A 72,089-nucleotide genomic window follows, 5' to 3' on the forward strand; every position below is an offset into this window, starting at 1 on the left:
AGCCTAAGAGAGGAATGGCTGGTGCAAACACATTAACACGTAACTTGTTTTCCTTACAATGGTTACTAAGCAGCTCCTTTTCCTTTCTTTTCCGGTATTAACATCCCTCACTGGCAGAAGCACTGCCAGCAATAGACACCATTAAGCTGATGGAGGCTGTCGGTGGTTACCTCAGGCAGAACTGACCACGTAGCATATGGGGATGTAGTTTTCATAGTGCATACCTAATTATATCCCTGAAGCCATTCTGTGAAGCAACCGGGAAAAAACCAAAAAGCTATAAACGATCCTGGTCTGCTTACCAGAACCCAAGACGTGAACAAAAAGACGGATCTCAGAACTGTCACTGGGGCCTGAATCAGCAAACTGCCACAGGGATTGGAACTACGTGAGTAAAGCCTTTTACCCCAAAACGCCATGTTTTTCACTTTGAAAGAAAATAAAAGCTTATTCATTTGAAGGGATCTATTTCTGGTATATTACAATCAGGATATTATGATTTAAAGCATGAGGTGGGTGAGACCTGTTGGGCTGGAGACATAGAAATGGAGTTCCAAGTCCCTAGAGAGTCCCGAACATCTTTATCCCACCTTCAGAAATAAGGGCTGGAGCTAAATTCTGCAGAAACAAACATGCACGTTACGATCACCTCCAGCAAGATGAAGGCTTTCTGTAACAACCCTGCCGCTGTGTGACATCCCTCCAACTCGTTAGCCCTATAATACTAGCTGGAGTAAAAAAATTAGTTGGTTTAATAAAAACCAGAGCTGTTCATTTGTGTGGAAAAAGGACCGTTTTTCACTCACTGCTCGGGGTGGGACCGAGCGGCCAGTTTCCCAGGTCCCTGCTGCCCATCTGCTCTGTTACAAAGCCTGCAGATAAAGTGTAAAGCAATAAAGTGTAAAGCTTCAGGAAATGTAACATTCACACATCTTGACAAAAGTATTTCATTTCTTGGTTCGTGATTTCTAGGTTTACAACAATATTTCTAGACTTGGTCTGTCTATAATCCGCAAAAGATTGATACGGTCTGACGTACAATAAAACCAACGGTGGGACTAGGACGCGTTTACATTTATGGCAACGCAGTTGGAAAAGTATACTTTATGAACGTTGTATATTAGAAAAATACTGCTGCCGACTCGGTGGAGGTCTTTGCCTTGTTTGAAATGAGAATGTATGAAGGGTATTTTGGTAAGTTTTATAAACATTTTATCCTCTTTACAGAGTTTTCTTTATCTCATCAGAGAGATTTACTGAGGATCACAAGCTGCAGAAAGACTGAAAAGGCAGAAAATCTCTCACAGTTAATTACAACAAAACCGTCTGAGTCCCATGAGACATAGAAGGCAATCTGTGTCCTAGGGAAAATAAGAAATTATGAGAAATCTGAAGCATGCTGTGCTCTTTCAGCTGGGCACAGGACAGCTGGAAAAAAACAAATACGTGAAGGCAGTGGCTGGCTGGTATTTGCCCTCTGTTCCAATGTACTCCCTCTCTGCTTTCTTTAGTGCCTCTCTCGCCAGCTACACAAGATAACAATTTCCAAGAACCATAAAAGAGAACAGAAACACATGCATTTAATTGTCTTATAAATTGAATTATGATTTATGACAGGTTTTACATTTCACAAGTAAGATATTATGCAAATTCTCAGCAGACCCTTTCATTTAAAAGCTTATACAAAGTATTTTTGGTAGCTTCCCACTTGATTTTATTTCTGAAATAGACAAACTGAACACGTGTACCTGTGTCTCAAAGACTAGACGGTACATGCTTAATTATGTTCAAAAATCTAATCCCTGAATTATGGAAAGCAGCATAATTCATTTCTACATTAGCAAAAATGTGCTTTAAAAGTGATGGAGCATCCCTCACCATATGCTTTATGGTTCTTGCATTTGCATTTACAGAGAAGGAACAACCATCTTGAATATTTTAATAGCTGGATATATAGCCACAGATCATTTTTCTTTCTTATCCATCCTATCAGATCACCTCAAATATAATCTAATGCTTTTACTGTATCTCCTAACATATAAAAATAAAAGTGTATTAGTATACTTATGTTAAAAACAGTTGCCAATATATAAGAACTAATCAGAAGATCAACCTGGCCAAGCATTTTGTTTCTGACAATGTCCACTAACTCTGCAATGCTTGAGAAAAGAGGGTAAAGACAAGAGAAATACTCAGTTTTACTTCCCTCTGCTATACTCCTGCAGCTTCCAGCAAGCTGCGACTAAGGGAATTCATGGAGTAGAAGGTTTCATCTGCATAATTAAAACCCCTCTTAGCATTAACCCAGTGTTCTGAATTAATTGTAAGATGTCACATCAATTAATGTCTATCGAGCTGGGCTGGGTCATGTATTGATCCCCTCAAACAGGAGGCTGACTGTCAGGATTTTAAACAGCGGAGTGACAGAGTTGCCACACAGATTCCTGTTTCGTAGCTGCATCTTTTGGGGTAGGAGATAATGGCACAGTGCAAATAGCACCAAAAGGCATGCCGAGGTGAGTGCTTACAAGAAAAAGGTTGTGGAATAGCAATGCCTACGGTGTGTGCTTTGAACTGGACAAAATAGTAGGGAAATTTATCACAAAGTATCCTGGGTATCCAGAGCTTGAAATGCATTTTACTGTGTTCATCTCGTCTGCATTCACTATGCCTGCCTGTTTCACATCCACAACGTTTTGTTGAGGATAAGGCTCCTGGATGATATTAGGCAAATGCATTTTGGGGGTTTGCAAGCACGAAAATAAAGATCTTCCTTTCCCCTCTCATCTTTGTTTAAGAAAAAAAAGGAGAAAAAGCAGTTAGCTGTTTCACAATTCAGTTGCCATATTGCAGAACACAACGTGATGAGGGCTAGGCTGATACTTGGGGCTTTTCCTGTTTGGCTGGCAGACCAGTTCACACTTCTGGAAGAGCCACGTACTACCCCTCCAGAGCAACGTTTTTCCCTGAGCATGCATGGAATTGACTCCAGGGCAGCATGCTCACAACAAACGTGGAAAGGAAATACCTTTAAAGCTTTGTCGGTGGGATGTAAGCAGGACGCTGTTTTTTCTTACTGCCCCTTTCATGATGTGTGCTATCGTGTCCATTGGTGTGAGGCAGAAGGACAGATAAAGACGGAGGGACCAGGAGAACAACGGTGGATTGGTGATCAGTTCTTCAGAGCCTGAGCTATCATTTCACACTGTGATGTTTGCAGGTTTTGTCAGGGATTTCCCATTCTAAGCACGTTGTGCTTCACCTCAAAGTTACGATCTATCAATTAGAGTATTGAACGGTGATGGAAGGCCAAATCAGAGAAGAGGATTTTTGAGAAATGCCCTTGGTGCACTGGGGCTATAGACGACTACAGAGATTATGCTGATTCCCAGACCCGAGCAGGGAGGGTATTAAGGCCGTGCAGCTGTATCTGTCGGGGCAGGGCTACAGGTTTTCCCCAGGCTACGATGACGGTGCCAGCAGCTGTGGCAGGGACTGCGCACGATGGAGACAGACCGGAGCACGGAGCAAGTGCAGGAGGGAGCTCCGTGAAATGGGGTTAGCCGGAGCCTAAGGACGGACGTGGGATCCCAGGGAAGTACAGCCCCCAGCGCTGCCTGGGATGGTGCTGGACACAGCTGACCCTTGTCTCAACGTGCCTTTAGCCATACCCAGCATCAGTCTCGTGTTTCCTCTGCTGCCCCTCTGGCCTGAAACAGATGATTTCCAGAGCGAACGGGAAGACTCCTAGTCATGATCAGGATGCCCAAAAGCTGCTGAATGGTAATGAGAAATATCCACAAAGTTTTGACATTGTCCAGTGCCTAAACAAGAACTGGGAAAGTTCTGCATGCCTGATGTACCCTCAGCTACCTCACTGAATTTAGGATCTTCAAGGAAATGAAAGGTGATCATTAAAAACAGGATCGAGTACTCTGCATTTTTCCAATGAAGAACATTCTTCTCTTCTCATTCCCAACTCTTCAGTACGTGTTTGGGGTATTCATGGTACTGCCTTACACCAGGAGCAGAGGTGACCGAATAGTAGGAATATATCCTGAAGATTAGCATCTGCAAAATACATCTTTTCTTGCAGTATTTTTCATGGAAAACATATTGACACAATATTTTCGTACTGTCATGACTAATATCAAATGCTGTTCTCAGACATCATTAGAATTGTTTTTTTAAAAAGTGAACTTCTATTAATACCATATGGAATCAGATTAGCCCTGCTGCTAAAATATTCATGAAGAAGGCAAATCCTTCCATCTTCTGCTCAAAGCAATAGCAAAATAGACGTAAGCTGTGGGATTACCAGTTTGTGGGTGATAGAGTTCAAGGTCATGTTGAATTACTAATCGTCTAACCATCGCTTGGCAACACACAGCCGCAGATGCAAAGCCCACTCCGCTGGGTTGTGTTACAACGGAATAGTGGTAACGGGGAAGAAAAGTAATTTCTTAAAATACCAAGGATTTTTCTGGTGTTCGCTTTATATTTACCCCATAATTAGAAGTACAGGTTCACTCTAAATTTTCTGTTTCTCTGTCTTGTGTCTTCAGAACCAAAACTCTGCCACAGTCAAATGAAGGTTTAAGTACCCACAATTAAATGGCATGATTCAACGTTGTCGAATTCTTCAGTGTGATGCTGCGGGGCATGTCTCAGGATTAAAATAGAGGAGAACTCCTCAGCAGTAACTGCTCATTTATTCCTGTCTTCACTCCCAGGCAGAAGAAACAATACTCAGTAAATTCACGGCTTTCCCTCCCCACTGGCTCACGTGGGGTTGGAGCTTCACTCCCAGATGGTCTGGCACCCATCGCATAGCTCATCAGCATCACCTTCTTGTGCAGAGGGGCATGGGAACGTGTCCTCTAGGCACTGGGCTTTCTCCTAATACGTGGGGCTGTTACGGTCTGAGAGAACGATCTCTCAGCTTCTGTTCTACCAGGATCTGGAAGTTAGACATGCACCTCTTGCTAGCAAGGCGCGACCATCTATAGGAAGGGTTTAAGGGGCTTCTGTAGCACGTAGTCCTGCATAGAACTGCCCTGGCTTTATCACTTTTCAGACATACATGCCTGCAAAAGGGGTAAGAATTTGAGTTCCAGTTAACAGCTATTATCAAGCCCTTGGCCTGATGCCACGCACATCCTACGGTTCTACAGTCCTAGTGTTTGCCAAAATGAATTTCCTTTTAAAAAATGTGTCTCTAGTCCTTCTTGATTATGAGTGGGGGGAAAAAAAGTGTTAGCTTTCGTATTCATTAAACTGCCTGAATGAGCCCCAAGATAAAGGTCGCTGACTTTTTTTGAATGGAACAGTTTTTTTCCAGAATCTGCAGTTTCATCAAAGTGTTCCTTTGGAACATGCTTTTATTGCCGAAAAAGACTTTGGAAAAAAACTGGAAGCATTTTTTACTTACTAATTTTATTTCAGTCGTATCATTTAGTTTTGTATACCATCCTTATGTATCTGGCTTAGACTTTTGTAATATATTTTAGTAATACTTTAGTACAAAAGTCAAAATAGGATAAATTGCAGAAGTCAGCATCAAATACTTCTGTCCTATGGAATGAAGCAAGTCATCCCAGCTTTCTGGACTTGAATACATTTTTGCCAGATCTGCTACTCCACCCTCTCCCCCCCGAAAAAAAAAAAAGTTAGTGGTTTTAAACTGATAATGAAGATATTCCTTGAGATGCTAGAATTCCCTAAGAAATGGCAATTTTATTTTATGATCAGCACTTTTTTAAAAAAAATATCTTGGATATATTTCTAAACACCTGTGCTTAGCATCAATACTATTATCAGATTCTTGAAAATATTGACAATTCTAAGTAGTGCCAATAGGTTTCAGAGTCAACAGTTCGATTGCTGTTATTTTCAACAAGTCTACCTGGCTGCTTTGTTTGTCTTATGAGCCCCAGTGCCTCCAGACTCTGTCTAATTGCGACAAAACCCAGACATACCTAAGACAACGGCCGAATGGTCTGCAGAAGTTCTCAATATAAAAACCTGCAAGATAATAAAATACTGGGATTGTGGTTGCAGCATTAAAAAAAAAAATAAAAGTAAACTTGAAGGCAAGTGCACTATATATACTACATCGTTCATCTGCATTCAGTAAGAGTCTCAGGTTTAAATATATATTAAGCTGCTACATAATTTCCTTTTTACCAGACCAGATTGCGAAAGAACATCTAAATTCTTCTGCAAAATTTATGTTTCGTTCTGCTGCAGAGCACAAAGAGCTTTAATGCACAACACACAAATTGTCATGTTCTTGTCTGGGGAACAGTCGTGAAATCATTAGTCAGTTTGCCAGCATAAGGAACATAACGCAGAATCTGTGAGATGCATATGGTAACAACTTTAAGTCTTATGACCAATCTGGTTTTTATAACAGTTTGTGAATACCTTTAAAGTAAATTAGATCTATTAATCTATCTCTGATTTTGGATGGGGCTTTTATCTCACGGCAATTGTTTCTTTGCAGGTTTTGATGTTTTCAGTTTTAAAAGTATACGTGTTGTGATTAGAATACCAGAGTAGACAGAGATCATTAAAATAACATTTATCATCTTAAACTGTTATTGTTGGTTCTGGAACATATCTGGTCCTTTTAATATATTCGCCTTAAAGACAAATAAATGACTTCATTTTCCTGGGAAAGTCCAATCTGTTCTTGAGAAAGCCTCGCTGTAAAGCTGCCTATACTGTCTACTCACAAATGCTTTTTATTCTTGTATTTTGCTTTGCCAGCGTCCATTTCCAGAAAGCCAATTTTGCCCATGTAACGAGACTGACGCGTGGCGTACTGCGGGGAAATACGCCCCTTGTCAGAAAGGCCTGGTCCCACGAGAAAAACTGTTTGTCTAAAAGCGTGCAGCACAGCTTTCATTTGCTCTAATTAAAGCGTGAATGTCATTGTTCTAAGGTTCTTTAAATTAGGTTTATTAAGCTATATGCCACATTTTGGAAGGCAATTAACGTGTGCCTAAGCTTTCCATTTCCTTTAATGTCACAGGGGATGTATTTGATATAATGTTATTTAATATTTTAACCGAAGCTACAGAAACTGAGATTAGGCAAGTTTGTTATAAATTAAAAACTAGATAGAACGCAGTGAATCAACTTTTCTTCTGGCAAGAGCAATTTCTCCTGCATGTTATATTCCTTCTGGTGTAACTTACATTTCAAAATCCTACTCCCTAACATCAAGGATTTATACACAGTTCGCCCGGTTTATGGGCAAGATAATTTTTGCCTGTAATTACACGAACAATAACATTCACACAAGGGTCATGGGAGGTTATTTAAATTACACAAATGTCCTACAGATGTCAATGAATGCTCAGATTCTGCTTTCATTGTGCGGGTTGGACTGTGTATTAATCTATCAGCTGAACCACTGGAATCAAGGGTATTACTCTGAACACAAGGTTGAACTGCCTAAGTAGAAGAATCAGGTCCCAGAAAATCTCTTGGACTTGTCATTGTAAGGGGCTAACCAAGACAGCTTCACAAACCAGTTTTATAGCAGGTTAACACAAGTGCTTGCAGGATCACATGCCCTGAAATGTTTTCATTAAAAATATTTCATTAAAAATAAATGTTTTCATTAAAAACAAAATGTAAGGACAAAATGCCAAGTTGTAGCGTTACCAGTTGGGGTTTGGCTCTCCCGAGGTTCACACTCACCGATGGCCAGCAGCAGGGTGGAAACGGAGTTAATAGCCAGACGTGCTGGGCTCCAAGTCCCTCACTTGTGAACAAGTAGGTCTGCAGGATCAGTTCCTTTGGACCTCCAGGAGTTCTGAGAAAACCAAATCATTCCACAAATCGTATATCAATTTCTTACTGTCGACATGGTGCTTGATTACTCGCAAAGCTTTCAATCAAGAGAAGAAGCAGCGAACAGACAAGGTATGGGACGAATGCACCGTGTAAACCCCCCCGCCATTCAAGCTTGCTTTTATTAAAAAAAGGTTTACAATGATGACAAATTCACATTGTATTTCTTAAAGTATCTTCTCTGCTTCGTGTTGGTATTAAATGAAATTCTGCAGTTCTTGCATAATAAGCAAGTGCTCATTAGTGTGAGCGGGTTAAAGAAGTATGCAGATGCAAGACCTGCTCATTGTAAGGAATGAGTATTAATGAACAGTAAAATGAGACCGAGGGATTGAATATAATTTAAATCACCAAGAGAGCAACTCTAGGTAGTGTACAAGACTTGTGCTGTATGAGCCACAGAAAAAAGCACCGAAAGTGAACAAAACATTTAAAAAAGCATAACGTTAGTTAACTATTAAGATCTCTTGCATATTTGCTTCAATATTTTTGCATCTCTGTTCCCATGCTGTTAACGCAGACATTGGGGTGGTGACTGGGCAGCACTGAGGTATTCCAGCTATCACATTTTGCATTCTTCATTTCCATTAAGGACACTGCTTGCAGCCAGGAAGACATCTCATAGACTGATAGAAATAACCCTTAGTTTCACAAAGAGTCCAGATCACAGAGGCAGAAGCAGCAGAGAGGGATGGAGTGGGTTGCCCATCTTCCCTGTAAGTTCGTGAAGGAATAGCACATCCGTTAATGTAGGTGCAGTGCTCAGCACAAGGTAATTAATTTTTTTCTGAGTCTGCTGCATTGATGAGTAAAAGATTGATGTAAGGTCAGAAATAAGATATAGATTAGTTTATTAGCAATAATAATTTTTCAGTAGAATCAGTCCATGAATCTGGTTTCCCTGAGGAGAAGGCATTATAGACTACCATCTAGATAAATAAGAAATTTAACTTTGGATCTACAGAAGAGCTCAAAACCAATACATATAAGGGAAACCATCATTTGGATGGAAATAAAAAATCTGAGACATCGAGGCAAATACAGCCCTGGTGCAAAGGCTGAATACAAGGTAAATAAAAGTTCTAAATTGCAAAGGTAAATACAGTCCCAGTGCAAAGACTTCCGACTAATTACTAATTCATATTTGTAATGAAAAAGAGTTTAGGATCCACAAAACTAAATTCTTGCATTGGTTATGTCATCTCTGATATGCTTCTTAGAGACAAATAACAGCAAGAGCTTGCTAAACCAATGATCCCTAAATATGAGGAATGCAGAGACAGTGGTGTTGTCGTATCACTGTCTTATCTGGCAAAAATAAGAAAGAATATCTACCCAGACGTGAATTTGGCTTTGGCACAAGAACAGCACAAAGTCAAAAAATATTTCTTTCAGTCCAGTGGAATTACATCTGACCAGCATTTCCAGAAACGTCTTTTAAAAATCCCCTAATGAACTCAGTGGGTTATGAAGTAATGTTGGATAGTAGACACAGAACAGCAAGAGGTAATAGTATACGTTGTTGGTTTTATTTACTTACTTGTGAAACAAGATTACTGATGTAATATGTGCTGGAAGAAGAAAATGCACAGAGACACTGCGTTTCTGTCCTATGGATCACGTTAGAACAATTTGGGGAAAAAACCAGGGAACCAGATTATCAAAATGGTGTAAATGGATGAAAGTAATTTCTTTCTGTGGAGTATCTTCTTTGAGAATGGGTGTCAGAAGACAGAGCAAATACATTTTTACCTTGATATTCAGTGAATGGTAGTAGTAGTAGATAGCTGTATAAAAAGATACTTTACAATTTTATTGGAGCCAGGACAGCCTTCCCTCTATCCAGCAGTAAAATTATAGATCAAAATGAAGATATTTTTGTTTCATCCATATCAAGGTGCAAGGTTCAGTGAGGTACTGTGAAAGAAACATAGAAGTAGACCCTCCTGATCCTACTCACATACTGTCTCCTGGTACTAAGCAATGTATTGTTCCTGTTGTCAAATAGAAAATGAACTTTATAAGTGGACTGAGAGTCTTCAGTACCTCCAGAGCAAGCTCTTATGAAGTTCTTGACAACCCATCCTACCTATTTGAGCATATCACCATTGATTTATCTATTCAGATATTTATTTAGACCTTATGTCTGTCTCCCATGCTCCATGTCACTTTTGAACAAGGCACAGATTTTAAAAAAAAAGTATATTTAAACCCTATGCGTATCTTCCTGTTCTTTATCCAGCTATAAATGACATCGGTGTCAATGGGAAGACTCCAAATGACATCAGAGATGCTGAGTGCTTTTGATCATTAAAAATGTTTCATTATTTATTTGTAATAATTTTTTTCCCAAGTAAAAAGGCTTTGTTGGTGGTGAGTTCAAACGATTCATTACATTTGAAAACCAAACACAATGCTTGGTTCTGTTTGTTAGGCTGAAGAGTAGAAAAAAAGCAAGAGAATTCATGGGAAAAGGTCAAGAGCTGTAGATGGATCCAAAGCAAAAATGCATCAGAAATCCTGCAAATCACTATTGATGGAACACAATTAACTTCCCTGAAACCAGAAGCGCTGCTCCCAGTTCTCACCCCCCTGAACCAACATCCACAGGTGCTGCAGAAACCAGTGTTCCCATGTTTGTAGTCCCTGCACAAACATCTCTGAATGCAGCACATTTAGGGTTGTTTTTTTTTCTTGCCAGACCCAGAAGTCTTCGTGGGAAAGGTCACTGAGGGTTATGGCTGGTACAGGGCATTTGAGTATTAAAATACCATGCTCACAAACAACTCTCCAGTTCTACCCACTCACTGAAAATACCTGGCAGGGTGTCAGAGTACGCTCTCGGAGTACTGTGCAGAGCCAGAACCGTTAATGTCGTCTTTTTTTTCAATCACCCTTCAAGACTCACTTTTTCCACGTCCATGTGTTTCTTCCAGCGAGGATGCTGTTGAGTAACGAACCAGAACTGTAAATCTGTGAGGATTTAAGACCTAGCCTATCCCATGGGTTTTTCAAGGCTGCCAATGCCGCCTTTGTGATGGCAGTTTCTTGGGAGCGGTCCTGAGCCTTCCTTTCCTCTGCCTTGGGCTGAGAACATGGTTGGCCCTCAGCCAAGATGCAGAGAGTTGCTTAGGTGGATGCTAATTTTGAAGAGGCAGATGAACAAGGATAATACGTCACTGAAAACCCTGTGGCACTGTATTTCTGATAGACTTTATAATCCTCTGCTGCATGAGCTCGCATAGTTTTATCTTCAATGGAAACATCAAGCTAGTTCTCTACAGAGATGGAAAAAAATGAGTGTTGCATTGCTCAATGCTTCGTGCTAACATTAATCTGTGGGTGGACCTGGACATCTGAGCCCACATTGACACAAACTGGGCCAGATGTGTGCCTGTAACACAACTGGCACACATTTGTTTTATTGAGGAGAGACCATAAGGGTCTGTTAGCAACTGCTCAGCAAGCTGAATTATAGTTAAGGTCCACTGGGAGAATTTTAAGCACCCATAAAAATGCAATATTTATTCCAATATCTACCAAAGATTCAATCCAAAATGGTGATTCATTTGCCACAGCTTAGAAGCATATTTAGGGCTTTGTGTTCCAGCTGCACAGACTCCAACATGGAAGTCACTATTGAATCATCTCCGTTCTGCTGTGGGCTACGGCTTTTATACTGCAGAGGGATTTCCTCTCAGAAAACTTAGCGTTTTCCTGAATATTTGAACAAGAAATTCCAAATTCAAAAGCAATAATTCAATACTTAAGTGAATCCCACGTGGTGAGCTGTTGTCGTTATTTCGTAGCAAATATTTTTGTAGCATGTAGTGGCCAACTCGTTGAGACATGAAGACAGTGACAACCCTTGCTCCATGGAGCCTGCAGCTCAACTGAGGAGCCGTAGCAGATAGACAAGACGGGGTCTTGTCTGTGGGATGGGGTGGGAGGCAGGCACAATGGGATTCCAAAAAATCCCAAACAAACCCCAGCCAAGGAATCAGCTTCCAAAATATTTATTAAGGTTTTCAAGGCTTCAAAGATAAAAGAGTCATTCCGAACATAAACTCTCATTGCACGCAGACAATGCTTGTACTCACATGCTGTTGTCTCAGCGAGCTTTTGTTTTCAGTAGTAACCCTTACTGCGTTTGAATATCGTTGCCGGGAGTTGAGTTAGCAGATGTGATGTTGACTGCAGAGAAGCGCCGCGTGAGGAAGTTCACAATTGATTTACCAAAGGGCTGAGTATGGCTTGTTTTCGCCTGTAGGGCTTAGGATCTGCGTTAAAGAAAGAGGAAAAAGAAGAAAAGGGGAAGGGAAAAGAGGAAAAATGGAAGGAAAAAGGAAGTATGTCAACAATCATGTTCAAACACAATGTGTTTTCCAGAGGAGTTCGACCTAAAGGAACTTACCTTCCAGACAATTTCAATGCAATATATTCTTGTACTTAGAGTTTAAACAGACCTTGAAGACTTTTATTTTTCCACTAGCCAGTCATGGACAGAAACACCAGTAATTACTGCAGCTCAGCCAGCGTGCAGTAGCTTGATGGATATCACTTGATGAACAAAGGTATTAGCACTTTGCAGATCCTTATAAGTAAAGCTGAAAAGAAACTTCTCCACTGTGTAGAAAGAACAGTCTGGCTAATTCAGGGAAATATTAGCACCAAAAAAACCCCACAAACCAACCCCACAAAAGAATTCCAAACTGGGAGGGAATTTCAGCTCCAAAATCCAGTTTTAGAGTTTGCCCTCTTCCTTGTCCACTAAAAACCAAACCCCATCAAAAGCCTGGCTATCACAGAGCAAATCCTTACGCTGATCAGATATTTCTCATTGCCACGTGCCCGGGTGCACTAGGATTTACTTCCACCTGCTGCTGAACTGAGCACTGTGCAGGCGTGCGTTTCAGCCCACATTTCCCCAGTCTGCTCAGTTATCTCCATCTTTGGGCTCGGCTGCATTCCCTTCCTTTTTCAGACTCTTCCTCTCATCCCCAGGCAGCTGCTCACAACCCACTCCTTCCTTTCTTGTTCCAACGATGCCTTTTTAAGATTCATATTCTTTTTGATCTCTGGGCTCTCAGACTTGGCAAGCCAGCTGTGTAACTGCCCAAGGCCTGGAAAACAGCATTTTCCCAACTGATTATGGAGTTATTGTTATTTTAACTCCCTTGGAGTTGTTTACCCCAGGTATCATGTCTCGATCACTGTTTTGTTGCCCATTGGTTTCCATCTTCTCCCAGACTAAACAGCTTTCGTGGACTTAACTCTATAAATAGACTTCACATGCACAGGCAGAAGCGTATAAACTCTTCATGAAAACAGTATACTTAATTCCCCTGGTTCTCCAAACCACAGTAGTTAAGATCAGCTATCTAGAACGTTATACTAACAATTCCCAGATTTATAGGTTAGATCATTATAGGTGGAAAAGACTTCTGTGCCGCAGGGTCTCTGACTCCTGAATTTGCTTTCCTTTGTAGGTCTTCTCAGCGCTCTGCTCTTCACATGAGGGGTGAGGGGGCGAGTCGTCACCTGAGGTATTGTATAAGTAGGTATCTCCTTTCAAAAAAATCCTAGCAACCAGAGCTTTCGCGCTTTGTAAATTCACTTGCTAAACTTTTCTCTTTGTTTAGCATTTTCTAGTTTTCCAACACCTCTGTTTCCTCACCTTTCTTTTCACCCCTCCCCTTAACTTACTACATTTTCGTAGCACTTCTTTTTATAAAACATTTTATACCGACAATATTTTACCAATATAGCCTGGGGTTTCTTACTTTTTTGGATTTCTTTTTAGAAGTGGGGAGAAATGAACTTCCAGCATAAGACGGAAAATATTTTTCAAGACTTGTTAAAATACACTATTTGTGGGTAGGGCAATGCGCTGAAAACAGGAAATGCTGCATCCTGCTTCTTTGCCTAATTCCTCACTTCTGCTGCTTACAATTAAAATGAGATACACTTCAAACCTAAGGAGACAAGCATAAATACCTGGAAGTGGAAACAGAACTTACAAATCCACTTCCAGTTTTCTGGAAAAACGTAGCTGAAATCAGCCTGTATGTCAGATTTAGCAGCTGACACGTACAACGAGCTAAGTTATATGGCGAACACCTCTGCCATGATGCTGCAAAAAGCTGCAGTGGGAACAAAAGGGGAGACAGAGCTGCAACAACTGCTGTCACTAACTCCATCCTGTTCAGATCCACATAACGCTGTATTAAAATCTTCTGCGTCTTTTGACGCCTTGAACACGCCTGTGTCCCCAGTCGCCGCTACCAAGGGGACACACTACAACATCAGCACTGAGAGGAAGCTCGCCTTTACTTCCTAAAGTAGCCTGGATCCATCTGGAGTTAACTTCTCAACACCAAGAGCTCTCTTCACACTTAGTGAAGCAAGAGCTGAACGGTTTTCTCCTAATTCAGCACGGAGGTGGAATTGCAAATGCAGAGGTTTTGTGGTAGTTTGTAAGAAACTGCTGGAGCCACTGCAAAACCCACCCAGACCAAACATCCAACTCTTACATAAAATGTAGCATCTCACTGCAGAATTAGGAAATGTTCCTTTGCAATGCAGGAAAACTATTCAACACGCTGGTATTTATAAATAGCCACACATCGCAGTCACGAGCTTCTGAAGAGCACATTCTTTCCAAGAAGAATGTCAATGTTAATCCACTGAAGAGGGAGTGGGTGACCGCGAGAGACGGTGCGAACGTGTGAGCACAGCGGTGCGGTGTGGCTGGCAGGAGCTGTGGTGCAAGGAACGAAGCGTGGCTCTCCACCCAGCCAGCTGCCAGGGCTTGCTCACCTCCTGGGAAGTCCAGGAGCTGGATCCTCAGACACCTGGTGCCGGTGCAGCTGAAAGCCTTGTGCGTTTGATGAACTGCACTGTCTCGATACAAAAGAGATAGATGGGAACTGCGGCATGTAAGGAACAGCTTCAGGACTGTATTTGTGCACTGATGCTGTGGCAGGGAAAAGTCCTGTTCCAGCTTTTGAAGACTTTCTGTCCAGCTGCTTTTGGGGTAGGATGTGGAAACAGATTTTGAGATGCCCTTGAAGAAAAATCTGTCCTGTGTCTTGAGACAATGGGACTCATTGAGAGGAATTCATTCTCTTTTCCCTGGCACATGATGAAAAAAAAAAAATCCATCAGTGTGGTCAGAGTATCAGAAAAAAGTAACACTTATTATCATTAATATGTAAGGCTTCTCAGAAAAGGATAGAAGAAGCTCTGATTCCCTTTTTAGCTGAATAGTGAATGAGAAAGTCTGCAAAGGGGTTCCCACGAAGATTTCCATCAGTCACACTGGGATGGTTTCTCTGGTGCAAACAGGCTCACACTCAACTGAGATAGGACTTGGATTTTTTTCTACATTGTCATGATACTAAAATATCTAGCAGCACTAAATAAATAGCAAGCCTCACTTATTTTTTTTCAAATGTGAAAAGAATTTGCAGGTCACTAAAAAAATTAAAAGCTCAAAACTCTAAAAACCATTATATTACAATAACAAGGCTGAAGTCTAGAGGGACATTTTTTCTGGTCTTTCAATTTGCGGCAGAGATATAAAAACTATTTTAGTAAAGGACAGATAATCCTAATAGGAGCAAAAATTAAAAGAAATTAGTTCAGCAACGGACTATTCACAGACACTTGGTCATAAAACCACAAACAACTCGTCATTCTTAATGTTATTCCTCTCTAGGGAACCGAGCTTTTTGTTTGCTGTAATGAAGTGTTATAATTGAGCTCAACTTTACTGGAGTAGAGTTTTTTTCCTTAAACAGCTGAGAAATGGAGATTTATTCTCATTAAAAGCGATGCTTCTAGCAGAATAAATGTGCATGTGAATAACCAGGTCCTTCTATGTGTGTAAAAAAATTACATTTTGTTACTTTTATTTTCTATTTTCTTTTTCAAGGAAGGGCATTTAATTTTCATTGCTAATATTCACTGGGCATAGAAGATCAGATGGCAGATATTATAACGAAGTGTTCGTTGTTTACAGAAAAAATTGTGTTCATGATTTTTTAATAATGTTTGACAGCTTTATCATAAAGAAATGGAGGTCTCAACTGGAATTGTTGTTCATCATATGCCCGAGGCTGATTTATTTTGTCACCAAGCTGAGCTGATTTTATTGGAACTAGTAACTGAAACTTTTCTTGCGTCTTTTGCTATGACAATGCCATGAATGAAATCCTCATGCGCCAGCTGTATCTCAGAAAACTCGTCATTATCTGAAGGCAGGCTTTCCCTCCATTGCCTGTTAATTTTTAAGGCTATAATGTTTTATAAGGAGCTACGTGTAGTAGGTAAATCAAGATATAAGGGTGTCTTTACTCTTCCCTCTACATCTACAGCTCTGATCAGGGCTGATCATTTGTGCCAAATCAAGCACTGACTTATAGAACAGGCTAATATATGATAGGTACGAGAGCAAAATAAAAACCCTCTTCATGCAGCTTCACCTCAGGACCACAGGGAGGGTTGTGGTGTGGCTAGATAATAAGCCCACAGGTGCAATTTAAATACCATCTCACCAAGCATGCCAGCTAGAAAACCTCAGAGAGAATAGTTCTTGTCTAAATTGGGCTTGGCATGCTGTTTTACAGCACCCCTTGGAAATCACAGAGGATAAGCCTGGAAAATTATTTTGTCTAGTGAAAAAAATTGGGAGCATGTAAGTGCTGTGTTTCATATGGCCAAAAACTGCTCTGCAGAAGGAAAAGGACTGTGACAGCAAAACAGAGACGTGTCCTACCCAAAGCCCATCACCTACCAGCTCACTAACTGAAGGCCAGTTCCAAGCTTAATTGCACTTCCAGAGGAGCATCAGCTCCACTGAAGTGGATTGCAAAACGAGCAGTGAGTTTGGGGGTTATGATTTCTCCATTCAGATCCTAGGCACGCTTTTTACATTAGCAAAGGAAATCTGGGGACTTGAGGGCTGGTTACCATTTATGCAGTGGTTTGCTTCTCAGCACAAATCATAACCTCAGGAGGGAACTGGGTGCAGGTGGGACTTTCTTCTCCCTTGTGCTAAAGACAAGGTGTGTAAAAGCCATGACATTTTCCCACTAAACACAAATCTTTTTTGAAGGTATGTTTGAATGGAGACAGAAGAAGAACATTTTCCAATAGACAACAATTTATATGACTAATTTCATATTTTCACCACTGTTTAAGCAATACAAGGTTGTCTTTGTACAAAACAATCATAATTTCTCTCAGACAATTCCAATCTTTTCTTAACCCACGTCCTAGCAAATATTTATTTTTTTCCTCCCTTGCTTCATGCTAAGCTAGAGAGAACAACAATCTGACTTTTAGGGTTTTTTTGGAAATGCTTTCAGACTATTTTTCAACCCAACATGCCTATATATATTCACTTTGGCAATGGGACACACTGGAAGGTTTATGTTCTTTTAAGATATTTTTCCTACAGTTCCCTGAACTACAGCAAGATGCCTGCTTCTTGCACAGAGACCTCAAAGCATCCATGGCAGGAAGGCATGATTTGCTCTCTAGAAAAAAAACCCTTTCCATTTGGCATGATGAACCATTTTTTATTCCAAGTCCATATTTTCGTTTTGGTTCTCCCAGTCATAAGTGTCTTGTGATACTGAGTAACAACAACATAATCTGAAAATTATGCACAGATGAATGAGATCGTTCATAGCTGTTATTCCTCATCTATGACTTACACATTCCACATATGATGCATTTTTTACCTGCATACTGTTCCAAGGGATACATGCCATACATGGTGGTAAATATTTGAAGGGAGCCTGGCGTAATGTATGACCCTATTACCCACAGGTCTTATGATCCATCCTGTAATAACCTATTTTGGGTTTGAGATTGTTTCCCTCTCGTAAGAAGGTCTAACTTACTATAATTATTTCTTGATTTGGTTTTGTTTCCTGGACACCTTAATTCACAAGTTTTCGGTTGTTGCTTAATACAAAGCATTAAAAGCAGATTCACACCCAACCACTTGATGTATCCAGACATTAGCTAAGAAGCTAAAATTCGTATGTTGAAACAAATTCTCATAGTCTGGGTCTGCCCTCAGAGGCCATCTGAAATGAACAGCAGAATCTTCCCCATCGCTGTTACTCCAAGTAAGTCCCAGGTCACCAACCTCCCAGAGTAGGAACCACCGTCACGTTGACTCGGTTCCGCCGAGAGACAGAGCACATCCGTTTCTGCAAAGCAACAAGACCTACCTGCTTGCATGAGGGCTCGTTAGCTCTCTGCTCAGCGCTCCCAGCCCCATCATACAAAAACTGTAAGGATGGGAAGGCAGGCCAGTTCTCGCCTGGAGAAACACTGGGCTACTAAGATAACTCACAGGTGTTACTTTTAAACATTTGGCGGTAGATTCTTTAAAGCGTTGCTTGCACAAGACCACCATTACCCATATCAGGCAGCCTCAGAGAGAGTTATGTACCCTCAGACCTGAATTTCTCTCTTATCCCAGCTCCTCTAGTCCAGAAGACTATTAATGGGACAGCACAGGCACTGCACTTGCCTTTCTCTTCGTAGAAGCTGGCTGCATAAAAGACCCATTTTACTAAATCCTTCATTTGCAGCCAGATTGCTTCCTCTGCTATTGCACTACTTTTGACCCAGCCTTTTGAGTGTTTGGCTTCAGCTCTGAAGAGAATAAGAATAAAGATGCACAGATAAGGAGCTCATCAGATCATACATTTTCCCAAAGACACAGGAGAAAGAGAAGAAAATATTACTCAGAAGAGCTCGTTCAATTTTTGTTCTCTTGGAGGCTGTTGGGAACTGGCTACATAAAAATAATTTGTTTTATACCTCTGAAGTTTCAATACCAAAGGAACTTTGATAGGTAAAATTAACTCTGTTCAAACGGGAAAGGAACGTCTTTATCTCTCACTGCCGTGCAATAAATAACTGTCACAGAAGAGCAGAAAGAGACTGGTCGCTTGTCCTAGCTTCATCCCATGACCTGTATCAGAGTTGTGAATTTGCAGCCTCTGTCCTGGCACGGCATGTGATAGCTGGAGCTGTGGTTTCTTCACTGCGTCCAGGTCTCACCTTCCTTTTTAATTCGGCATATCCAAGATACAGCTAAACCGCTCCCTTCCGAAATGTCAGAGCACTCTCCTCAGTTGCTGTTCGGGACTCTCAGTAGCTCCCGGCTCTTGCCACAACCACCTCAAGTTCTCATCCCCATGTTGGCAAAATCAAATCCGCACCACTTAAACTATCCTTCAGCCTATCGTTATCTCTGGTCAAGTCAAAACCACCTCCGAAACGAACACGCAAGCCTTCAGATTTTAGTATTAATCAGTTCCCCCCAAAATACAGCAGCAAGATCCAAAGGCAAAAATGTGTTTGGAGAAAAGACATTCTCTGACCTCATGGGCGATCGGGGCGGTTTGCATACCTTTCAGTTCACATCATCTGCTCTCCTCAGTAACGCTCTGCTCCTCTTTCCCTCATGCTGAAATACAAACCCATAGCTTCCCACAGCTCCTTAGCATGTCCTCAGAGCACATGTCTTTGCCAAATTGAAGGATTTTTAGGGCTGGGCTTGCCTTTTCATCACCTGTGAAGAGCCAAACGCATTTTTGGGCACAGGGACTATGATTTCGGTAAAATGATCCTGAATATTCTGTTAGGCCAAGTTCAAGTTCCATGGTCCCACTTTCAGTTTTACTGGGGACATACTTGGATTTTCCCATGTGACAACAGCATTTCCCCTCATTCTTGACCTGAGAGAGAATGATCATATAAGGAAGGGTAAGAAAATTAAAGTTTAACTCATGGCTTTACATGGAAAACGTGATGGATGAAAAGTGGTGGATTAAATAATACATTTTGTTTGTAGCAAGTCAGTAAGAGTAACAGCATTGAGAGTAACAAAAGAAGAAAAGCTGAAACAGAGTATAGAAGAGTGTGCAATCTGCTAATTTAAGAGAAAAATATAAGCCAATTAAGATATTGATCCCCAAAGTTAATTGCCCCATGAAATTAGACAGCGTGTCTCTAATTCAAATGAGATGCTTTGCTGACTAAATACTCAGTTCCTTTTGCTCCTCGTCTCCACAGGCTGTAGTATCTCAAACGCAGTAGGATGAAATCAGTTTAAGAAAGATTTGGGAATGTCCTTGTAGAGGAACGCACTCCTCTGCAGTCACTCTTACAGGTCTGCCTATATAGGCACATTCAGGAAAACTCACCCAAAATAAGTGAAGATGTGTATTTAAAGCAGATTCCTAAAAAGTGCGGTCCTGTTCAGTTTGTGGTTAAATGCTTATGTTGAAAATTGAGGTGTTTGCCATTCAGCTCAGGTTAAATTTTTCTGGAATAACAACATACAGATTCTCAGCATTATAGTTATGACCGGGTGCCCATCCCACACATTAAACACAGTTTAACTGTTCCGTTCAGTGCGTACACAAATCTGATCTCACACATCAAACAAAGTATCGGTGTCTTAACTCTTAATGTGCAAATAACCACTTTTCTTCTAGGACACAATATCAGGCAGATTTTCCTCCATTATCATAAGATAATAAAGAATTATCATAAGATAGTAAAGAAGTCCTTTTTCCAGTGCTTGCTCTCTATGGGTCGCAGTGAGCAGCTGACCACAAAGCCAGATGAAAGATGATGAGGCAAGAGAATATTTAAAATTTGAATTACTTTATTTAAATACCTAAGGAAAAAGGATGATCTTTTGCCTAAGGCTTTGGAAGGAGGCACAGAACTTCCTCATTGGCTTTTTGTAACCTGGCCTTGTGCTCCCTGAGTTCTCTGAAGGCTCAGAGTGACTTGAGCAGGCTTTGCTCTGTCTCTTCCTCCCCATTTTTCTATTCCCCACCTGAAATAGGAATGACAGGGTGATTTTCCTGCAGACATTGGCCTCCAGCTCAGCTACCCACTGCGCGGGCCGTGCTCTTCACCTTGCTCTACAATACCCAGCCCAAGTTATCCCAGGCTATTGCTAGGGCTGTTCAATGCAGCCACAATAAACCTGTCCTGTATCGTAACGCTGAGGAATCCAATGAAGGTATATCCAGGCTGCTCCCAAATTCTTTTAAGCTTATGGCGTCTGTTCTTGACACAACTATATTGCTACTATATAAATCTTTATATATTTATGACAAAAAAATAAATAAATTTACAATAAACATAAATTCATAAGTGAACTAGTTTATTTTTCTCAGGGACAAGCACTCCGCACTATACGCGTCTCTTCAATATTATACATCCAGAGTCAGTTATAAGCCCTTTATATTTCTCTAGCAGGAAGGTTAAAATTCAATTCTCTTTTATTGCAGTTTGCAAATATAATATACTCTCCAGCTGGCTTGGAAAAGCTCTTCAATTAAATCATCTTGTGCACCACTGCTTCTTAGTCGCTGGTATCTCCCTACTCAACAGCAAACTGACAACCCCACACTTCCAGGGTATTTATTGGTGTGTTCCTTAAATGTGGTAGTTATTTTACAACATATTTATTTTTCATGGAAATGACTGCATAGACAGTTTTGGGGTGTGTTTTGGGGGAGGGGTTTTTTTGAGTGGGAGCGCAACGGTGCTTTTAAATTTAAAACATGTCCTAAAGACTTTGAGTCAATGCTGTCGTCCATTCCGCCTCTCCCCAATAAATCAGTTGCTCGGTTCTTTTTGTTTTCAGGGTTTAAAATACTGTTACTAGCAGAAAGTAAAGTGATGTGTTAGCATAGCAGTTTGCTGTGTTATCGAGCTGAGGCAAGGAGCCCAGAAAACTAGAAGAAGAAAATGATCTATTGAAATCTATAATCCTTCCCTCTGCCCTCACCACAGCTCCAGAACATGAGATTATTATGCTTGTTAGAATAACTACTTATCTGCCCATGGCCAGGGCTGGTATCTACTGGAATGTTAAAAAGGTCCACACCTAATTACCGTGCTGACTCAATTATTTTTGTCCAACTCAAACTTCAAAGAAATCCATTATAGCTTATCCCCCAACCAAGGAAAGTAAATGGACTTAGTGGAAGGATCAATATGCTCCAAAAAGGTGACAGAGGAATAAAGAGGAGAATTTGAGTGCCTTTCTATAGGGTCCTACAAAAGCTGAGATCCTTCAGCACGAGTTAATTGTTTCTGGTACCCGTGCTGCAGCTCCCAAAGCCAGCCCGGTTTTCCTGCTGCTCTCGAACAAGGCTATCCCCTGGCAGGTACACGTCCGCATCGTTTTGTACTGGCTGCTCCTTGGGACAGGGACTGTGTCTTTCCTGCTTTTTAAGAGTTAAGACATGCACACCTGATGCATAATTACGATATACAACAAGCTTAAAATTCAAGGCACCTTCGTTGGTTCTTACTTTCTGTGACTCAACAAATTTGTTGCCTTGAGGTGCTAAACACAGCTGTGAGCACAAGAGAGAGGGGGGAAAAAAAAGGTCAGTTTTTCTACTACAGGAATGTCTTCTCATTTCACAGAAGCCCACTGATGCTGGCACCGATAGATTGCGTGCTGGTTTCCCCTCTCCTCTGAGATGTTGTTTTTGTGAAAGTGCAAAGCAGCACCTTTCCAGCAACATCTGTCAGCCGGGAAGACTGAGTATCTTTGGCATTTGCACAGGCAGAAATGACAGCACTGAAAACAATAGGTACAGTACCAAGGATGCTGAGGGGTAGCGTAGAAAGCTGCATTGAAACAGAAATTCCAGAAAAAGCTGAAGTCCGGCTAATAAAACACCTCCCAAAGGAAAAATGTGACACGCTCTTTCTAGATGCCTGTCCTTGATTGCCCTTTTTCTGAAGGATCCAATTAATATTCCTGCAAAATTTATTAGCCACGCTGTTTTGGTGGCTGGGATTTCCCCATGCTACCGGAAAGGATAATCAGCCCCTGGGAATCCTCAAAGCCATTACTAAGGGGGTTAAAGCCTCCTCTCACCAAGCTGCTGCTGTTCTCCTGAGGTCTTAATGCTCCCGTCAGCGGCTGAGAAAATCTCCCCTGCCCCAGAGCCTTAGGGGGATGAGCGAATCGACACCTTACACAACACCTAGTCTTAAGAAATCTTAATTAACAATTGCTGTGTTATATATTGGGGCACCTATGTGGAGAAAGCATCACCTTTTTACCTCCAAGACTGCAATGTATTTGTTTTCACAAATTTCCCACACATGGTTAGGCACAATTAGCACTAGCAGGTCACAGGGGCCTGGGTAACAGGCAAGCACAGCACCAGAATGGGTCTTTTCTCCTGAGAGTCCCTGTGAAGGTCAGCGTTGGAGTGGGTGGCAGCCCGGCTTCACAGAACTGCTCAGCTGTACTGCTCACTCGAGCTGGTCGCAGGGAAAGCCGGTGCAATTCCCCCACGGCTTCCCAAAGGGCTAGAATCAAATAGTCACCACGCTGAAAAAATCAGGATCCCTAATGAAAAATTATTTACTGTGATTCTTGCTCTTTCTGCCTCTTTATTATTACTACTCATTATTTCAACCCCGTCAGCATGCCATGGGACCAGTGCCCCCACCATGCAGTGACAGCCACTGTACAGACAACGGACAAGGGTGACAGTCCCTCCTTCAATACTAGAACAGTGCTTGGAGCGTGTTAAATCTGGGATGTTAATCCGTGAAGTTTTAGGATGCTACTTTTTGACTGTACCCTTTATGTAAGGGGAGCTGGTACAGTCCGTTTCAGAGCTAGGAAACCCCTCCCCTTCACTTGCACTTCTGAAAAATAGAAGATTAAGTTCAATTGAAAGAGTTTGTTCCTCAACATTTAAAAATGCATTGGCTTGAATTTGTAATGTAAACTCAAGATCTCTCTGAAACATAAAGAATAGCGTTCGGCTGCAAACTCAGCTACAAATTACAGAATACAGCAACTCGCACTATAAAGAACTATAAGGCAAGATGAAAGCATCCCCAGCCCCTTTGCCTTTAAAATGCCATGGAAGCACGGAGACTTTCGGCAGAACACCTTATCTGCTCTCGAAAGCTGTGACTCTTCATCCTTTCGTTATGAAGACCCAGGGGATTGCTTACTTAGCATACACCAGAGGCAATGGATAGGGTGAGCAGTCACCGCAGCCAGAAAACCCCCGTACAGAGCACAGGCGATCACCCTCCACACGCAGAGACTTCGGAGCTGAATTGTGCTGAATAGAGAACCCCTCCGGCTGAGAGCGCCATGTGTGCCCAGGAAGAGCAGCCACTTGTGCTCCGCTGAAAAGCAATGCAGTAAGTGACTTGGATATTGCAGCAGGCACCGGTTCCCGGGGTTAATCAGGAGCTGAAGCCTTGCAGCTTTTGCTGGGAGAGAGGCAACCTCCAGTCTGGGAGCGGTGTCGGAGCTGCATGATTTTTTGTTGTTGTTTGTTGTTGTTTCTAAATCCAGTGAAGGCATCGAGCCGATATGCAGTGACACTAACGTTTTGCCTTGTGTGGCTGTGTGTGTATTGCAGGGGAGCGCTTGCTGTATGTCCTGCGCTGAACTAGTGCTGTTAGCTCTGGAGCTTTTTTTCCTATAGTCATGTTTGACGGTGTTTAAACAGAGACGGTGCTTAATAACTTAATGTCAGCGTACATTTGTGTGCTCTTTCTTAATTATACGGCATGCTTCCCATGCTTGGGTGCAAACTATTTTCTGTGCTATTACTCTAATCCTGGGTTTACGGGGACTATGCCTTTGGATAATGATAAATTGTAGATTGGAACTGTGTGAATGAGTGCCTCGATGATGAATAATACTTTTATTTGACTCCAGCAGATATGGCTAATTTCTAGTTTGAGGTAAATTTTTCAATGTGGTCTGAAATTGCAGATGCTTTTTTGTAGATAAATGTTGATAAGCAGTACTTTATCATAGCATAAATGTGGTTTTCTTCAGATTCAAATGTTCTGTTTCTGTACTCTGCAGTAACAGCTTTCTATTTGTACTGGGTAGGAGAGGGAAAGCAGGATTTAAAGTTTGCTTTATAAGAAGAGGGGTTTTTACACAATTTGAAAGTGTTTGCAAAATTAGAGTTTGGGCAATAATTGCAGGCCTTTGGAAGAAACTCTGTGCAGCATTTAAAGCCAATTTCACTATGCAGTTTTGGTTCGGTTGATTTAGGGACTAACATTAAGCTGCATTCTTCTGGTTTCTTGATACAGCTTTCTCAGTGACTTACGAGACTCTGGCTTTAGAATAACTACCTGCCTTGAGAATAACTGCCATTTTGGGCTTCAAGGCGTGTTTAACTCCTTAAGGCAATGCGTGTTAAATTTTTTAGAGAGCAGTATACGCGAGTGCCAAAAGTTAGGGATTCTTTTCTTGCTGTGCAGTCGAATGTCAATATTAAACAACCATCGATCTCTTGTAAAGGAGCGCTAATGAAAGCGGTCTTTAATTTTCCAACTCAATGTGTGTTTAAAAGTTGGTGTTTGTTTAGTTATTGTTAGCTACTGGGAAACATATAGGAAATCTTTGCATAATGAAGAAAAAATTTCCTCTTTGATTTATCTGTCATTTTAGTTTTGAGCAAAATTTTTAGTGTCACTTTATCAGAAGGGATAATTCTCAGAAATCAGGCAAGTGAAGTTCGGGTTTTGGTGGAAGAGTTTTTGCAGAGATGCTGCTAAAGATGTGTGTAATGTTTAGTCCCAGGCACAGGTAACGACGCTGAGAAATACCCTGGAAGTTATCGCACCTTTCCACTCACATGCAACATGCCCGTCTTAGAGACTTTTCTCCTTCAGATTGATACTCAGGGGCTGATAAGGGCTATTTCCTCTGACACTGCAGTCAAGAGAATTTTTTCCTTTTTGCCTAAGAGAAGCTTTGTGACATATGGTGCTATTGAGTTGCAATCGTTAAGATAATGAGCAATTAATAAGCAATAATTATTCTTCGTTAGCTGTACAACTTTGAAGACGGACAAATCTACGAGGAGGGTGAATCGCATCTGAATCTGCTGTGCTCCCCCCTTCCCTTTCTCTCCTGACTTCTCCCTTTCTGCTTATGAGCACTCAGTAGGTGTTATAGTTCCTCTCATTTAAGGACCCGAACCTAAGATCAGGGCAATTTTTCCAGTAACGGATTCACAATCAGTGTGTACGTCAGTCTGACTCCGTTTTCTCTATCTAGATATCCAGCAAAACCAATAATGAATTTGGAACATACAAGAATTTATTATGAGATATCTCTGAACAAGTGTTATAAACCTAGCATTGATTTATCCGTCATGAGGGATTTTTACCTGTAACTAGAACGTACTCAGAACATGCAGTTTTGATGACATTATCATCAGACATTTTCAGGTAAACTAATTATGGTAATTTAACAAGCTACTGTTTTCAAATTATTTTCTCTGAGGAACAAAATGGGGGGAGGAAAAGAAATGCAAATAAGAGTTGATGGTGGAAAGATACTGGATTCATAATGAGAACCACAAGACGAAAGGGAAGGTTATAGCTGGGTTTATGCCCTCATGCAATTCTAAGTCTCTAATCAAAATGTGTTTCCTGAACTGGAACCTTAGAATTATTTGCCAGATATTATTGTTCATGTCAAATTTAAAATGGAGGACATTAGGTACAAAAATCTAATTTCTCAACAGTCTAGAATAAGCATATTAGTAAACAAATGTTTTCACTTCTTCATCCTGTCTTTTAAGTAATCCTGGCAGGAGCCTCGCCTCATAAGTCAAGTTCGCTTTACTGCATTGCAATCTTAGAGAGATACCTGCAAACGGAAGTTTACTAATTTTATCCTACGTTGCCACTGATGAGTTGTAAGTCAATTTAATTAATTAACAGCAGTTGCTCAACATTTGTAGTCACCTAAACTACTTAAAGTTACATCACTCGATCTCTACCACTTTTTCACTTGTAGAAGCACTGACGTTTCCCTACAATATGAAATACGACTGCACAATCTTGTCGTTTAAGTACCAGAGACAAAACTGCTAGTACAAAACTGCGTAAAAGAATATACAGTGGGTGGACAAACATGCTCCATAATTCCAAAGCACAGTGAAAGCGTCTGTCACGGTTGCACCAGGATCCAACGGTGCCGACAACGTTGCATTAGAAGACACGACATTCGGCACGCTGTCAAAGAGAGGAGCTTAGCTGTATTTGTACAAGAGCAGAGAATTTCTGTACCATGCTCAGTAGAGCTGTCATGTTTATAAGAAAAATATCTTACAGCTTGGTGACATCCAAAATGTGCCACATACGTAGTCCATAGTTTCTGACTACAAAAGAAAGGACGTTTTCTTCCTTTCCTGTTATTCAAGGGTAGACTTCTAGTGCCAACTACTTAGATATGCTGAATAATTTATTCATATGTATGAAAGCAAATCTCTTAGAATCTTCATTATACTTATCTGCTGTGAGCATCAAGATTGAATTTAATTGGAATTTTAAAAAATTTTCAAATATATGCCTAGACAATCCATTTTCAACAACAAAATGAACATGCTATTATTTGCTACTATCACTTCTTACCAAGGGCAGTTGCTTAATACTCTGTAATAGCTACAGTTCAGAATACTTTCTTTGCCACAGTGACTATCTTCGCTTCCCACATCCACGCAAGCCCCCAGAACCTACTGTGCATAAGGCAGCAGTGCGGTAGTATTCAAGGAGGATTAAAGGACTGAGTACTCCCTAAATACTGCTGCCTGAGCTCTTGTTTTAAACAGGAGCAAAAATAATGTACTTGGCTCTTCCAAATACTGTTCGAAAGGTATAGATATGCACTCAAAAACCATCCAGAATCAGAGCATGCTTTACATTTTGCAAAGTGCCTTCAAAGTGCACCTGCAAGCAGTTTGACCTTCAGAAGATACAGAAGAACAGGTCCACGATTCCTCCACTTTGTGTACACGTTCTCTAAAGCTTTAGGCAAGAATTCTGGCATCTGGCTTTTTGGAAGATAATTCAATACGCTGAACTTTAAAATAAGGCTGTGAAAGTATGTATCCTAACAAACTTGACAATCAATAACAGACTGCAAATCAGATATCTGATTTTCACTGAAACATCTGGAGGAAACTCCAAATGCTGTGTGCTCGGTTCTGAATCTTCATGAGTTAGTTCATGGAACCTTTAATGATCTTTTCATCTCTTTTGAACATAAATACAAGGGAAGCAGCATGTGAACCGAACAAGGGTTTGTGAACAATGGCTGCAGAGACACGTACCTTTCCTCAGCGTTATTTTAGCATTTAAGTTTCAAATCTATTCCATCTAGCCCTGGCGAGACTAAGCCTCTGGGGGTCCTATCCACAGACACTGAATTCATAGCAGTCAGCCAGAGAGATTCCTAGACAGGAAGAACATCGTATCCCCAGTGTCAGTCAGTACTTTGTTCAGAGGGAAAGATGAGGAAACAAGACAGAAGGTTGCTGAAAACACAGATGCTCACATTTCTCCTGCTAGAAACAGAAAAAGGATTCATTTCTTTTTATCATCAATCACAGGTTTTCTCTTACTGCTTTGCTTTAGACTTTCAATCAGCGCTGATGGCTGTAAAGAACCACATGCTCAACCAAATCTAAATTATCTGGTGGAAAAGCCTCCCCTTTCTCTCCCTGCCCTGTCTGATTGATTTTATGATTACTGGAAGATTTGCTGCATCACAGATTTAGTTTGTATTGTAAACTGGTCCAAAGCAGCTGATGTCACCCATCCAATTTTTGTTTCCATATTCAAATTCAAGCTCCCTCTGTCAGCATCACCAATATATCTACGACTTCTTACCAAATAACTGTATCACACCATATGTTGCAGAATTGTTCTGGATTTTCACCAGCTTAGTTTAAAATTCAGCCCTCAGCCTGAGCATAATTCAGCTAGGAGGAGATACAGTAATACATCAATTTTTCTACCTCACTTGGAGGCATTAACTGTTTGTAACACTAACTCTTGGCATATTGATTCCTTTACTTCTGCTAAAAAAAAAAAAAAAAAAAAAAGAGCATCTGGTCAGTGGGGCTACCCAAGTTGTTTTGTGATCCTTGTGCTTTCTTTATGGGGGGAATCAGGGGAAAGAACACAGCATATCAATACAACGGAGTGGCTGGGCAGCGCTTGCTCACTCTCAACTCTGATTTTTAAAAAGCCTGGTGGGAGCCAGAAGTCCCATCAGAGACTATGACAAACAGCAAGGCTGAAGAGGAGAGGAAGCCTTAAGCCTTCAACACAGAAGGAGCCAATTTTTGTCAGCAAGAGCTTGTCGGGAAAGTGTCTCCCATTATTAAAGCCCAAATAATGACAAATCATAACTACTCAAAGTCATGAAACTCAAATAACCCAAAACAAAAAGAGTGAGCTCTGGAAAAATAAACACTACATTATTTTTGTATTCCATTTTTGGGGGATTCTTTAAGATTCATGCTTCAAGACTTTCATCTATGAGCACGAGAGAGCATTTTAGCAAAAAGAATTTGAGATCCTCGCATAGCCACCTCACTGGAGCCTCAAAAGCATCACCACATATAAAAATCATACAAGTTTAAAAGTTAGATGACCCCTATATTTAGAAGCATGATTTTACAAAACATTGCTTTTTTTTTTTGTTACAATTTTGCATCCCTGTCTTTGTGTCTTACAACCAGTGGAAATGCCTCCTAGGAAGAGGAATGGAAGGATTTTCTACTGTCTGCATCTGCAAACCACCAGAAAATACTGTTTTCTGGATTGTATTCTGCTACCGAGTTCACTGTATCATCAAGCAAAAGGCAGCCAGAAAGGAAATACTCGAGCAAAGCACACCGATCCAATCCTCCTTCACTTGCAAAAGCGTTCAGGAAGATCTCTCCTTTCTCATGTGCTGGGTTTGGTCAGCACGCTGAAGATGACTACCATTAAATTCTCTCACTGTTCAGACTCTGTCACACCACGACAGCATTTACAGTTCTCATCTTCATGTTCACTACGGGTATTTTCTGGAAAGAAGCAGATTCTCCTGTTCAGAAAACACCTGCTGTCACTTCTTATCATTTTCCTTCTGCCAGATCTCAGTAGCGAGCTCTTTTAAGAGTTGCCTGGAGAATGGGAACAGGTTGGTAATCACATTCTAGCAAGTTAAAAAAAAAGTCTAACCCATAATTGCATCTGTAAAGGAATTTTTCCCCAGCCGCCTTCTACTTTGGTCTTGATCCCAAATCCATGGAAGGCAATGAGGAGAATCCCACTGACTTTGGATCAGAACCTAAGAGACTTCTGGGAACGGTGTATTGAGAACACTGTTGGTAATCTACAGCTACTTGCATTTCCAAAAGTCGTTCTGCTTGTAGCACAGGAAAAAAAAAGAAAAAGGAGTGCAAGCGATCCTGACCTTGCAAACACTTGCCTTTGTGAGCAATGCCTCCTGTGTAAATAGCCAGCCTTTCATCAGGGGCTTTATTTGCCCAAGTCCTTGCACATACGTTAAATATTTATAACGGGGCTGTTATAGACAATGAAGTTATGTGCCATCCGGTTGTTTTCTAATAGTGATTTATTTAAATTATGTGTGGAACAAAGGAAATAATATTTTAAAAGTGGAATGACAGCATAATACAAGCACAAATAAAATTTAGTTACAGATGGAATTTAAGTAGACAAAATAACTTTTCTTATGACAAAATACCGTGCCTAGAAAGAATGTTTTGTATAACACTCCATAGCCTGGGATTTGATTTAAACTGCCCTTTAGATAGTCTTAGATCCCCAAATGTAGCCCACTGGAGCGAACCAGCACAGGAATATGATTTTTTTTCTCAGCATTTACTTTATATAATCCTCATAAAACCAAGATTTTGGTAAGAAAGAATAACTGCAGACAAATGAAGCAGTACCTCTGAAAGAAATAAAAACAACAAAAAACCACCAATAAATCAAGATTTGTAAAGGAAATGAAAGCAACGTATATTCCATAGGAAAGTTTCCTTAAGCAGTATTTAGTACTAAATCATTTATTGTCTTTAATCTACGAGAAAAAGCAATGTCACCTGCATGGGTCCCAGCTGGATGTACCTGTCTCTTGATGAAAGCAGCTGAGGGGAAAGGTATATTTATATACAGCTTCGTTTCGAGCTTACTGGACGAGACTTGTACAGCAAGCAGCCACAGGAATGGCAGATACTGGTATTTGTTTCTGAAACTACTCTGTGAGACCACGACCGATTTAAAAGGATACTGTCTAGCCGTTGGGAAGCACAATCCATGCAGAAACCCTCGCTGTCCATAAGGGAAAGAGGTTGAACAACAGTAAAATACAGAGAGCACATTTTCTGTGTCATCCTGTACACGTACACACACAGACGCAAACCTTAGAGTTCATCCTCGGGGTTTCCACCAGCTGCCCATCACAAGGGCTGCTGAGAAGGACTTGAGAGCCACTGGACTCCACAAGCAACACAAAATTTTTGTGGCTTTTATCTACAGCATGAAAGGAACGTACTAAGTTTCTTATGAAACAAAGAACACTCAAAGCTTTTCAATTTTTTTTTTTTTTTAATACTCAGCTACAGATGTGGCACCTCTGGGCTTCCTTCCTTGAGCTTGTAGACCTGAAGAAACAGTACCTTACGAGTGCTGCTGCCCGCCCCTGCCCGCGGGTGAGGGAACCACTGATTAAATACAGCAGAGATTGAGCTAAAACACGCAACTGGAGTCAACAGAACAGCTTTCTTTTGGTTCCCCTGAGGCTAGGACCTTGCTTTAAAAGTGATGTTATGTTTTCAGGTGATATTTAATCCAATGCTCACTTGTTCGTGACTGAAGTGACTGCTAGGCTTTTTTCCTGTTGGCTAGCATTAAAGCATAAATGTACCAAGCAGGGAACAAACTCTTCGGTGATATTTCCCTAGGTTTGAAATATCTGGGCTTGCTATACATGTAGTAGCTGAAACACATCAGCCTACACATCACTTCCAAACACGAAGGATCAGTCTCGACCTTTATATACAATAGAGTTAGCAGTGCTATCGTAGCAATCTGGTCCCATGGATTCAAAACTAAAGTGTGTATGTAAACACGCTGCCCTCAAAACCAGTTATATATGCTCCAGTGACTTCACTGGGCAGTTTGGTAACAGAGGACCTCATTGAATTCTTCTTAGTTAAAATTCACAGAAGTTACAGTTTAAAACTAAATTTGAAAGACTGTTTATATAAGGGAACCACAGGTGCAATCAACCCAGGCTGAGATTTTTTTTATGAAGTCCGTGATTTAGTGGTTTAAACTCATTTGGTTTTCTGAGATGGACTACAAGCGCGTAGGCGGTCTATTACTCTGTCTCAGCTGACAAGAGGGAGCTTCTAAAGATACATTACCTCAGTTGCTTGCTGTTTTGAAAACATAACTCTGCCATGTTGCAAGTATTATTCCAATAAAAAGTTTGCTGCCCTATCTGCAGTTATTGTCGTGTTATGTGATAGTAATAATAGAGACATCAACATGAACTTTGCGACAAACAGCTCTAGCACAGCTTTGAAAGCCACTTTTTCAGGTAAATGAAGAGAAACCTTTCATCTCCAGGAAATGTGGGTCTTTCTAGTGCACTTCAAAGCCTTGGCCAACTGGAAGCAGACTACGGGAGACTGCTGTAGAGCCTATTTGGAAGCCGACTCTACACAGGAATTGAGAGAAATTAATTTGGCATCTACAAGGAGGTTTTGCGGAGTCGATGCTTTCTAAGCAGAGGACAGAGAGAGGTTTGGCAAGGTTGATGCATATATTATTGACGTTTTATGTCACAGAGGGGTAATCCCAGATCTAACTCTGAGCCAGCTGAATTTGCAGTGGTCTTGAAGCCCACCCTTCCCAGGTGTATGACGTGAGCAATGCTGGTGGCTTAGACCACAGTCTCTGTGTGGGCAGGTGAGTCAGAGAGTGTCAGAAAACACACAGATAAAACCCCCCCAAAACCCATTGGTTTTGCACTAACATGATTTTCTTCATTCCCTACTACCCACCCACCAAAGACAAAGCTTTTGTGTGGACAGTTGTCAGAGAATTAGCATGGGAGTGTTGAGAAAGGGAATCGTTATGCCTACTTTAGATTGTTCAAACTGAAGCACTTTTTTAAAGGAATCATTCAGAAATGGCAATCAATGATGGTTGGCATCGTACACAGAACTTTGTCTCGGGACACCAAAGTGCACCAATGTTTTGCTGATATTTTGGACACAGCGCAGGAGAATTTTCCAAGTGATTTTCCATCTCAAAGCAAAAAAAATATTACATTTTCTTATTTACATGTGCACATCTACTTGTAGCTTAAGCAAGCATCTGCAAAACGTTAATGTCTACAGCAGTTTTTTAAAAATTAATAGCAGAGAAGGAAATAACACTGGTACTTTTAGCAGAATTTTATCTATTGGATTTGGTAAGAATGGGATACTCTGTATAAACAAAGTCTTATTTCCTTATTTCCGTAGGGATCAGAACAGTTGTCTATAGCGCTCTTTGCTCCTGACAATTCGTTCCTTTAATCTCCTTATGCTCCTACATTAAAACCTTTGGCTAAATTGAGAGGTCACTTAACTGGCAATTTAAGCTAGACGTTAGTAAACCTAACAGAAGGCAATCGAGCAAGTCACCCCACAAAGAAAGAAAACCAGTAAACAATAGGAAATCTGTACTACCTCACCTACTAGTTGTTATTCCTTTAAAAAAAAAAACCAACCTGTTTCCTTCTTGTTGTGCCTTCTTTCTTCCTCCATTTGCAAGCTACATCTGCTTATACTGAGTTCATGATACGTAGTTTATGCCACAGTTGGTTCTGTTCTAAGAAAATATTTCATATTTAACAGTGGTGAGCACGCAAACTGCATGCAGAACTGCACGACTGGAGGGCGTTGCAAGTCTGCGCACATCCAGGATAGCAAAGTACCAAGGCAGAGGTTTGAGATGGGCCAAGTGACCTTGTTTTGAGGTGCATAGGATTCCTCAAAATCAGCTGAAAACATCTTTTCAAGTGCAAGGCAGATGGTGTTTCAAAACCTTAACTGAGAAATCACACAACAGGTTATTCTAGGTAGCTCCTTCTCAGAAACGGGGACGCACAGCAGCAGATCGCAGCGTAGAGTTGGACAGAAATAACTGCACGCTAGAAATTACAGAAATAACGAGCAGTGACTTGTCTGGAGCCCCGACCGGGATGTCCTGGGCACTCTCAGATGCTCAGGAAGGGGTAGCTCCTGCCACAAGCTCACCTCTGGGCACGAGCAGCCGGACAGCTGTTAGAGGAAGGACTAACTGCAGGAAACTGGTTTCAGCTACAGGGAAAACAGAATTTCAATCAATGATTTTTCATGACAACTGGGGCAATGCAATCCATAGAGTCCAGTGTATTGGACAGGCCATTCTCACCATGGAATCATTTCCCAATGACTGTCAGGCAACACAAGAGCCTGATCATCTCAAAGAAGTGTTGCAGAATGGTTCTCTCCCTCCTTGCAAGTGATGTTCGGTACAAATCATTCTCCTAGCACATCACCATCACACCAAAACAGAACCCCAAGGAAATAATCACATCCCCAAATTCCTGTCTCAGAGTTGTGATCCTGGAAGCAGAGAAGCCCTGGGAACCTCTCAAAGGACTTTGCCGTCACTGTTTCTCTGGGCAAAGATCATGGATGATAACCAAAACAGTTAGTATGGCATTTCAAATCTGTTTTCTGCAAGAACCTGACTTTGCCTCTGAACAGATAATCTTGGGAGGGGAAAAAAAAAAAAAACCAGCAACCCTCTGTTTTTCAAAAAAGGTTAATAACATTTGGTATTTTGCCTTTTTCTGTGAACAAAATATTTTTTTTTTTAGTAGACGCCAATCACTAGAGGTTTTTTGTTTAAGTCTGTCTCCCTGCATAGGGCTTGCGTAAGCTGAAAAATGAGCAATTTAAATTGGATGCTTCCACACAGTTTAGAAGTTTTTGTCCCCTCGATACAGCGAGTCTCATTCTAGCAGAGCAAAACCAGGATTGCCTCACCCTGGAGCCAGAGCAATACCACCACCGTGCCCTGTTCTTCAGAGAGGAAGGGGCTGTGGTGGAAGGAATTCTTCTAAAGCACCAAACTAGAGCTGCAGCTCCTCTGCTCTCACATTTTCCTCGCTATCTTTTCCCCCCTCTTCATCATCTTATCCAACAAAGTGGCACACCCATTGAATATCTGGAAAATATGATCAGGAAAAGAAAAGTTTCTCCACCAGTTCTATTAAAGTCACTGGGTTTCCTGGGAGAAGAGGATCTTTGAACAGCAGCAGGGTGTATGATTGCAAGTAGACATTAATTTTATTATGCAACTGCCCAATAGCATTTTTTCTGAAATATCTGGAAGTTCTACCGCGCTGAGAAAGTCAGCATTTTTTAGAGCAGTTTAAGCCATAAAACAGAGTAGTAACCATCAGGGGAAAATAAGAGTACTGTTCCTTCAAAATTTTTTGAGTGATTAGACTAATTTTCAGCCTTTCTTGTACGTGATCTATTATTTAATCTCCCACCCTACTTCATAGTAGCAAACAACATCTTTCTATTCAAAACTTTTGTTTTTCCTCCATTATTGATGCATTTCTCTCTAAAAGAATGGATTTTCGCAAAATGCTTCTAAAAGAGAGCAGAAAGCAGGAGCAGCTGCAAACAAGGCTTTGGATGGCTGTGCCGGTTCTCCCGAGTGCAATGCCGCGTCACTGCTGCCATTAAGCGTATTCCCCACCTTAAAAGCCAAATCAAGAAGAATTTTAAAACAAGGAATAAAGTTAGAAGGTCAAACACGTACGGGTGAGGAAAGACAGATCCGATCTAGTACTTACTAGGATAAGTGAAATCAGAACTAGGCTCTCAATAATGATCTCGACGTTCTTCCTTGTATTTGTATTATCATTAAAAAAAAAATAATCAGTAAATGCTCTAACTACAACCTTATGTCAGAGGTAAAAGGAGAAGAACAGTCAAGTTTCTATAACTTTTTGGTTTTCCTCACATGACATATGGGCTAACTGTTGCTTCTTTTTTCCACTCGATTGATTCCACTCGTTGTAAGATTATCTTAATGAGTTTTCCCTCCATGATTTGAAGAACTGAATATGACGAACAAACTATTTCTAAACAGATTTTCTGGGCAAAATTTTCTGATTTCTTATAGTTTCTTCCGGTTGTATTAGCACTATTTTTTTTTCTCCACACAGCTCTGGCTAATATAAACTTGTGTTTGATTAACATGTCATTCAGTGAGCCCATAAACAAATTGGCATGCAGATTATTAAATAGCTAGTAAAGTTCTTGTAAAAGCACATTTTGCAAGGGAGAGCACATCTGAATAAATAATAGCTGCATCTTCAAAACAGCAAAGACAACTCTCAGTAACTTTCTGAGAAACTGCTGTTTAAAAACGTGACACCAGTCTCAGCACAGAACATAAAATCTGGGGTCATTTACTCGCAGTCCTTCTCAAAAATATGCTGCATTTGCTTGTACAGGCAGAACAACTGCAGGCACTCTGAGAGGGTGCTGCAAAAATCACTGCTCCGTAAAGTCATTGCTAGTTACTGTTTAGAAAAGGAATTTGGAAAGGAATGAAAGCACTTTTTCACCAGATTACACAAAAGGAGAATGAAGAAATAGTTTCCAGTTGCTGGAACTAAAAGGGCAAGAAAGTGCAAGTGCATGCAGAGGGGAAAACCCACAATTTTCCTTTGCAAAGAGGAAGAAACGATGAGCAGAAAGCGCTCAAGAAAATACTTCTATGTGAGGAAAGATTTGTATATAATCAACTTCTGTTTGCTGAATAGTGGTTGCTGACATGTTTCCATCCAAGCCAATGTTGTTTTCCCTGCTTGAGTGGCATAGCAATAATAAATACATTTATTATTCATTAAATGACATCAAAGTACTTTAACATGCCTCAGCATTTCCAAACGACATTTGAATCGCAGCAATACAACACCCTTCTCACCTAATTTGCTATATTAACAGCCAGAAATTATAGCTTGCAGTTGAAATTTTGAGTGTTATAGATAATGTACGATGGGAAAGCTAGTGTTGGTGGGAGAGCAGGAGCTCATCTTGCTGAAATGTAGGACCAAACATTTCTAGACAAAATGGAGAATCACTTAGGTATCCAGAGTCAAACCCTTAAAAGAAGCTTTTTTTTTTTTAAAGAAAAAAGAAAAAGAGGCTTGACCTTATACACAGCTCAGGTCTCCCATATTTCCATATTTTAAAACAGGACTAATAGAATTCACCAAGCTCAGAGGGTGTGAAATGAGGAAAAGCACATTTCTAAAGTAAAAGGAGATCCACAGATAGATGCGCTAGTATCTGTGTGAATTGTTTTATGCCAGGGTTTGTTTTGGGGTTTTTTTTATACTCACACAGAAAAAATAAAAAAGGAAGGAAGAACCAAGAAGATTTACTCTTGCGGTTTTCTCTGCTTGCTGTTTGGAAGCAAGTCTTCACATTGCTGTCTTAACTGGCCACAGGGTCCCAGCCTACATTTGCGTGATGGAGAGCTCTGCATAGCATTTTCCTGAGTGCCACTGCATGCCAAAGGAGATGGAAGATGATTTACGGACTTCACTGTTTATGGGGATAAATGAGGACAGAATTATGCCTAGTTCACCGTGTCCCAAATAATTCCTTGAGGTTATAAAGTTTGTACAGCACTGTCTTACCATAGGTTTATGCCAGCATAAAATCAAACTAACGGGAAGCGGACTACTGAAGCGGAGCGCACAGGGAACGTTCAAAGCACACAGTGCTATGGGAGATTAATTTATCTACAGCTGAACCATATCAGCCATGGAGAAGAACCAAGTTTTATTCCCAGTTAATGCTCAGTGCTTCCAGTGTAAGACTCCCAGATCGTATTATTGTCACCAAGCGCAGCATTTGGCAAACTCTATCTACAAATAGAGCCCTGCAAAGTTTAGGGTATAAGCAAATGGATCTGAACACTAAATAGTTTTTCTTCTTAAAAGATTATCACTTGAAACACCTAACAGCAGTTACCAATATTGTGTCCCTTTAAATACGTAGGGAAAAACCATTCATTGATCTAAAAGCAGGCTGCAATACAACGAACAATAAAAGTGGGTACTGTAAGCAGCATGGATTTTTGTGTAATAAGATCAGACATTGAAAAACTAGCTGCTGTTTGGGGCAAATGCTACTGAAATAGTTATACGAGGCTGTGGTCTCTGTAAGCATGGGATTGGATTCAGTCACAAAATGGAAAAGTCCAACATTTGCAAATAAAATGCTCTGAAAAGGTTCTGTGCTCAGAAGAAAAAGCCTGCCAAAATAAATTTCTGTTTACTTGGTCCAAGTTCACAGTTTTTTAATGTTTTTGTCCTGCAAGGAGAATACCCATTGATTTGAGTTTCTAATGACTGCTAGGTCAGGCATGCTATATATTTGCTTAATTAATTTCTCTGACCTTCCTTCCATTTAATATTCAAGATGACAAACTTCCATTTTACCAGCTGTGTGGATGTTAGTCTGAAGCACTTGTGATGTCAAAGGCTGTGTATTAATTTACTAAGCAAGTTATTTCTAGCCTTTTTTTTTTTTTTTTTTCAAATATGCCTGGTCAGCATAGATTTATGATTTGTTTTTTCTGCTAAATCTGATATAATTTGCCACATGGATTTAAATTAATGCATACACATTGACCTACAGGAAGGAGATTGTCACTGTTTCATGAGGTATGAGGAAATAATCTCAATTCCAGGGAAAATTTCAGATAAATGCATTAATTTTTAAAGTTGGAAAGTTCCTTCCTACTTGTAATTAGCAATGCTTCAATTTTTCTGCCTTAAAACTCAATAGCAGAGGTGGAGACTGGAAAGAAGTACCATATCCAGTACAATGACCGCAACGTCCAGGTGCCATCCAGCAGAACAAGCAAATACTTAGAGCATGCATTTAAGTCTGACAGTTTTAGTTGAACTTCGGTTAAAAGTGAAAGGCATAGGAATAGATTGGCTCCTAAATCCTGCCTGGGAACGCCTGTTCTCATTAAAGTCTATGAGAACTTAGGAACCCAAACACAATTAGGTATCTTGGCCTTAGTTGCTTTACAATAATTAGGGCTGCCCTAATTACATATTTAAAGTTAGGCATGTGCTTAAACCCTCAGGTGAAAATTGCATTGGGAGAAGTGATCTAAAATTAAAATATCATCCTGACTCTTATATGCTTGCAAATCAAATTTATTTTGACAACAGGTTAACATAAGACATGGCTGAGATAGAGAGCCTAGAGCTAGATGGATTGTATGATTTAATGCTCTGCAATTAAAAGACAAAGCCCAGGGATGCTGCCTTTCAAATGTGTGTGAAAGTTCTGCCAGGATTCTGTTGTCTGCCTGCATGCCAGTAAACTGGAGCAGTTGGCATGCTACTTCATGGAAAATTATTAAGTCAATGATTTATTTAGTCTGGTTAAAGGAGGTGGGATAAAACACTGGGCTGGTATTGCCATGATGATTATGCTAGTATTTTATATATTTTTTTTTTAATTAATATTGAGCAACCTGTACTGCAGCCAACTTCAAGACACTTCAGAGGTGCACTTCTCATTCTTTGGCTGGAGAGCAAAAGCCTTCATTTAGACAAGAGCAGGATAAATAATAGTTTCATTCTAGGACCCTACAGAAAACTACTTTTCCTAGAATGTCCCATGCACAGAGAAAACAGACTTTTGATTTTACTGTCTCATCTTACAGAGGAGATATTCACTTTATTTTCCTGTCTCCAAGAAATGAAATATAAGCCGACTTTGCATCAGAACAGATGGGAGTCCCAGGTCTGAAGATCCCACAGAGGAGAAGTTCAATTCCTATGTCTCTGCTTCTACAGCTTCAATGCACTATTTACCAGGATACAGCAGGACGTGACCTTCCTCACCCTACTGACCTGGGATAAATGATTATTTCCAGCTTTCCATCCAAAGCTATCCATCTCTCCCCTTCCTGCTAGCCCCCCTGCAGTTTGCCACCATAACTGCCCTTACGGTCACTCCCAGACCTGCTCCGGGCCACAAAGGGGGAAGTTTAACACTTTTGGCAGAGGTGAAACAGCATGGGTTTGTGTACCAGAGATTTGGCATTGGAGTAGAGGGAAAGGAAAGAAAGGAAAGAGCAGCTGGACACAATACCCTCCACTCAGCCTGGCTGACCACTAACCTTCCCTCCTTCTAGCAGCTGAACTTTGTATAACCACCGGAAAAGGCTTCTCCAGCTCACGTGGGAGACAGCAGGGTTCTTGGTGCTAAAGACCCCAGACACGTTGCTATTGCCCCGTTATTGAGGTTAGCGGGGCAGAGGCAGGTGACCGCCAGTACCAAGGGAAAGTGTCTGATTCAGGAGAACCACGTGAATTCAAAGCTGCCTGACCCAGAGAAGAGAGCCATGGTTAACTGCAACCCATCCTGCGCAGTGGTATAACTGTATGTGGTGTTAAATCCTTAATAGAAACAGTCTTCAGAAGCTATTTTAATCAATTAAGAACAGTTGGACCCTTTAGCACATGGTTACCGTCGTCTACTTATGTACTTAAAATGCAATTATAGACAGGAAAAAAATGTTCATTTTCTATCGACCTCTTTTTACTCAAGTGAATTAAGCCTACTTCTCATCTGCATTCAGAGTCCCAGCTGCTTCCTGGCTGAAACAGATTCTGTAGGCTTTTTATATCCAGTAGCAATGCAGCAATGCCATATGTAAGGCCAGGGTGTGTGGGGGAGCTGGGATGTCTCCTGGCTCCTGAATTATTAGGCTGTTCCAAGTTCCAGTGCAGAATCATTCCCAGGATGGTGATTCATGAGGTAGCAAAGAACTTAGACTCAGTTCCCAGGCTAAGTTTTCAGGGTTAGGTTCTCAAGATTAAAAATAAAGTAAAAAAAAAAAAAAAAGGGAAATGAAGACAGTTTTTAAGAGTCACTTTCTATAACAGAGCAAATCTCTGATACCATCAGTTATCCAACAGATTACGGGTAGAGTAAAAAGGGTGAATGTATTATGAAGGAATTTTCCTAAACATATAGCAAACCATCACACTTTCACTGGAAGAAGCAAAATTTGCAGGAGGAACAAGTTACTACACTTCGAAATGCATCTGACTTCAGTGGCTGAAATGCCTTCATACATAGTTTCAACAACAGACAAACCACATCTGAAATTCAGGGCAACACATGAGAACTGCTGAAAACACAAATGCTCGTATTCCCTAAATGCCATTGATGCAAGTTGCTTGCTACCATAATTAGCTTTGTCAGAAGACTTTAAATAGAAAGGGATGGAGGGCAGTCCCTGCAGCATAAACCGGCAGGTACAGGTACCAGAGTGGTGTGCAGTAAGAATGTCCCCAATTTCTTAAAAGCAGATCTGCATTCATTCTTAATCGTTGCACTTACTTGTCATTTGATGGACAGATATGCATAGGGTAGCTACATTTCACCATTAGACTGCTAATACAGTTTCAAGGTTATATTTATAAGAAACTTGGCAAATGCTTTAATTGGTATCCACTGCAGCAGGTCACCAAGAAAAACAAACAAACAAAAAAAACCCCACAAAAACCCCAGTGTAGCATTCAGGAAACTACGTCATAAGCCTAGACAAGTTTTAAGCTGGGACAAAACAGCCTATCAGGACTAAAGACTTCTGCAAAGACTTGTTACATTAAACCATATCTTCAGTAGTTGCCAAAGGAATAATTTGAACACCAGTCTTTGTGGTCAAGCTTAGGTTTACATGCTGCTACTATAATCTAAACAGTTCCTACTAAAAATTGCATATCAATAGAACGGACCGTGCTGAATATCAGATAATTGCTGGCACATATTTTTCAAAGTCAAAACTCTGCTTGGACTTCCCTTTGAGAAAAACCCTTTGAGGGTTTGCTAGTTGGCAGAGAAGGTGAGGTGATGTTCCAGTTAGAGCATCCTTTCTGGCAGAAAGGCTTTCCTCAAAGTTCAGCAGGGTTTCCTGAGCCTGCTTAGCTCTCAGACCTGGTTTTATGGAGGCCTTGGAAGATGTCAAGATGGTGCCTTCAGACACGTGGACCCACCCAGCAACGCACAAACGCCACTATCTTTCCCACTGCGTAGCCAATAGTGAGTCAGCGTGTCACACTCGCAAAAAAAAAAAAAAGTTGAGGAGGAGGAGGGCTAAAGTTTGTGCTTGTCATATCGCAGCACATGGGAAATGCCAGGTGCAGGCTGTCAGCCTATATGGCCCACTGATTTCATATAGGTGTCTTGGAAGCACAAACTTCTCCTCAGACCTGACCGACCAGATGTCCGTGTGAATACCACCGCCCTTTATTTTCCCCGCTCATCAGGAACGTTTGCCAGAAAGATGATGACATTTGTCAGGCATTTGTATTTTGGTTAGCCAAAAAATACTGGGTCAAAGTGAAGCAATCAGAAGTTTCTAGCTGCTCGCGGTCCTCCTGGTTGAAGTCAATGCAGTTTTTATGAGGCATTTTATTATTAAAAGAACTTCTCTAGAAGTCAACCTGCCCACTGCCACTCCAACGTTTACAAAACTAATTTAGTTCAAGGGTGCTCGCAGTCAAGTAAATGCGAGCCAAACATTGTTCTCTGCTGGGGAAACTCATTCCAAGAAAGGTACCTAGCAATGTGCAGACCATAATTTAACATGACATAAAGCGCTATTTTCTAGCTTCGCATTGTATATCTCTCTGCTTTTGAATGGTCTGCAGTTGCAATGTTCATTTAACCCAGGAAAGATGCCCTAGGCAGCTCTACCGTACGAGCCCCATTGTTTATTCCGGATAGCACGACGGGGCCGCTGACCTTGGTAACATTACGTGCGTCAGGCTGTTTGTGAGCAGCCTCTCCAACCCCTCCCCGCGCTCTGCCTGCTGTACCAGCCAGCCAGCACACCTCTTTCCAACTCGGAGGCTTGGTGTACCTGTAAGAACTACATTTTACAGCAGTCTCGGGCTACTTTCCATTGCCACCCCCCCTCAAGGCTGCAGGTGCCGTTGGGGCGGTCAAGTAAATGGACGGAGATGCTTGACTAAATCTCAATTCGCAAAGTTCAATTTACGGAGCAGGCTTAAACTGAAAGCTCAGCGCTGCCAGGCACTGACCTGACTTACAGACCATGAGGCAGCGTTGGAGTTTCTGTTATTACAGGAGTTTCCTTGTAGCTTTGCTTAATATATTACTCTTAGTTAATAATTACTTTCAGCTTATTCAGAAATATAGAACGGATCATAGGATTTTATTTGCTGAGAGGTCTTAGAGGTGAGTGGAACCATCCTGCTCTAAATGACCAGCCTGAAGCAAACCAAGGCTCCTTGTCTTGTCCTGCCATAGAGAATCCCTGTGGTCTGCGTTAGCTCCTGCCGCACGAAGCCTGAGTGTCCCCCACACCTTTGCATCCCAGGCTGTACATGTGTAGAGGTCCCATTTGTGTGTCAATACAGAACAAAAAACCCTCAAAACAGACAGGGTTTTTTAGTAAAGAGGAAACCATTTCCCCCCAGCCAATGCAACCAGATAATTCTTCACGTTAATCTGCAATGACGGGGAGAAGATCACGGGCTTTGTTAGTTCTGTCAATCAGCTAATGTCAGAAACACTGCAAAACTGATGAAAACCAGTTGCCTGTGTTCATCTTGTAAGAAGAGACCTTTGCTGAACCACGATGGAGTTATAAAGGCTCTTTCTGCCACTTCCCTCTCCCCCTCCTCAGTCAAAACCCTGTTTTAAGAAACCTGACTCTTGCTGGCACAAGAGCCGGAGCAGCTGATGGAGTAGCACCAGGCTTTACTGTTGCTCAGCTGCAGTTCTGCAAGTGCTGCTTCTGAGCTGAAGGTCCTGTCCTTCCAGATGCTCCCAGACACTGTGGGTGATCTGGAGTCGTTCCTTACCACAACACACAGCACCAGGACCATCTAGAAGACCTTGCAGGGAAAACAATCCAAGGGGAAGGAAAGAACACTTAGTAAAAAAAAACCCCACCAGTTTCAGATCTGCATTTGCACATATATAAAAATTTGCCTTAGAAAAGGCCAGCTCTGTATTGAGGTATGACTGCAGTCCAGTTAGTTCCTAAATAAATCTTAACATAGAAGTACACCAACCAAGGCAGGAAAATTTAGTTAATCCTAATAGTATCATCATATCTTGCTCCCTGCATAGTCTTAAAGATCATTGGCAGGATGCTCAGTACTGAGTTACGTGTCTGGAGAGACGGTGCTCAAAGGTAATTCTGTTTCAGGACACGCGGATTTGGGGGTGTAATTTCTGTTAGAAGTGTACTTGTTTCTGGCCCAAAGTCAAGTGTTCTGCGAGACAACTAGTCTCCGTTGCCAGCACTTGTAATTAACTAAATCTCCAAGAGCACAGATGTAAAATGAGCCTGTGACAATAAATAAACAAGTACCAGTCAGGGGCAGGCAGAGACCCACTGGGACACATCTCACCTTATTATTCATAGGACTGAGCTGTTTGAGCTTAGTGTCCTTTCATGCATGAAAAGCTTTTGAGGAATGTCATTTTTGTACTGAATATGTAAATATAAAGAGACAGAGTTAAACTAGAAGCAAAGATCAGTTTAAACTTTTTAAACTATTAGAGCTATACTACTGGTTTTAAACTATTAGAGCTATACTACTTAAAGATATAAATAGCAATTGAAGCTGAAATTGAACCAGACCTTTCATATTTTCTCTTTTTTCAATGGGGAGTTTCCAGGAGTCGGCCTGAAAGCATCAGCAATCAAAGAAATAAGAGCTTAAGAAACCTGTTGCTGGGTCAGACCAGTGGTCCATCCAGCGCAGTGCTGTCTCTGACAGTGTCACGGGGAGATGCTCATTAGGGGTGCCACGTAAGCCTGGCCACTTTCGGCAGTCCGTCCTCCAACACCTACGACTGTTGTATTAGGGAAGTTATAGGGAAGACCTCTGCTTCGTGTTTTCAGAGTCTATTTGTGGACCTGTTGTCCATTACTCATCCAACCCCTTTTGACCCTCCTGGTACTGTCTCCAGTCTCCTGTGGCAGAAGTACTTCTATTTTTTTTTCCTGTTTCAAGCTCATTTCCTACTAGTTCCATTGAATGCCCCCAAGTTTCCCTGGTTTGGAAACTGGTGAATTTTTTTTAATTAGGAGGAAACCATTTTCCCACCCACCCAATCTGTGATTTTGTATAGCTCAAACACATTATTCCTCAGCCACCTTTTTCCCCAAACTGAAGAGTCCCATCTTGTTCAGGCACTTGTAAAGCAACTAATCATCCCTTTGACCACTGTAATTGTTCTACAGAGGTCTCCCTAATAGAAGGTATTTATTCCTCAGCACACTGACCTGCTTTCAAATTACAGTGACCCTAGTCCACCAGAATCCAAACTAATAAAGGTGGTTAGAAGGGAAAAAACAGCATTTAGGCTCGGAACATTCGAGCACATTCAGAAGTGAGTGCGATCCCTGCAAGGGAGAAAAGACCTTCCAAACTGCTGAGTCAGTTCAGGCAAGCCCTCATCGCTCCGTGTACATTAGGTTCATTTAAAAATGTTCCTTGAGGCTAATGGCACATTAATAAGGTATTGGCTGTATAGGACTGTCGAGTGCTGTGCCAGAAACACAATCTTTTATAAATTGAACATGTACAAAGGTTCTGGCAGTCTGATTCCCAATGACCCACTGACAAGCTACTGATCTAGCTGAAGATGTGGAGATGGAATGTAATTGCACACAATCTTTTTAATCAAGGACTACACTTCCAATAATCTGCTGCAGTGACAAAGAAAACAACATCAAGCTGTAATACATGGCTGGAATCAAAGCTCCTTTCAGTAAAGTCTTAATTAAGAGTGGCTCTGACTACAAGTTTTATAGAATAGTCAATGAGCTTCCAGCTGAGGAAAGGACCTTTCTCGATGTGATGAAATGGCTGCACGAGTACTTAGAGTATGATCAGAAAAAAACCCATGTAGAAACACAGGTAAAACTGGGGTCATACGCTGCACTCGGTAATACCATCAATACAGATTGGGATGGGAGGGAAGGAGGAAATGAAAAGGCATTAATCACCCCCAAAACCCCAAGCACAGAGAAAGCTATGGCCAAAGCCATCACCAGCACAGATCAGACCTGCTTCAGGGGTGCTGCATTACAGCCTAGCTTGCAGCAGCACCCAGGGCTGGGGTGCCTGAGGATCACAGGCTTGGAGATGATCCGGGGAGCATGCCACAGAAATGGGAATGACAACCAGGGTAAGAGCCATTGGGTGGCTTGTCACCACTTGGACAGCGTTCAATGTCAGGCTCTGCTGGTGGTCACTAAATCAGTATTCTGCCCACCTCATGCCACCAAAGCCCATTCAGAAACCGGCCAATCGCTTTAGCATTCTCAGAGATCATTTTTTTACTCTTCTATCTTTGATTAAATACAAACTATATTTTAGATCCATCCATCTGGCACTCCTCACAAATATATTCTGCAACTAAAAAATACTCAAAGTTTACAAGTTTGTTTTGTCATCCCTCTATATAACCACATTACAGTACAATGACCTGTCACAGAAGTCAAGCAATTTTAACAGTATTTGCATGGGCTGCTCTTTGCCAGCCAATCTCAATGCCAAAAAATAGTCTTGGACACATTTGATTTACTAGTACAGATGTAGCTCGCGTGTCCTAGGAAGGACAAGAGACAGAGACCATGAGCAGCTGGGACAGACTCAGGATCCCGACTGCTCCTCGCTCTTCCGAGCAATGGGCCATTTATCCTTTCACTCAGCCTCGCTCGGTGACACGTAGAACTTGGAGGCTGCTGTATTTGCTATCTACCTGCAGAGCTGGAGACTAGAGTTCAATTATCCTTAAATCCTTATCAGGATCCTTCACTCCTGCCAGTGCTGTCATGGAAGTGTAATGCATGTCCTGCCTCAAGGTTTTGGTTCATTTGTAATAAAAATCATCTGGCCTCTCTCTGAAGGAAAATGCAATCCATCCCCACTGGGAGACAGTTGAAAAATATAGTTTATCTGGATGCCAACTGGATCCTCATCAGAAAGAAGCTTTTGTGCTGTATTCACGTGCAGAACCGTACAGAAAGGGAGAAGTCTGAAAACGTGAAGATTTTCTGTGATCTTGAATTGTTTGGCTGGTTGCACTGATTCCAGATGGTGCTCCAGGCACTCAGCGTCTCTGAAAACGGGCCAATTTTCATTCTCCCAGTTCTTATAGTAAGAGAAAAACTGTTCTCTTGAGAAAAGAGAACAGGGAAAAGCTAGTAATGATACTTCTACTCTTGTTGGCAAATTATAACTCAAATTAGCCAACATGCTGCAACAGTTCTGGCTTTCCAGCTGGAGAGGGTGAGGAGCAGTGAGCTTCTCAGGATGTCTCACGTAGCACAAAGCACTGCTCCCTAAAACAACCTGAACCCAAACCCCTTTCAGATCACCCGGGCCCCCGAACTTTTCATTTCAGATCTTCAATTATTTTTTTTCTCCAATTCCTCATACCAGTGAAGAGAGATAAATCTGTTTAAAAGTAGGGTTGTTTTTGCCAATGTTTTCTAAGGGTTTTTGATCCTTACCCAACAACATTTCTGGGCTTTAGGGCTGTTCCTGCTCTAGGTCCGTTTTTGCCCAGTGACCTGGCAACAGATGCTGAACAGTTTATAACGTCATGTCCTGCTTTGCAGTCAAATCCATGTTCCTACACAGGAACACCTCTACATCTCGTGGCTTATTCATTCAATCTTTAAGACTCCTTTGCAAAAATTTTTCAGTTTAAGATATGATGTAGTTCAGCTGGCATCACGCCTCTGATTAGATCACCGCAAAGAAACAGAAGAGAAATAGCACAGTAAATTATATGCATTAGCGCAAGCTACAAACTTCCATCCTTACTGTCCCCAGCGGACTAAACTGGTTCTGAAAAGGAACAGACATGAGCGGCGTCTTTGACAGAAGCCCAGTGTAAAATTTGGGTTGTTTTGCGTTGAACCAGAATGCGCTCTGGACTTTGAGCTTTATTTTTGCTTACATTTATTTGATGAAATCCCTCTCCCCACAAGTTTCTAAGTATCTGAAAAAAGTTTGTATTAAAAAAAGTTCATGAATTAGTTATCAGTATGGATTGATGAACACTTGCATACACAAAGCCTACAACTTTTACAGGTAGCTTTGCCATAGTAACTTTTTTTTTCTGTTTTGCCTCTGACTTATAAAATTAGTACCTTCTTGACTACGAGCTTCCTTCATTAGTGAGAATTTAACTGTTCATTTTAAATAAGGGATTCAGAAATGAAGCAGGGCTACGTGATTTTTTCATGCCAACATTTGTGGCAGGTATAACCCAGCTATTTTGATAAGCATTCACCCACAATACTTTTCCTCAAATCAGGCTGAGGCTGTATCAACATTTTGACCACACGTACGTAGCTTTTCAAGATGAAAGGGCAAAAGATGCGTCTGAAGTATCCTGCAGATACTCTTCCCAGAGAATACTGGACATCACCACAAGGTAAGTATTCATGCAAAAAGGAGTTGCTGTTCTACCTCAAAGTGCATCTTTTGGTTTTTGTAAAAAAAAAATCTTCAGAGCAGAAGTGGAAGAAATTATGTTTTTCTTTTTTCCTCCCTGTCAGCTTTGCTGCAGTGAAAAATTTTCACATAGCTTTGCTTAGAGTTCTGCTGGCTAACAGCCACAGTTTAATTTATAAAATAACTGACAGGACCAACAGGCATGTTTGTCTCCTTCCATGGGATTTAAACAGCAGAGAGTTTAAACAGCAGATACTCCATTAAAATGAGTTCATATCGTATCTAGTCAGACCTTACAAGCCTTGGCTTAAAAGCCAAATCCATTTGTTTCTCTAAGACTCCTTTATGTCTGCCACTCACCGTGATGAAAGGGGCCACGCACACTGTGCCTCATAGCCCTGGGTGATAGGAAAAGCAGCTTCAGGCTCCTTATCAAAACACGTGTTGAAGGAAGGATAGCCCTGCTGCAGACAGACGTTCCTTTTCAAGCCCATCTAAACTTTGCGTATCACAGCTATTGCTTTGCATTTTCCTGGCATTATCAATTAAAGGATTTCAGCACCTGCTGAATCAGTGTTCCCAACAGCCCCCCGCCCAGGGTGGAAGCCAGTACTGCAAGGAGGACGGGTTGAACCACCTTACAAAATCACTGCGGCTCACACCCGCAGCGGAAACGCAAATAGGGAACCAAAGAAATGTCCCTGCAGTGTGCACAGGAGACGCCACTCTCCTTTTTGCTGGGCTGTTGGCTCGCAGCTTGCTCAGAGTCTGGCCAGCTGAGGACGGTATTGGGGAGATTTAGCAACACCCCTGAACTGGAGTCTGAGGGAGCACTGGATGTCCTTTCTTCTCTTGCTCCCCTATGGATTGTAAAGCAGCCAATACAAAGACATTACAACCTGGGTCCTGGCTTACCCGCCCTTGTTTAGCTAGTACATGTTGCTTAAGTCCTAGCACTTCCCACCGCTGTGCCCAGGAGCCAGCAATTCATCAAGTCCATCACTGACTCTACCCACCCTGTTACCTCTGAACTACCATTTCCAGGGGGTTTTTTTCTCCTCTGAAAAAGGTTCCCAGATGTTCTCAGGCTCTCACTTCAGCACGGTTTAATGAAGGATTATCCATGCTAGTTGAACTTGGGGAGACTGTAAGCACCTTTCTCTCCAGAGCCCAACTGTCCATCAGCTAGCTCAATAGCTCTAAACAGTGACTTGTTCCTAAGCACAACCTCTTTTTTTTTTCTTTTATTAACAAGTAATACCACATGCTCCTCAAGTGAGTGAGAAATTATTATTTGACTTAGGACGCTCTCAAATTATAAGCAGCCCACAGTTATTTTAAGTGTACGTTGCATCTTTTTCTCAATGAAGATTAATGTTATTCTTGCCACGGGGTTATGTAAGAAGGAAACATTTGTGCAACAGCAATTTAAGACTTTCCCCAGATTGATTTATGTGTTTATTTGTTTTCAACTTTTTAGGCACCCATAAATGATGTCTTTAGTCTTCAGAGGGAATACTGACATCCAGTAATTTATGACTGGCTAAAAGCAAGTGTTGAGGGAAGATTATTTGTCTCTTGACCATAACTGAGCGGGCTAGGTTGAATAAATGAGTTTGCATAAACTAAGCTGAGCATAAAGATTTGAAGCCAATATGTAAAGCCAGCAAAAAACTAAACAAACCAAAAAGCCAAACAGTGGGTTAAAACCAAAGATTAAACTTGCCTGAGTGCTACAGATACGTAGGAGAAATCACGCTCATAGGAAGCCAGAGTTGCTGAAATAAAGTATTGATTTTCTGCTGAAAGAACTGTAAGTATAAAAGGACAATTAATTTTTAAATGAAGGTAGCGGTCATATTATTGCTCTCTGGATGTAGAGAGCAGCTCATCTGTCTATATCTACAGCATTTGACTCTGTGCTCAGAGGCAGCGAGTTCTTAACAATCTAGTTTCGATTAAAAATATTAGAGTATGATTAAGCGTTCGGACTCTTCTTTTATAGATTTGAACTTCAAATTGAAGGTGACTGCATTCAACGCACACACAAGATACATTCCTGAAGCAGCACCTCACCTTCCTTCCCAGCCATTCACCTCTACTCCCTCGCCCCAGCAACACCCCGTCCTGCCAAGTGCCCCCGCCTGGGGTTTGGGGTCATCTTTGGCTTGTTCCTCTCCCCAGCCTTCAGACCCTACATCTTAAAACTCCTTTCTGTACCAACACCTCAGAGTAACAGCCTCTGTAGGCATCCTGAAAACAACCGGGCAGGCTCTCACCACCTCACAGCTTTGAGTTGATGAGCGATGCTGATGAGCAGGAGTTATGGGCTCTGGGCCATAAGAAGTTTTGGAGAGTTAAAATTGAGTGAAGAAATGAATTTAAGGGTTTGTCTGGGTGAAATTATTTTGTGTGAGCGTAAGAAATAATATCATCCCAAATCAGACTGAAAAAATCCAAATAATTAATAGTTTTTAAGTCCAGGTATATCAGTTTAGATCAATCAAATAATTTTAAGCAACTGAAACATTTCACTTTAATTCTGGCTATTTTTGTAAAAAAAAAAAGATTAAAAAGCCAAAAAGTAATGAAAGATGCAGACTCCTGAGTAGTATTAATTCAAACCTGTTTGATCTTTCACTATGAATTAAAAATGGGGGTTTTGCTTGTTTAAGAAATAGGGATATGACAACTTTGGACTCAAGCATCATTCTTGGTATCATAAATGTTCTTCTAGGGAATGTCTGATAAATCCATCTTGCGTATGACTGTTTCCGATTGCCTCAGGCTGTCACTGGAGCAGTTCCCAACTGCTTAATGAATCCGTAACGCCCACATCCTGCATGATGAGCAATTGCAAAATTATTTATTTTTTTCTTTTTCCAGAACACACCGGTGAGGAGAACTGCTTCCAGGTCTGGGTGGACATGAACCTGAGTGGAGCCTGAACGCCGTTAAAGCCACACTGACTAACAAAACTTTTAAAATATGACTACAGTCAGGATTTTAACTCCACAATGCTGCTATGCCGGGATGTGACAGGCTTCCTACCCAGGTCTGGAAGGTAGGGATCTGCTTGTATATATGAAATCGCATAATTTCCCATCCCTCCCCTCCCTGCATATCTATTGTTTTGGGAAAGGAGTCCAGAAGAAAAAAAAAATTTTTTTTGAAATATACCCTACAGGTTGAGGTGAGTGGAAACATGATTAGCCAGCACAGGAACTAGTATGGTTTAGACCAGCTCACTGTAATATGTGGTACATTATTGCCTTAGATTTAAAGTGACAGTGCCAAGATTGTCAGGTTTGGAAAAAACCACCAAGTATTTTAAAGTATCTTGCATAGGTAAGAATGATTGTGAAATTCAGCCACACCGATGAGCACAGACATTATATCATCTGTAACAGAGCTCGTATACTAAAGAGGATGCCAACATATCTTGGTCTGCTCGTGTACATAAGGTCATAAAAAATGACTATATCCTCCCTTCCGTGGCAATCTCTCATGAAAAGAGCACTGGGAAACACAAACAGCAGAGGAAAGACCAAATGCTCAGGACCGGTTCTTCATTGAGGTACCCCAGTTCTCTATCCCCAGGCCGTGGTCCCTGACCCTTGGTGCACACGACTGCCAGGCTGCAGGGTTTCCCAGCCGCAGGAACAGTCAGACAAGAACAAGCTGAAGGGACCAGGGCATCAAAACTCGATGATGCCAAGCCCCTGAAGCGATACAGCCGCTGCCTTGTCCTGGTCCTTTGCCAAGCACAGGGAGCCAAGCGCAGGGTGTCACTCTTGGTACCGAATTACAGCGCGCACCACAAGCCAGCACCGCTCCATCCCTGGGACGTTGCAGCTGCAGGGATTGCAATTTCTTAAATGCCATTACTATTACTACTCGCCGCTGTCTGACCACCAGGCTCCCAAATTGCACCCGCAGAATGAAATACTGCGCTGAGCTTCTGCAAAAGCTTTGGGGTGGTTTCGGGCCACCAGCATTTCTGGGCAATTCTAGACGGTCCTGTCTAGATGCTGGGAAGCAGACAGTCCCTCAGCCCTCTCCAAGAGGCTGCCTGCAGTGCCCAGCTATTCTCAGAGCCATTAGAGGGAGAGAGATTGTACTGAAGCACCTGGGGATTTACAGAAGAGCATACACTAAGACTGCTAAACTGCCTAATAATCTGAACCAGCGATTGCCCTTCTTCATCTGTTGGCTTTGTTTAAGCCAAATTATGTTTTCAACAAATCTGAAGAAATTAAAAAATATAATTCTACAGCTGGGTGCTGACAAGCTGGAAAAAAGTAATTTTCTACAATTCAGCTATTCAGAGAAAATTTGATCATTCAAGCATGAACCTTTATAATTGTTTCTGCTAATCTTTTCTTCCCCCCCCTCGCATGTGCTGTCTACATTGAGTGTGCTGGTAAATAAGAGCAAAGCATCCAGCCAACCAGTCTCAAGCTGGACTGAGAGTGTTTCAATAACACTGACGGGTTTCACAAGCCAGACTGGGACCTGCAAAACCATTCTGCTAAAGTACACAGCACATCCTCCTGTGGCTCAGATAGACGGTCGGATGGGCAGCCAGGGCCTCCTCCAGCATGGACCAGCTCTGCTTCAACCTGTAAGATGCTTCCATAGCCCCTCCAAGCCTGGCTATACTGCTGGGCACCAAGGAAATCCAAGGGGAGGTTGAGGCACTGGCCAAGGAATTGGAAAATAAGCAGAACATGTTGTTCAGCTGTTACAGAGATGGAAGACCACAAGTACCTGGCAGACAGCCGGGAGCAGCACGTGGCTGCTGTACCCTCGCTCATATATGCGAGCACATCATTGCCCAGCACACGTGCTGGGAGACACAAGGCAAGTTGGATATTCACGTGGGAACAAGGTTGTTCCCTCCCTGTGCACTGGTGTATCCACAGGCAGATCCCCACCTGCAGCGGTGCTAAAAGTATTTAGAAAATAATAGTCACACAGCATGTCCATGGTAAAACCAGGGAGCTGGACTTTCTCAGGAGGAGCCAGCCCCAGTGAACACATGCAGTTAACTCCTTTCACATCTGGGGACCATCTCTTGCTGGTCCCCAGATACCTGATCTAGAACAGCATTATGTTCCAGCAATAATAAATTAATCTGGAGACAACTGCCTTGGACAACCCCATTCCAGCACCTAGATCTGTTCAGTGCCAATAACTGTCTCTGCACAGCCAAGCCTGCTGAAATGTGATTGCAATAACTAACAGTGCAGAACATTACCAAATGCCTTCTGACACCTAATCCACCACGCCACTCGGATGAGCACGAGCATTATGTTGGTGCAGCTCCGACAAGCCGGATCCCCAGAGGAGGCTTCCCCCTCTGATAATGCTGGGGCACGGACAGATTCAGGTGAGCAGCCAAGCTGTGAGTGAGGAGAGCAGCTTGGAAAGGCAGGTCCTTCTGGCCAGCCCCAAGAAATACATTCTCCATCACTAATGACTTAATGCAGTGTAGCAGTCACAGCATAGAAATGTTATCAAGTTCATGGGGAGAGCAGAAGGAGAGAAGAAGAAATGTGATTTATACAACCTCAAGAACACAGATTTTTGAAAAAAAATATTTATATTCCCTCTGAAAATGATGATTTTTTTGGCAGAAAAGATCAACCTAAACCTGAAACCATTGGATTCAAGCTGTCATTATAATTTCTTCTGTGACCTACAGCTCAGATGCCATATGCTCTCACTCTGCTTTCTGGGTAAAGTTTTCTGCCTGTTGTATCCTTCCCATAACATGCTTTTCTCTTCCCGTAGGAGGGAGGGCTCCATGATAGCTCAGATGTTTCACAGGAAACATCCTCCATCCACTGTCCTGCGGACAGAGGCAGGCAGAAGGATGCAGCACTTGAACTCCCATGAGATTACATGATTCATTTTGAAGAGAAAAATCTCCAAGGGATGGATCTCTACTTGAAACCTCCTATCATTTTCCGAGTAAATGATTCATCTTTTAGAAAAAAGTACATCTGACTGAAAATGCAGTTTGTCAAAGATCAGTACTGATGGAAATTACCAGGTACTTCTGATATTCCGCAGAAGGTAACAGTGTAGAATAACATCACGTGACACAATAGCCAGAATATCAGGAGGGAAAAATCAAATCCATCTTTGTTGGACCTTCACAAGAGTACTTCAGGAAGGACTGGGCTACACTAGTACTTCTGATAACATTTTTTGCTTCTGCTCCACAAAAAAAATAAGTATCCACACTTAATAGTCAGCCTTGCTGACAGTGCCTTGACTCCTTTTCACCAAATGAAGTTATAAGCTAAAACGTAAGATCTGTTGGCTTGAAATAGTCTTCCGGGAATAACAGACCTCTGATCAAGCCAGCAGAGCATTACGAGTCTGACCCTACTCCTCAGTGATTTCTTCATGAGCCCAAACTTGCTGGTCCATCCTCGGGATCTGACTGGGAAATACATGCAGTATCTGCTTGGTTTCATTCACTTCGCATCATCAGCTTCTCTTTCATCTCCCTGCTGCAGGACCGGCTGTCACAGTAATTTCTGTGCTTTCAGGAAATTAAAAAAATCTGCTGTCCTTGTGCTTAAAATAGACTAGAGGGCCCAGCTGATTTATACTTGCCTTGTAGGATCTAGGAGGTGGTGAAATTGGAAAACAACTTGAAAAGGAGTAAATTACGAGACAGAGAAAGAACTGTGAACTTTTAAAATAAAAGATCCTCAGTTCACCCTGAGAAAAATTCTCAGGGCATAAGAGTTCTGGAGTCACTGGGACACTCACTCACAGCTGGCACAACACGATGCTCCAGCCAGATGTGAACCGCTACTGAACTAGCCCTGCCAGCAGCATCAGCTCACTGGAAATGTAGCTGGGCAAACTTGGCTGCATAGATAAAACCTGTACCTGGGATCTGCTCGCTGCATAAAGGTAGCTATAGAGAGCAACTAGACCATTGGATACCCAAGTTCCACCCAACTGTCCCCATGGTTCAATATCTTCTCTTTCCCATCTTCTCCAAATGAAGCAGGGTTCCCTCCTCAGATTGATTATTGCATTTGATGTGAATAACTTTTTTTGTTGCTGCTTGTTTTAAAGAGGCATTCCACATCCCTGCTCTTTTACAGTAGTTACCCTTAACACTTCTACCTCCCACCTTGACCAAAGGTGCATGTCAGGAAAAGTTTCCCCCCTCCCTGGGCAGTGACTCAATTCCCTGAGTCGGGTCAGTTCCTCTCCTTCAGCATCATTGTACAAAGCAATCTGTGTTAGCAGCTAATGAACTATCCAGAGGCAAACTTGCAGAGGCAGAAGGGAGTCAATCTCTGCTGAAGCCATTTTGGTTATGGATTCAGATGATGAGGTCAGAAGAGACCTTCAGCTATGCGGACATCTGCATCAAATAAAATAATCCTTGTACTAATCACATAATCCCCTTTACCTCTCTGGGTGATAAAACACCTACTTAAAAATTATATTGCTCCTAAAAATCTTCTATTGCCTGGAGAACCTTTGAGTACCAGAGATTAAATGCTATGGAAAATGAGTACGCATAATTTTCACTTTGCTTTGTGCCAGAGAGACAGGGAATGTTTGGACAGATAGGAAAATTGGGATAGAAACAGTCTGCTCTGCCATTTGTCTGCTCTTTCACACTAGCAGAGACAAAATATTTTTGTGATTGGGAAATGCTGAGACAAGAACAGTGTCTGTACCTCTTCTAAGAGATGATATTTCAAGTGGATAGCGCTCGTTCACCACTGCTTCTCTTTTCTTTGTTAACATCTCTTTTTATTGGCTAATATTTTAGCAAGAAGCATTCATGGGCTAAATTAAGCTGGAGATGAGGTTTCTCCTGTTCACAGCTCTCTCAGTTACCCAAGCTATGACATTTCCAGCAGGTTTATTTCCCTGCAAGAACACATCAGAGAGATTTTCTGTTTCCAGTTCCACCCCCAAGTTTCCCCATACCCAGGAGCAGCAATCCCTTGTCTGACACAGTGTTTGTTTTGCAGGTGGTTGATGATGTTAGCAGTAACTATACACCCGGGTGAAGAGCAGCATAAGCAATGGAGGGACCAACCCCAGAGCCTGTGTACGTTGATGTGGACAAGGGACTGACGTTAGCCTGTTTTGTCTTCCTCTGCCTCTTCTTGATTGTGATGATTATTCGCTGTGCAAAAGTCATCATGGACCCTTACAGTGCCATCCCCACGTCTACGTGGGAGGAGCAGCATCTAGATGACTGAAAGGACTTCACTAGACAGAGCCATAAAATGCTGCGATCCAGGAGGCCTTCTCCTACCGGGAAGGCCAACACGCAAACAGCCATTTCCAGATGCGCAGGGCAACGGCAATATCTCTAAGAGCACATAGAGTGAATGATTCTTGCTCAACCGATCAGGATATCAGCACGCCATTCTGGCAGCACAGTTTAATACTATGCAGCAACCCTTATTTTAGTGAAAACAGTTATCATTGCAACTCAAGTAGCACAAGACTCTCCAGACTCTTCCTAATATAACTCAGACTAGCTCAGTTTGTCCTCCCCTCTGTATCTCCCACAAATCCAGGGTAACCATCACAATTTGGAAAAGCAGGAAGAATATTTTGTCTTTCCTGGAAATAGATTGCTTCAAATATCTTCCTCAGTCATTATATTTATGTTTCCAAAAGGGCCCAGATATTATAATTTTGTATCCCGTAGCGTCACTAAGTAGAAACACTAAAGCACCCCTGGTTAAGTAGGGTCATACGAGCAGATTTATTGTCGACAAACTTGGTTGTGCACATACACTCCCTACCACAGTGCAGCCGTATTTCCAGTGATAAGGACACAGGAGCACTCAGACTACAGATCCCAAGGGGCTCATGGACTGCTGTGGACCTCATAGCACCACCTCACTCTGCCCTACTCATGCAAACACTAGGCATTTTATCATCTGCCACGAGTCCATGGATTAGCTATGTATGTTGACCACTTATGATGAGCTTGGTAGCCACCAGAAGTCCATGGACCAGAACTTGGACACTGCTGGTTTCAACTACATAGAATTTGTGATTTTTCAAAGAGTGATTCCACATGCAACTTCAACTTTTGTTTCAGGTGTACTTCAGTGAGATGACACACAAATAGAATGACAAAGACAATAAGCAAGGAGACGTTGCTCCTAGCTTTGTCACTCAGACTCCTCAGCATAACAGTTACAGTAACACACAATAATATGCATTCTACCTCGGAGAAATTCAGCACCTTTAAAAGAAGAATTTTTCCACAACTTTCTAAGGTGAATAGCTGTACATTTCCTTCTCTCAATTCATTAAGACAGCCATTATGCAAGAAGGCATAAAGGAACAGGGAAGCTTTAGAAATTTATTATTTACCTTTTGAAGAGTGGGGATTGAGGGATTCTAATGTCCTCTACCCCCCAAATTCTAAGCTTTGCTCACAGCTGCCTTTTTTTAGTGACGTGTTTGGCTTAAGGGATTGTAAGGAGTTGCTGAAGCAATAGAGAGCAGGTACTGGAACCACAACAAGCATCACGAGCAGACAAGACTTGAAAGCACAAATGTGCAAGAAGGGCATTTCACTGTTTCTCCTCTTCCTTACCATCCTACCTGACCTCTGGGTTCTTGCTGTGAGGGGATGCACAGTGGGTGAGAAAGGTGGAGCCAAAGGTTGGGACAAGGAATCAGGATGCAGACCTTGCAGGTTACTATTCTCAGTGCTGTCAGATTTGTTTGACGATCACACAAGTCACTTCTTTATGGGCCTCAGTCTACTCATCAGGGAGATGGGTACAACAATATTAACTTGTCTCACATTGTTTTGTCTGTCTCATAATACCAGAAAGCACTTGGAGAACTTTGGATAGGGATACAGAAATAAGGTATTGATTTACAATTCTTCCTTATGAAGCCAATGGGGAAGATCTGAATCTCAGTGTTCAGCGAGGGAAGTTCTCCCCAGGCAGAGGACTTGTCCAGACCTCCATGTACTCTCCATTTAAGACTGTAGTGTTTTGAGTCATGCCAAACAGCACCTGGCTTTGTTACATAGTCCACTGATTTGTGAGGACAGTCTGGATGTAAGGTGCTCAGCACTGTGATTACAGAGTTCCCAAAATAGCAGGCTATGACGCACATGGAGGTTTTTGCATGGATCTTTTGCACTGCACATTTTTTTGCTAATCTCTGTTGTAGGAGATTCCATTCAGGAGCCAGGAGATTTGAGGACTGGCTTTAATCGTGCTATTCTCTACCAAGAGACCTCCACTGCTTCAATTACCCACTGCAGATGGCTCACCAGGCTGTTATTTAGCCTCAGTTTCTGCTAGCCAGCTAATCACCAGTAACAGGACTTTTTCAAGCGTGAATGTTAATGCTCACCATACTTTGAGCAAACACGTTGGTCTCATTCACACTGTGTCTATCTGTACTATAGGAATGGATGCCCTAGCTCAAAGCAGATTGCTTCTGTTCCCTGGGGTAGCATTTAGAACCCATCTTTTGTCAGCAAGTCTCGTACCCCACCTTGATATTACTGAGGTTACTTACAGAATAAACAAAACCCCAAATGAATTCTATTGCCAGGCTAGAGACACCTTCAGTTTGCCGGTCACCTGGCTGGGTTCGCAGCTGATGCAGAGCAAGACCAGAGCTTGTCATCACTTCTCCCAGTGCCAATACTCCACTCAATATTTATCTGCATGCAGAACTCTCTGGCTTTGTCACGCATCACTGATAAGCCCCTGCTCAGCTAAGGACTTACGCACGTGCTTAAGTTTAAGCCTCTGAGCAGGCTGCCTGACTACACAGAGAACAGGGTTACTCGTGTGCTGTGTCCTTGGCAGGGCAGGGACAGCAACACTTAGTCCTTGCAGGAGCAAAGCCTGTGTGAGAACAAAGGGTTACAAATGCGGGGGAAGCAAATTAACGACTTTGCTTGGCAAGAATGTTTGCCACTTCTTTTTTTCCTCTGTTTGTCCAGCTGTACAAACCATTTTATGGATTTTCTGAAGATCCTAAAGGAAAAGATCCCTATGGGTAGTTCTATTTTGTAACAAAAAGGTACTTAAGTTCCTGGCATAGCCTGTCAAGTTCATCCTTCTGTTGACAAAAAAGGTCTCCATAAGCATCTACAAATTCACATCCCACCTTTCACGACTGTAAAAGTCAATGTGATTGTTTTTATATAGATAATGTAAATGCATTCTAATTTCTGCCTTCCCCCACTGGTTACAATCATACCACCTCACCACCCTAACCAAAAGCAATACTAAACATCATGCCAAAAGCAGAAGTTCTCTGCTCCTTGCATTCGGAGTCGGGACATGCCCACCCGAGGTGCGTCACTGCAGCTCCCTCCCGATGCCGACCCTGTGAGCCCTGTCAGCAGCGCTGCGCTCACGGCCAGCGGAAGGTCTGGTTTAGCTGGGGCTGCATTGCTGGGCTTGGTAGTAATTTCAGCTGCATGCAACAAGTGCCTCTGCTAGTTTTCGTTTTTTAATCATTATGCCATACTACCAGCAATTGCACTCAGAGGAAATAATTCAAACTTGTTGCAAATGTATTTATCTAACACAATAAACAGCTTCGACATGGAAAACATTCTTGTTGTCTCTGTTGTGGTTCACTTCCAGTTGCCAGGACCTCTTAAAAACACCCACATTGCAAAAACATGATTTTCAAGTAAGTTTTACATTCCTGACAGCCCCCCTTGGAGGGCGGGGGTGAGGAGAGAACTGCTCCATGCGTAGTAAACCCACTGCAGACTCTCGGGAGCTCAGGACAGAGCTGATGGACCTCCAAGTGTTCCTGTGGCTTTGCTGGAAGGTCAGTCCCTCCAAAATAGCTATTTCACATTATTCCCTGGGTCGGGAAGAGCACTGAGCTAAGCAGAGCTTCGGTTCAGTGGGGGACCGCAGCATGCTGTATTGCAGCAATTCATTATCAGTAACACACTGCATACCGAAAGAAATAGGGCCTCTGAGACTGGAATCCCTCCCGCTAGCAACTGAAAATGAAGAGCACGGAGCATCTGTGGGGTCTCTTTGAAGAAGCCACAGACTATGGGATATGCTGAGTAAAAAGCACCCAGGGAACTCCTCCTCTTGAAAAAGATGAAGAGACAAATTTACAACATGAAAGAATTAGCAAAGGACTCTGTTGCCTGAAAGCTGGGTGCTTTATATCTGCTTGTCCCTGCAGTGAGTCCTCTGGCAGAAGGACTTTTGTGTCTGAAACCCAATTTGCCACAAAGACAAAACCCCACTGACAGATTATTAACCACGTCGTAGTCAGAAGCAGAGCCTGGAGTCTTTACGCTGTTTTCAGAGCAGCTACTATGGCTAATATAAGAGCAGACCTGAACTGAAGGCAGCAGTGGCTGACTTTGAGCAGACACCCTGAAGAACTGTGGGCATAAAGGTTTTTCTGAAGGAAACAGGGACCAATGTTAGCCAGGGAACCGCACAAGCGTTGCTGCAGCAGCCGGTGCTGTCCAAAGGTGACCCAGCAAGCTGGGTATTACAGGTCTCAGTGGGTAACTTCAGCCCACGTTTCTACAGCTCTGAAGTCAACTCAGGACTTGGATGGGGAAAATGCTGTGCTTGGACTCCAGCAAGCTCCGTGGCACACAGGGAGGGTGGCGAGGACATTAGGCCTCACATATTTAACTGGTTCACTTCAGAAACTGGTGCTCCAGAAAAGAGTGAGTCTGAGGGATGAAGGCAGTGAGTTTTCAAGACAGCTCCAAATTAAACTTCCACGCAGCCAAGCTGATGCTGGTTCCCTGTGCTACCTGCAGTTTTCATGCAGCCCCCCATTAAAGCTTAGTGATAACTGAGCCTACAAAGCCTGGAGTTTCTCCACCCAGAGAGACCCAAGGTCAGCAGTGACGCCACGTGGACTGGGCATTACTGCTGGGGTAAGGAGCCAGCCGGAGGAGCAGCCTCCCCTGCAGTTTTGGATCTTTGAGGTGAACACAGCAATGCATGGAGTGACACCCACACGCCAGCTCCCCCGCTTCGTACCCAGCTCAGTCCCAGTCCACGGTGATGCTGGATCTGCACCAGCCGTCGGCACAGCAGCACCCTTGCGATGGCTTCGGCTGAGCTGCCCACGGGGTGAAAATCCTGCTAAGTGCAGGCTGGAAAATTTAAATCATCTCCTCCCTTTCCTTACCCTCTCCATCTCTGACCTTGCCAACCCAGATTTGCCAGGCTTCAAACCACTCGTCTTAGCTGTATCATGATTTTTACGTCTCAGGTGATTTGATTTAAATAAAGGAAATTAAATCCCCAATTTTAACCATGCCCTTAGTGCTGCAATGGGAACTCCTGAGTTCAGTCAACATTCTTTTGCATTTGCGCTTTATTTTTTTAAAAACTGTTTTTGTTAAAAATGGTTGATACCCTTTGGCCACCACTCCTTGGTAACTAGGAGGAAAACACTGCTCACGCGTGCATTTTTAAAGCAATACACAGTTTAAGATTCCTGGTTGCATTTATTCTCAAGGTTCAGTTCAATCCACAACGGCGCTAGGAAATGTTGAATGATACACTTCTTAGTTAAAAAGCTCCGTGTTTTGTACTGGGACTTGGCCAGGCAGCTCCCGAAGGGAAATCAGAAATCAATCAAAAACGTATTAAAATTGCATTAAGTGTACTGAAGCCGTAAGGAAAGTGAAGTTATTCGAAACATATTTTCTATTTAAGACTAATTAGATCTCTCAAGCAGCAGCTGTATTGCCTTTGCAGAACGAAGTGCCTGGTAGGGGCAAGCGGCCAGAGCCAGGCACCCCACCAGCCCCCGAGGCAAACCCCAGAGCCACCCTCCCTGCGCTTGCAGCTCCCAACCAGACCCTTAATATTCATTAACAAAGGCGTCGATCCCACACGCTGACCCAACAGGTGCCACCAGGGACTTCTGCTCCCGCAGCATTTCTCTTACACATTAACTGTGTCTACGCCAGCTCTGTTACAGCTGCCAGTTAGATAATATGGAGCAAACAGAGTAAAAGTTAGAAAGCACAGGTCTGTGATTAAAACTTCAGGGACAACCACACGCAACAAAGAAACCATTGAGGTGAGGACGTTCTTGGGAATGAGGGGACACCAGAAGGAGGAACAGCTCACAACAGGTTTGTATGGGGCAGCATGGTGCCAGTGCTTCAGCATGTCCCTCACGTGCTTCCAAAGCCTTCAATCAATTTTAAAATTCCAGAAATGATCTCTTTCTTTCTTGCTAAGCAGCAGCTGTGTGGGCATCCTGAACAGAAGCAGCAACCAAGCCTGAGAAATGGCCTCCTGCCTTACTGCTTAAAGCCAAAACCAATGCAAGTATCGCCTACCAGCTCTGTCTCTCAAAGTCGCTACCTTGACCCTGAATAGCTACTGAAAGAGCATTTTACTTTGAGTTATTGCTGCCTGGTTAATAGAAGAATTATGAATATTGCTGAGCCAAATGTTTTCATCAAAACTGATTTTTCTTCCATGTTATTGCATCCATTTCTAATTAGAATCTCTGCAGAAAACTATTTTTGGTGAAGAATGCCAGCATTTCACACAGAAAATCCATTGTTTCCTTTAAATTCTGAAATATGCTTTAGGGTTTTATTCCATGTTTTTCTTTTGACACTTAATTATACCAACAGCGCTATTATAAATTATACCCAGCTTTTTCATTACACACCAACCAGACGATGCTTTGATCTATAAGAAAATGCATCTCAAACAGTATTAAACAGAGGCTGTCCCTTAGTTTTCTTACCAGCAAAATAACAAAGCCCGATGAAATATTATCGGGCAGTATGATTCATCGCATGCATGACCACCCTGTGATAAGGCAGTATGACACAGAAGCACTTCCCGCATCCCTCCCAAGACCTTTCATCCAACATCTCCGCATTACTCACCTCCAGGATCGCTGTGCTTGAGCATGGGTCGCTGCTGGGAACGAAACACCCATCCAGGAAGAAGGATGCTCCCGGCAAGCATCAGAGTCATGGTTTCCATTTGGATGTGCGTTTCCCTTTCCTCCAGTCAGGAAAGCAGGGTCTCTCTTCCTCCACAGCATTGCATGGCTCTGAACAAGGTTTCCCAGGCAGCTGACACAGCAGAAGTGTTTTATTTTTCCCCTCCAGGCCTCTGAAGATCCAAGGAGGAACTTCTTGTCCTACACCTAGGTCACAAACCTGGTACTACAACAGGGCAGAGGAAAAGGAGCTCTCAGATTGATTCCCCCCCCCCATTTATGCTGGAAGCCAGGATATAAACAAACTAAGGAAAACAGATTTAAATCAAATTAAAATTCATAACTTCTAGAAGCAGGTGAGGCCACACTCCATGCTAACTTCCAAAAGTGGAAGGGAAGCTCTTTGTAGAGAGGGTCAAATCAATTGAAATAGAACTTCAAAAATAAACTTTTCTGAGCACCAGGTCTGCATGCTGAACTGAGAGCACCCAAGCTGAAGCACACCCCCCCCCACTCCCAGAGCCTCACCTTTCCACCCCTTTTCCACTTCACCCCCACCCTGTAAGATACCTTCCTCCAAAACCAAGAGAGGGCTCCATGACCTTCCATTTAAAGGCCAGGGGTGCTAAGTGGTTACAGCTGCCCCAGTGGAGGTGGAGCAAGCAGGAGGTGCCCAAAGCACCTGGGTCTTCCCCAAAACTTGTGTTGGAGGCTGCTGCCTTCCCAGGCAGTGGGTGCTGCTGTGGCTGCGGTGCTGCTAGCCCTAGGCAAAGCAATGCTATTTTAGGGCAGCACTGCATGCTGCAGTGTAGATGTACCCTTCATCTGCCCCTCAACGCAGGGTATCCTGGCAGGGTGAGGATCAGGAGTGCTGGTGGCTCTGGGCTCACTGGGTTGGGTGAGGGCAGCCTGGCTATGGGCCCCCCTTCTCCTCAGCGCCCACCAGAACGAAGGCCACTACCTTCTCCTGGAGGTGAAAAGAAAGTGGCCTTGGGTATATAAAAATGTTTCTCTCCTTTTTTAGCATCCCCTGGCTTTTTGGCCCCCATCCATGCAGCAGGCAGCAGATGTCTCTGAGCTCTGTCCTGAGCAAGGCTTTGGACTTTCTCCAGCTCATCTCTGAAACCTGCTCTCAGAGCTGTATCTGAGCTCTTTTCCGGAAAACCTCCACCTTCTGGGAACTTGGAAATTCTCCAGATGTCCCTGGGCTAGAGAAGCTCAGCTCTGTCACCTGTGGGGTCACAGGGGGGACCTTACCACCTCCCACCCATCCCCACCACGGTGCAGGGGTGCTTGGACAGACACTGGGAGTTGTGGCCCAAGGATGGAAAGTGTGGCCACAGCAGATGACAAACCACCCTCCTGCCTTGGGGCTGGGGCTGCGGGTGACAGCCTGGCTCTGGGTCAGGAGCCAGCTTGGGGACATTCACATGTGGGTACCTCTGTCCTGCCAGGGTCTGGTTTGCAGCAGGGCTGTTGGCACCACTGACCTTCCTGCCTGCCCAAGCAAGGAACCCAGTTTCCACTTGTCGGCAGCAACTGCAGAGTCAGGTTGGCTTTTTGGGAGAGGAACTTGTTGCACACAGCCAAGACTCGCCTTTGCCCTGCACAAAGCCAGCAGAGAGCACTGTGGATTTAACAGTTTCTAATAAGCATTCCTGCACCCAGAAAGCCTTGATGCTGTGGTCTTTCCTGGCCGCAAAATGTCTTGCGTCAAGGTTAAAACCCACGACTGACAGCATACTGCCCTGACACCTCCACCAGCTCTTGTCAATAGAAATTTTTTTTCACAGACTTTTCAGCAAAGCATCCTTCCTTTCAGCACACCAAAACCCCTCCTTGGGGCTGTGGCACCGTGGGAAAGCCACAGTGTGCTGCTGCCGCAGCTTTAGCATCAGAGATCTGTGCAAGAGGCAAAGAAAGGAGAGTGGGATTGCCCATGGGAAGCCCTGCGGTGGATGTCCCCTCTGTGGGTGCACCCCTCTCCTCAGACATTGCATTTCCAACATGTCAGATACGGCAAGGTGAGACATGGATGTTGCTTCTGCAGAGAAATTTCTCTACTGGATAAATGCCTTCGGTGTCCTCCTGCTGCTGCCAGGAGCGAAGCCAGGCTCTGCTCAGAGGAACTGCACGAGTTATTTCTAAATCCAAGAGGGAAGGTGTCGACTTGTGGTTGTCTTCTGAGGTCAAAAGAGAGCACAAATCATCCTATAAATTGACAACCGAGTCAGAGCACATTAAATAAATACCTGCCTATTAGTTCAACTCCGAGTTTCCACAAGAGCTTGAAGGGGAAATAGCTTTTCCTTGATAAACAATGAGCCACTGTCTTCCTGGCCAGGTCATTCCTCCTGATAATAGTGGAATGTCTTAGGCTAAAAATTTAAATTAATTTGGGGATGATCCTCCAAGTATCATTCTTTAAAGGGACTATTATTATTGCACATTGGAAGAGAGCCCATTTCAGTGAACATGCCCCGTTAGCAGTGATTTATCTGCACTGCCACGTTTTTTCATTAATCTTCATGTCAAATTCATTTTTCTCTCCTGCGTGGCCAAGAGGTTCGCATTTCCAATCAGCACTGGGTGCTCCCCAGGATGACAAATACCTGCATGGCCCACGCCAGCAAAACTACCCGGCAGACCTCGGGAGGAGCAAAGGTGCAGCCGTGGGAAAGCAGCAGCCCACGCTCGTCCTGCTGTCACTGCATGAAGCCAGCAGCCTCATCAGGCTCCTCACTTTGAGGACCAAGCAAATATTTAACAAGTTCCCCTTACACTGTACCAGAGTTCATTATCCGGTCTCCTGAGCTCCTTCAGTCAGAAATATCCTCTAATTGATGTGATTTGGCACTCGGCCATAGAGTTAAATTGATTTGTAGACCAGCGGGAGACGGCAGATGCCCTTTACACTTGAGAAAAGTGGCATGTGGCTTTGTTTACTGCCTGCTGCCAGGGGATGCCGCGGCAAGAGATGCCTTTTAGGAGTGCGGGAAGGCGGTCTGCCTCCTCGGCATTCTCTCACCGCAGCCCCTGTTAGGTGACAAGGTGTGACTGCCACCCATGAGCACCTGGGGACCACTCCAACCATGAAGTTCACCCTCCCTCCTTGACCCCCGGGAAGCTGGTGCACAGGGTGAGAGAAATGGGGCATTCCCTTCTCTAAAACCAGGGCAAGATGCACGAGGTATCTCCATGTTCTCTTTTGAGGGGTGCCCCAACACAGGCTCCCATCTCAGGGCTGGCATCGATCTTTCTGCTGGGTCATGGAGAGTTGCCTCTGCTCATGGAAGGACAGGAGGAGTAGGGACAACCTGCCTGCTCCTGGGGCACGGGGAGGGCGGCAGCTGCAGGCTGCAACCTGCTGGGGTTTATTTCCAGGAACTCATCGTGCTGCAACGTACGGGTTGAACTCCAGAGTCTGCACAGATTTTCCTCCTGAGATGCAGGAGTTTAGTGCTGAGCCTTCTTGGTCACCATCAGTTGTTTGCTGGTGGGTTGTTGGGGTTTTTTTGGACAGTACGATTTCTGTTTTCACTATTTGAAAAGGTTGTTAGTTTGTCTGGTACTTTTTTGTTTTGCTTTCCTGCTGCTTTCAGTCGTATTGATTATCACATCTGCAAATCGCTTTGTTACAAATTAGTTTAGGGCATAGCCATGTAACTCCCTTTTACTCAGCATGGTCTACAAGTTTTTAGCATCCATATGCAACTTGCCTTCAAGATTTTACCTCCAGCATATTAACACTGTGAAAAAAAGAAGCCAGCACGAATCTTAGCTGTTATCATCAACCTAGTACTCTGAATATTTAAGTTTACTTGAAAGCCTCTTTTTATAATTATGAAAATAATATTAATATAGTAGAAAAGTTAAGAATCTCACTTTCAATCATTCTGAGAATTTTGAGATAGCATTGAGATCCTCTTGTTATCGCACCAGCGAGCCACATTCATCTTTAAGATATTTATTGATAATTAAAACCAATAAGATTCCAATCACTCATACAAAAATAATAGATCTGAATAAAGCAGCATGACTGTTAGAGGTGGGGGGAGAGATCCTCCTCCTCGGATGTCACTTTCCTCCAGTCATTATGGATCTGACAGGGCTGGAAGGATTTTTCCCGAGCACTGGCCAAATCCCACGCGGAAGCCGTTGCCCTGGCAGTAACCTAGGGCCAGAAAACAACAGAGAGCTTGTTCTGTAAGGACAGCAGGATTTTACTGGGAACAAAAGTAAATGAAGGCATAAACAGACCAAAACCAAGTGGAAACATTTCAGAAATGCAATGAGCGGTAAAAAAAAGAACACCTGGAAGAGTTCAAGTAACCCAGGAATATAAAAAAAAGAAAAAAAAAGCACAAAATGTTAAACACAGCAATATGCAAGTTCAGTGAATTGATCAAAGAGCAAACAAGATGTGCAGTATTTCTGTTTTCAAACCTAACCTGCATCATCATCGATCTAACTGGCAAGCTGATTCACTACCTGGCCCAGCCTTGCAATTAATAAAGTAAATCTGGATTCTCTTTCTGCAGCGTTAGGACATCGGGATGCTTATAGCCAGAAAGACGATCATTAAACCCCTCAAACAGCAGGACTAACCCTTGCAGAATCTGTTTTGCTCGCTAAAATCAAGTAGTTTAGTTCCGTAAGAAACTCAGCATCTGACTCAAAATATTCGTTTATCCTCTGTTATATAAAGGGACATTGAAGCTCTGCTGACTGCTGCTGAAGTTACCGGCCTGTGACAACATCTCTAACCACAGGACGATTCAATCTCTCCCTGCTCCTGCATGACGGGAGGGGTGACATTAGGACGGAGATGCTGCAGCGATGCTGCCACGGGCCAGCCGAGCCGCTCCAGACACAGCATCCATTAGCAAAGCTGCAGATGAAGGGGACACAGCTGGGGGCTTCTGGCCCATCTGGGAAGACTATTCTGGGAAGAAACAGCTGAGGAGACCTACTGTAGCTCTCCACTACAACAACTGATCAAAGGAAGGACACAAGCGGCATATGCTGTATTTTAAGGACTGATTTCATAGTTAGAGATGGATTTTCCTAAAATAATGGAATACATCATCTTCCCTGCATGTGATAAAAACCAGCTGCCTTTGAGAAGCCAAGAGGGAGCTGAGCAGAACAGACCATAACCCTAATTCCCACCCTCAGCACGGAGCAGTGCAAACCTCCTCCGAGGAAGAGGAGGATGGGCGGGCTCAGGCTGCAGGGCAGCCAAAGTTATGGCAGCACGAGGACAGACCCTGCCAGCTCTAACCCACAGCGCAGCTCTCACAGCCAGGCTGAGATGAAGCTTTTCCAAGGACAGCGGTGTCTGTGAGTGCTGGTGTATATCTGTCCCCGTATCTGCCAGGTAACCCTCATTCCTAAGCAATTCTTGAGTAAGAGACTTCCTCTAAGGCTCAGCTGAGTTTCCATTTGTCTCATTAGGCTTCATTGCCAGCTTTCCTTTGAGCGCTGGCTTATTATTTCAGTCCAGTTTAGTTATCTCCGCTGTCAACTATGATTTAGAGCAGCACCAAGGAGCAGCACATTTAACAAAGCCAGCTCTGTGCTGCCCGCAGCATGGGCCTGAGCTGAGCGCTAAGGAGCTACAGAGAGATTTTTGCAGCCAGCTGCAGCGCACCATCGGCAAACCTTCCCTCGCAATGCTCCCTCCCCAGGACACGCTTCTTGGGAAAAATATATTTCTCTCATTTTATGCGTTAGGGCTCTCAAATAGCTCCCACAAGGGGAACAAGAACACAAAGTTGAAATAGGAGACTAGAAATTATGGGTTGGGCACTTGGCAAGAGCTAATGGCACAGCCTCGGGAGAGGATGCAATAGCACGAGCCCGGCCTCGAGGGTGCCTGAACGCACCGGACCTGCCGTACATCACTAAATAGGAGCAGATCCCAAACTGTCCCAGCAGACGGCCCCAGCAGCACCTGGCTTTCGGGAATGGCCCGATGCCCTGATCGCTACAACCACAAACTGTTGCTAGTGTAAAACAGCACAGCAGACCGAGTAACATGAGACTGTCCCGCTGGGGCAGCCGTGCCTTCACCCAGGTTAACAACCACGCCACCATGACATCTTTAAAGATTAAAGACTTTCAGGATTTAAAGTATTCATTTAAGTAACACAGCTTGTTCTGGGCAGGAAGAACAACATGGGTCATGGTCTAGTCCCGTTTGTCCCTCAGCCTGTCACCTCGTGCCAGCAGCTCCCAAGCTGCAAGGTGCTCATTGCCAATATGGATGTCGGCATGTAATTCCAGAGGGACGTTCATAATACCTAACTGTACCTTAATTTAGGGCTCCTGGCATATTACTGGAGGGAGATTTGCAACTCTGGAGGGCAATGTGGTACTCTGAATTGCTGGAGGAGTGTGTCTCTGCACTGAATGTATAGGAAACCTACGGAGAGCTGCATCGGATGCCTACAACTTGCAGCGTGAGTAGTCGCTGGGTTGTTGGGAGGCTGAAGGGTGTCAGAGGTATCGGGGGCTCCTCGGTTTCATCACCTACAGCTTTCTCCAGTACATCTCAGTCTCCAGTTGTCTCAGTATCTTCCTCTGCAAAACTGGCAGCACCTCACAGAAACACTATTTCCAAAGTTACTGCCCGGGCTGCCAGACAGGAGGCACTGGGCTCCGCCTGCAGCACTACCAAAACTGCTTATAGAGCCGTCACCCGGAGGCTGGAACACATCCATATCTGGGGGGAGCAGGGGGGGGGTCATCACAGGAAAGGTCTTGGGGTTTGTTAAAAAGCTTTCTGAAAAAAATGAGAAATTTTAGACTGTTTTGGCAAAAATCCTAGAAGTCCTGGTTGGATTAAGCAGGCACAGTCACGCTGACACATACCAGCATCAGACCTTCGTGTCCTTCAGGTTGCTGCATAGGCATCAGTCACTCACATTTTCTCTGCCCTAAGTCACGTTTGTAAGTGTTTTCTCATCGCTTGAGCTGTTTTGCTCTCTGCACAGACTACCGCTGATCACATCAGCAGGATGGAGTTGCTCAGAGCCAGGTGTGGCACTGGCTGGGTCTCATCTGATGATGCACAACATCCCACGAGATATTCTAAAAATTCAGTAGGCGACGTAGCAAAGATGTAAGCAGGCTTGAATCAAAAGTTTCTCATGGCTGTTCTTGCCAAATATTTGCCACCTCAAAGCCATAGAGGGGTTGACAAGATGAGAGGAAAGGAAAAAAATAGATTTGCTTTGCACTAGTCTTTGGATTAAAAAGAAGTAGGAGTGGAATTTAGATCACAAAACATCATGGTGGATTTTAATTCATAAAATCCTTAGTTTCTCAAGATGAAAATTAAAACCATGGCCCAGCATGAAACTGCTCTCAAGCACAGCCCTTTTCAGAGGGGAGCTGCTCAGCTGTTCTAGCAGGCTTCATGCTGTTTCCCACATATTTGATTTGCAACACACTTAATTGAATATGCCCATGTTACAAATGAAATAGTATTTGCAAAATAACTTGTTTCAGCATTTGCCAAGCTCTGCTCCACATGCAAACTTGGACTGTGGTGGCAACAGCACGTCAACTACTTCTAGTCCCAGGATAATTTTGCCCGTAAAGGCAAACCTACCCCCATCATCCCCCTAGTGCTCACGCACATAGCAAGATCATTAACTGCTTAGCAAAGCAGATAATCTAATCCAGAAAGCATTTATTGCAGGGAAATTTCTATCCACCTGCTTTTGCCTCCTGACGGGTAGGATGGAAACAACCGTGCTTGCGTGGCGGGTACGTACAGAACAGCCCGCCTCCCCGCCAGGCACTTCCACTGCTGGGGTCAATCTATAGAAACACGTCCTCGGTGCAGCGCAGGAGCAGCTGTTCGCCCATTACCTGTCAAAATGATTTCGTCTCCATCCTGTAGGAATTTACGAGACTGTCCGCTGCCAAGAGGGATTTCTTTTGTTCCGTTCCAGGACAGCTCCAGCATGGAGCCAAAGCTCTCCGGCTCCTGCAGCAAGAGTTCATAAACAAATAAATAGCTTTTTAGTATCTGTCCTACTGTTAAGCTACTTGCTGCTGGAAGTAGACACACAAGTACGTTAGCTCTATAGAACGGAGTTTTGCTGTTGATTTAATTCATGGATACATTGACTTGTTTTCCTGCCTTTGCATTTTAATTGTTTGCTCGCTATAAGCAGTCATGTTTACAGCCGATATCTGGAGCGTTTAACATAGTGCTAAACCCTGTAAAAGTAGTTTGGGTCTGCCGCAGCAAGAATGGAAACACGTCGAGGGCACTTCTACAAATCCAGTGCTTTTATGTAGTCACGTTTCAGAGTTTTATTTACATTTTGTTCTTCAGAAAAGCGAAGCTGGCAAAGGTTTGTAAGTCTTTGGTGTCAATGTGCAGCACAGTAAGTTTAGAGGAAGCAAAAAGCACTTCGGAAATGCTCAAAGTGGAAGTATAGGTATCCCAGCTTGGAAACAACTTACCCTAGGCTGTCTTTCAGGCGGCATGAACAGGATTTATATTTGATGTTTTCAGAAACTGTCAGTACCTTACCATACATTGCAACAGCTGTGCATGTGGCAGTACAAGGGGAAGTAGCTTGTGAAGTTAGTTCCAGATACGTAGCATCAGAGAAACTAGAAGTTATACCCATGCACCTTGTACATTCTTAGAAACAACAAAGATGCATTTCATAGAGCATAAATAGGCCATGTGGATGTTTGTGCA

At 42.7% G+C, this 72,089-nt stretch overlaps 2 protein-coding genes across 2 annotated transcripts in view; one reads left to right on the forward strand and one right to left on the reverse strand.

Annotated features, from left to right (window-relative positions):
- Positions 1 to 23,968: 23,968 nt before the first annotated feature.
- On the forward strand, positions 23,969 to 59,977 carry CTXND1 (cortexin domain containing 1). The gene is made up of 3 exons (XM_054837537.1): positions 23,969 to 24,108; positions 51,266 to 51,443; positions 56,401 to 59,977. The coding sequence occupies exon 3, from the start codon at positions 56,455 to 56,457 to the stop codon at positions 56,632 to 56,634; it is 180 nt and encodes a 59-aa protein (XP_054693512.1). The 5' UTR covers positions 23,969 to 24,108; positions 51,266 to 51,443; positions 56,401 to 56,454; the 3' UTR covers positions 56,635 to 59,977.
- A 7,335-nt stretch (positions 59,978 to 67,312) lies between these two features.
- FAH (fumarylacetoacetate hydrolase) overlaps positions 67,313 to 72,089 on the reverse strand; it is a 17,595-nt gene continuing 12,818 nt past the window's right edge. Inside the window, exons 13-14 of the mRNA XM_054836325.1 lie at positions 71,243 to 71,360; positions 67,313 to 67,535 (exon numbers count right to left, since the gene is read on the reverse strand). Of these exons, the coding sequence (XP_054692300.1) occupies positions 67,456 to 67,535; positions 71,243 to 71,360 (198 nt within the window). The 3' untranslated portion in view covers positions 67,313 to 67,455. The remainder of the gene's footprint in view (positions 67,536 to 71,242; positions 71,361 to 72,089) is intronic.

The sequence above is a fragment of the Grus americana genome, chromosome 10 (assembly GCF_028858705.1).
Source record: "Grus americana isolate bGruAme1 chromosome 10, bGruAme1.mat, whole genome shotgun sequence".
Taxonomy (NCBI): domain Eukaryota; kingdom Metazoa; phylum Chordata; class Aves; order Gruiformes; family Gruidae; genus Grus; species Grus americana.

Bases quoted from the DNA above. Each gene is read 5' to 3' on its own strand.
- CTXND1 (XM_054837537.1), top strand. From the start codon at position 56,455: ATGGAGGGACCAACCCCAGAGCCTGTGTACGTTGATGTGGACAAGGGA.